At 34.5% G+C, this 72089-nt stretch overlaps 4 protein-coding genes and 1 long non-coding RNA gene across 6 annotated transcripts; all 5 read right to left on the reverse strand.

The window, feature by feature from the left end:
* Positions 1-6453: 6453 nt before the first annotated feature.
* On the reverse strand, positions 6454-28892 carry LOC111696086 (flocculation protein FLO11). 2 transcript variants are annotated; one of them, XM_023465618.1, is made up of 8 exons: positions 28871-28892; positions 19232-20316; positions 17770-18939; positions 15141-15287; positions 14552-14962; positions 12856-13002; positions 9164-9287; positions 6454-7059 (listed from the first exon to the last, which is right to left on the reverse strand). In XM_023465618.1, the coding sequence occupies exons 1-8, from the start codon at positions 28875-28877 to the stop codon at positions 6857-6859; spliced, it is 3294 nt and encodes a 1097-aa protein (XP_023321386.1). In that variant the 5' UTR covers positions 28878-28892; the 3' UTR covers positions 6454-6856. The 2 variants fall into 2 exon arrangements, with proteins under 2 accessions (XP_023321386.1, XP_023321387.1); XM_023465619.1 differs by lacking the exon at positions 28871-28892 and adding an exon at positions 26405-26454.
* A 3691-nt stretch (positions 28893-32583) lies between these two features.
* LOC111696085 (probable cinnamyl alcohol dehydrogenase) lies at positions 32584-35642 on the reverse strand. Its single transcript, XM_023465617.1, has 6 exons — positions 35537-35642; positions 35010-35106; positions 34658-34739; positions 34358-34427; positions 33814-33925; positions 32584-32691 (listed from the first exon to the last, which is right to left on the reverse strand). The coding sequence occupies exons 1-6, from the start codon at positions 35635-35637 to the stop codon at positions 32611-32613; spliced, it is 543 nt and encodes a 180-aa protein (XP_023321385.1). The 5' UTR covers positions 35638-35642; the 3' UTR covers positions 32584-32610.
* A 643-nt stretch (positions 35643-36285) lies between these two features.
* LOC111696055 (probable cinnamyl alcohol dehydrogenase 6) lies at positions 36286-37564 on the reverse strand. Its single transcript, XM_023465579.1, has 4 exons — positions 37545-37564; positions 37266-37441; positions 36874-36956; positions 36286-36383 (listed from the first exon to the last, which is right to left on the reverse strand). Exons 1-4 carry the CDS (start codon positions 37562-37564, stop codon positions 36306-36308), a joined length of 357 nt encoding a protein of 118 aa, XP_023321347.1. The 3' UTR covers positions 36286-36305.
* Positions 37565-47989: 10425 nt separating this feature from the next.
* On the reverse strand, positions 47990-52313 carry LOC111696084 (glyceraldehyde-3-phosphate dehydrogenase 2). The gene is made up of 3 exons (XM_023465616.1): positions 52153-52313; positions 48655-49084; positions 47990-48592 (listed from the first exon to the last, which is right to left on the reverse strand). Exons 1-3 carry the CDS (start codon positions 52228-52230, stop codon positions 48102-48104), a joined length of 999 nt encoding a protein of 332 aa, XP_023321384.1. The 5' UTR covers positions 52231-52313; the 3' UTR covers positions 47990-48101.
* Positions 52314-61039: 8726 nt separating this feature from the next.
* Positions 61040-69648, reverse strand: LOC111696088 (uncharacterized). Its single transcript, XR_002764000.1, has 3 exons — positions 69510-69648; positions 62339-68817; positions 61040-61174 (listed from the first exon to the last, which is right to left on the reverse strand). It is a non-coding gene; the product is annotated as an uncharacterized LOC111696088 (long non-coding RNA).
* Positions 69649-72089: the final 2441 nt, after the last annotated feature.

The raw sequence follows: 72089 nt of genomic DNA on the forward strand, positions 1-72089 counted from the left end.
TAAACATAGCAGACGAAACTCTTACAGATTACAGCTTTCTCAGTAGGTATCACTATACTAAATCGAAGAATTATTTGAAAAGACGATATCGAATTCGTCACTGAATTCCCATGTTTATTTGGACACCCTGTACTATAGTAATCATCTGTACTCTCAGTTTTTCATAATTATTAACAAAATTGTTTTGGATATTCTCCTCTTCCTTCAATAAACATAGTTAAACTAGTGTTTTACAACAAAAATAATGGAGTTTATTAAATAATGTTTAACCCAAAACTTTGGAGACATGGAAACAATAAAAATGTCGTATTCCTAACCTCCTGTACAGGAATACTGTAGATATTTAGTTTTTTGAATTAAATAATTAAATGTAGCTCTGTAAAACTTTTCCTGCATATTTCATGGCTTTTTTATAAAAGTATTATAAAAGTATACACTGAGATTTAGGTAAAGAAGTATAAAATACATTAAAAAACTGTCAAGACGACATTTTATAAGTTCTTTCGATGCCTCCGAAGTTCAGTAATTAAAACTGAGGCCGTTCAACATTACAGTGGTCGACCACATGATTAATGATGGTCGTATGAATTATCTATTTATCAGATAAGAATTTGGCGTGAGCGCGTCTGGCGGCCAAACTATCGTCCTCCAAAGTACGACCACTGTGCATACATTATTAGGGAGAGAACTAAAAGGAATGTTAATGAGCTGACCGCAGATCAAGTTTTTACAACACTAGCCTTAGAGGGCGCTTCGCGCCCATCTTCTAAATTAATTGTGAACATGTTCTCTTTGTGTACATCGTAAAACAAAACAAAAATAATTCGCGGATTTTCACAAAAAATTTTGTGGATTTTCAATATTTTCAAAAATTTAATGAAGATCGAATTTGATGGAGACAAATATTTGAAATTTCAATCATTCATAAACCTTCGGTCCCTAGATGTCCCACAAAAAATTTGGGCCCGATCGTTTCAGCCGTTTAGACGTTTATTGGATACAAACAGACAGACAGACAGACAGACAAACAGACAGACAAGCCAAATTTATATATAGATTCTTACTTAACAAAAATGCGCAAATTTTTAATAGTATAATTATTAACAAAATATTTTTGCAAAATCCAATATACTCAAGTTATAATTTGAATTGGGTAACTGGAGAGAGAACCATGGAAATGTTCTTTATAGCTTGGTTTGAACATTCTAAATTGAGCGGGTTCACTTTTCTAGGGGAAAATAGCTAATTCGTAATTTACGACCAAGCGCGGGTAAACGGAGGGAGTGTGTGCCCTGTGAAACGTTTCAAAACTATTCAACAACTGTCATGTTACGTGGGACACCCTGTATTTATTACTGGAAGATTTCATATAGTTTAAGACAATATAATTATATTACAAAAAAAAATAATAAATCCTCATTCGAGGGAAAAGAATCTGATTGGCTTATTTTCAAACATTACATCTCTACATACAGGGTGTCCCACGAAACATGACAGTTGGTAAATAGTTTAAATTTTCTTCTTCCATAATTTGTTAAGTAGTTTAATACCAAAGACAATAATAATAATATTATATAGGAGTCATTTTAGAGTAAAATTCTTTTCCAAGTAAAATATAAAAACCCTTTGATATCTAATATATACAGTGTATGGAAGACGAGATTAAAAACTATTTACCAACTGTTATGTTTCGTGGGACACCCTGTACCTGTCTGAACAGAATGAAACCCTCCTTGTAAAACCTATTACGATTATTTTCTTAAATGCAAAAAAACAATTTGTGGGATGTTTTATAATGTCGTCGTTTATGCTCAGATATTCCGGATAAATGGGTTGATTTAAAGAAATTTAGGAACTATTTCACTTTAAACTGTGCTAATTTTTCTTATTCATTATAAAAGCTTGAATATACGTCATCGATAAACAAGGATTTTTGTATCATAAATGACGACGACATTACTACGAATTGTACAGTGTTCGAGCCGATAGGATAATTGGTTCGTCAGACAGAGTTAATATCTCATATTGAATCTATGTTGTTTACTCGGCTTCTTCTCTTTCTTCCAACAAAGTTCCTGGATGTTCTTCATCAGGTTTAGAGATTTTAGCATTTTAACCTCGCCCATAAATCATAATATCTTTTGCCATAATTGTTTTATCAAAGTAGGTAATTTAATAAGTTACCAGCTGTTGGAAGCCCTGAAACTTGGTCAAAAAGTCTTAAAAAATATAAATCTGACTGGATTTAAAATAAGAGAAAGTTTTGGAATTCTATACATAAGCCTAAATATACTGAGCTTGAAGTTTTTGAATTAGCGAAATGAAAAAACAGTTCTTTATTAGAGAACACAGCAAAGTAAGAGAATCCTAAGCGCGGTTCTACCCATCTAGAAGAGAACAAAGATCTTAATTATGTTTAATCAAAAGTTCCGAGCTTTAAAAGGACTGTTGCAAATTTTGAAACTCTAAAACATCTCACTTTTTTTTGTATCAATTAATCTAAAAAAAATATGTGTCGAGAAAAAGAACTAACAAAGTTTTCAGGGAACTCACTAAACCAGCCAGGATATGACAATAGAAACTAACATAACTAACAAAGTTTTCAGGAAACTAACTAAACCAGCCAGGATATGACGATAGAAACTAACAAAACTAACAAAGTTTTCAGGGAACTAACTAAACCAAAGTAGATAGAAGACTAAATGTCACAAATAAATTCAAATACCAAAGACGACTTTCAAGTCGTCTTCCTATTGTCATGTTTCGTGGGAAACCCTGTATGATATAATGAATAATGACTATAAATATGTTCTTTAATATCTGTATTTTTTATCCATATGGAAGTGTAAGTACTTTCATGGTATAAACTCGTATTGATAATCGTTTGATCAACACTTTATTCCCCGAATCTATTTAGTTCGGATTAGCTTTATCGCTAAACCTAATTTACTGGGTGAAAATCTACAGTTTTCAGCTTATAGCTTTTAATCCATAGAATATAGATGTCATTTATGCAGGGATATGGGGCTAAGCCCATATAATGCCCCCCTCCCGTGGATATATAATAGAATGGATATATCATAGTTAAGGTTTGATGTAATTTTCTGTGTGGGGTGTCATGCAGTACGTTGTCTTTGATTTTCGTTAAGTTAGTTGTTGCCAAAAAAATATATTTAAAAAAATTGTAAGTCTTTAGAATTTACCCTCCTTCTTTGTATCATAAAGAAGTCGGAGATATTCAAGAATTAAACAACCTTGATTATACTTTTAAGTTTAGACTAATTTCTCAATATCTCAATCAATTCTTAAGGTACAAAAACGGCAGACCACATTTTGGAACACAATGCGCATTTGATGCAACCCAACTTTTGAGAGGCAATGTTATGTTTACAAGATTTTAGCAACAGTATCTCATTTCTGCTTAATAGGGCCCACGATCGACAGTAAGAATGATGAAAGGTCGTCTTTATCACACCAGAATAATTGTGACGACTGTAAGCGATTTTAAAAGCTTCAAATATTAATGAAATTGAAAACCGACAAATATTAGAAGTAGGAAAATTAATTGAATATTTGCTTTAGAGAATTTTTGTAAAAAAAGGATATTCTTAGATTCAGTGTTACATTAAGTGCAAATTTAAAACCTTTTACAAAATAATAAATGTTAATAAACAAAGTAGACTAGATCGGATCCAAAATCTGTGTTAATTTGATTTAAGAAAGCATGATATTATCACTCAATTCACAATATCTTTAATGATTTAAAGATATAAAATTTAAATTGGGGTTTTATACAAAAATTATGACTGGGAACAATAAAAAATAATGATTAATGATTTTTCATTTCAATAATTCAAATTCATTTTATAGATTTATTCTCATAAAAATGCATTTAGAAATGTTCATTTAATTGATTTAAAACATTTAGAATGCACAAACAAGTCGTTAAGGTAAATTTATATATTTTTTTTTGGGGGGGGGGGGTTTTCCTCCGTCTTCACATTACTTGATGTCTCAATTATCCAATTATCTTGAAACCCCCCCNCAAGGAACTAAAGGTTTAATAAGTATACAAGGAACCAAAGGTTTAGGAAGTGCAATACAAGGAACTAACGGTTTGGGAAGTATAAAACGAACTAAAGGACTAGGAAGTACACAAGAAACTAAAGGTTTAGGAAGTATACAAGTATACAAGAAAATAAAGGTTTAGAAAGTATACAAGGAACTAAAAGTCCAGGAAGTATACAAGGAACTATAGGTTTAGGAAGTAAACAAGAAACTAAAGGTTTAGGAAGTATATAAGGAACTAAAGGTTTATGAAGTATACAAGGAACTAAAGGTTTAAGAAGTATACAAGGAACCAAAGATTTAGGAAGTGTACAAGGAACTAATGGTTTAGGAAGTGTACAAGGAACTAATGGTTTAGGAAGTGTACAAGGAACTAAAGGTATACGAAGTATACAGGGACTAAAAGTTTTGGAAGAATACAAGAAGCAAAAGATATGAGAAGTATACACGGAACTAAAGGTTTAGAAGTTAGTACAAGGAAATTAAGGTTTAGGAAGTGCGGTACAAGGAACTATAAAAGGATTAGGAAGTGTACAAGGAACTAAAGGTTTAAGAAGTATACGAGGAACTAAAGGTTTAAGAAGTATACAAGGAACTGCAAATGATTGCAAGTATAAATGACATTAAATGAAGGTTAAACAAAGCAACTAAGCACAATGCACGACGCACGAATAATTGTCATAACTTTGGCTTGAGAAATAATAAGAAGCGGAGAGGGAAGGAGACGATTACGAGAATAATTCTCGGGGAAAATATTTAAAAAACTAGATTATAGAAGTGTGTGAGAAGAAGGTAAGATCTAGTATTACGAATGAGATGCTAAAGCTGTGGTAGATCTGATCCAGACCTGGAGGAGAAATCTGAAGGAAACCGTCCCAGGTGGTTGAATTGAGCCTCCAGCCAGCTTCATATACAGGTATTTACCAATTTCAAACTTATTAGGTTCAGGATATATACAAAACTGGGATTATAAATCTATCTCTAAACAAATATGAAAGGATGTGACTTCAGAGATGATTTTACGATATTTTCACCTTTATTTTTTATATTCATAGATTACTACAGCAGTTGAAAATGCTATTTATCTTAATATTCAATTTACCATATACAAATTTATTGAACCTACAGATCTTCTTTTTTAAAGATTATCAGGTCGGCATTAAAGTCTCATCCTTTGTGATAACCCTGTATTTATATTAAGCTATATGTTTGAGTGATTAACATGTTAATGTTAAAACACAAATAGGGAGCACTAGATCGTATCTAAAATTCCAAGAAGAGAAAATGAGGATAAATCAGTCAAAGAATCCGAGAAATGTTGAGAACTCCGGATGAGAAGTTAGATCCAGGAACTAGATGCTACGAGTTTATGCTAAATTGTTGTGCAAGTTCCAGGGATCATGAATTGGTTGAAGGCGAAAGTGAGTTCACATGAATTTTTACTAGAAGGGAGCCAGGATACGGGAGAGTAGACCCCAGGATACGGGATAGTAGACCCCAGGATACAGGAGAGTAGACCCCAGGATACAGGAGAGTAAACGACAGGATACAGGAGAGTAGACCCCAGGATACAAGAGAGTTGAACCAGGACACAGGAAAGTTAAACCAGGATAACAGGAGAGTTGAACCAGGATAAAAGTAAGGTAGAATTAGGATACAGGAAAGTAGAACCAAGATTTAATTATACAGGAGAATAAAACCAGGATACGGGAAAGAAACGTTCAGAAGAATTGGAGAAACCATAGCTAGCTAGCGTCTAAAAAATCAAATAGTAAAGCACATTTATTTAGAAAAATCAATATTTAATATTTCCACGAATCTAGATAGGAAAGAATGCCCTCTAGGCCAGTAACATAAAGATTACATCAATGACACTAAAGCATGATCCAGCAAATATAAGATATATATGATGTGTATGGCATGTAATTCTTGATTATTCAATAAAATTACAGTATCTCAATAAATGTTGTTCAATTTGTAAAATCATCACGAAACAATAAAATCGTAAATTCATCAGCAAGTACACACTGTTTTGGTTTGCAGTACAGACAATAGGAAATTAGTTTGCAGTAGGAGTACATAATGGTTTAATATGTCTGGCACAAAACAATTCATCAATATTATTAATTATCAAAATACAGAGTCCAGCTTTATTCTGATCCACATTGGTTTACATTAATATAACGAAGTTTGGGGGGGTAGGATACAGGAGAGGAAATAGCGCACTAGAAGAATAGGAGATAGGATGGGAAAATATAATTATGTTATTACGTAGCAATTAAAAGGAGTGAGAAGTAAAATGATCACGACCAACCTTCCAGAGTTCATCAAAAATTTTTAGAAACTGTTTTAGGGTTAAGAGGGATGTTTTTGGGGTTATTTTACTAAGATTATTGAATCAAAATAGTAAGAGGCTGTTTTTATAATTCAAAATATTCTAACAGAGGATCGCTTCAGATTACGTTAAACATTCCTTTTAATATCATGTTAAATAATTCAAAACTTTTCACGAAACGATAATATGAAAACATTTGTTGGTTAGTGTTCCATCTGGTGTTAATAATTCATAATGGTTTTTGTGAAAAATGATGAAATATAGTTCACAATAAACCACGAATTTGTAAAATCGATTCATATATATCACCAAGGCCTGATCATTAGTGTTCTCTAGGTATGCATCTAAATAGGAAATATCGGATAATTGTAAACCTGAAGTACAAGATCTTGGGAGAAAAAGAAAAAAAGGATGGTTTCAGGATCAAATACTTGAAAGGAGACTTTAAAAAAACTAAAAGAGAATATCAGATGATTCGGAGCTTCCCCAACTGACTCCGGTATCGGAGGGACGTAAATATGTATCGGAGGAGGGAGAAGACTGAGAAGTATCCAAAGTTGGTGAGGGTAGATGAGAAGGAATACTCCTGGATACTCCGAGCTGGAACGGAGTTTCTGTCATCTGGATCTTACTAGGGGTGTAACTACCTAAACCTCCTGAACAAAATAGGTTTTTATATATTTTACACAAAGAGTCTTAATAAACATGGGAACTTAAAGAAGGTATTGACTAGACTATCAACGTCATTTAAGATTAAGCTGCTTCTGCTTTTTCGAACAGACATAAAAAACGTACAACCGTCTGTAAATTCCCGTGTTTATTCGCTTATTATAATATCTATAATTAATATGTGAGCAAACTAGGTGCACGCTAGAACAGTAAAGTTAGGCAATATATGCATACTGTTAGAACTAAATTAATACAACTATATTCAGAAACCAGGATTCCCAGCGTATATCACAAACTGTTCATAGCGAACACCAAGTATTCCTAAACTAGCTTTACACACAAAATGTTTTTAATCATTAATTAAATACTGCGCACTAATTGCACAACTACTAATTAAGAAATGAATAAATATATGAGATCGTTAAGTATGCTACTGTGTATACTGTGTTTGATTATGATATTCATTCATAATATCTGCACTGTGTTGGATGCAGATAATGCATTGTTTAATTATTCTAAATAACCTAATAATTATATACAGTATACCAATAGAGATACTGAAATCCGGATATTTAGAGCAGGTTAAATAATATGTCGTTTCATTAAATCCCTGAGTTGGGAGTGAGGACGGGAGCACAATTCAGTGTAATGTATATGGAAACAGTTGAAAACCGAGTATTCTTGTATTACACAATTTTTTAGGAAATATTTATCGCAAACGCAAGAGAGATGTCAATGCAATAAAAGAGGAAAATGATTATCATTTCTTTTTATCCTGAACACAAAATAACTAAATTAAATTTCGGTTTAGAAAAAAATTATCTCCTAAGATCTAACTAGTATTCTTACACAGATTAGATTGTTGTTTATCTTTTTTATATTTTCAGGTGAACTTCTAGCTCTAGCTAGGAGTTAGCCATCATAGCTCTAGCTCCAGCTCTTGTTATCTCCAGCTCCAACTAGGAGTTACCCATCATATCTCTAGCTCCAGCTCATATTCTCTTGATATCTCCAGCTCTAGCTAGAAGTTTCCCATTATATCTCTAGCTCCAGCTTATGTTCTCTTGATATATCCAGCTCTAGCTTATACAATGTACAGCTTGGACCTACTACTGTAATCTTAATAACCAGTTCTAACTCTGCAATGACTATACAAAGGAAAATGATTTATAGAAGGGTCTGGGAACACCAAAATGAAGAAAGAATGATTTGTACTCAGCTCTAGTACTCGGTAATCTGAAGGGTGGACAATTCAACTCATCCTGGTTATATCGGAGCACACTGGTATCTTTATATTTCAAGGTTCGGAGTAATTCCTCTGCCTTGGTGTGTATCAGGATCTGGGTTAGGTTCTCTTCGGGATTATGAATATACGAATGTTTGGATACAGATCTATCATGAGTTTTGTCCCGACTAAGAACTTCATGATTTATGTTCTGTTTTGAATGCAGCTTACTCCCCCTTGGTTTCGGTAAGGGTGTCTGAGATATAGGAGCGGGTTTATCTTCAGGTTTCATACTAGATAACACTTGCATCTCTGACTTTGAAGGTCTAGAGATATTATACTTGAAATAATCTTGTTGGTTTACTTTTTTATGTTCAACTGAAGTGGTCTCTCCCCATTTATCAATGTTGTCCAAAGGTAACCCCTGTAAATCATCTGTAAATACATCTCCAGATATAGTAGAAGATCTCTCAGTATATCTTAACCCAGAACTGGGTTGGGACAAGAATCTATGCTTGTCTCTGGATACTGTTGCTACTTTACATGGTACTGGAGTAGATCTATAACTATACAAATCTAAAGGTTTAGTATGGGATAAATCTATAACAGGGATATATCTGATCAAATCCTCCAAAGATTCAAGGCCGGCTGTAAACACAGGTTTAGTTAGTAAAAATATATAATTAATTGGTTTCATGGATCAATAATTCTCACAGTTTCGTCGAACAGGAACAGAACTATATATTACATATGGGTTAGCAAGTATAAAAACCATATTAAAAGGTTAGAGCTTGTAATAATTAGTTAGTATAAATATATATATATATATATATATAATCGTATTTAAATATATTTGAAGTGTTTACCTGAAGTTCCAACCGGAGTATTAGATTTTAATGTTTTTAAAGGAAGCTCCAGGTCCTCCTCTTTACTGGACTCGAAGGACGGATACTCAAATACTTCCGTCTCATCTTTCCAGGTTATTGTCAGCTGAAACAAAACATTATTTAGATTACTCGCAATCTTAAAGTAAGATCACCCAACTGATTAGATGATAAAATTGAAAATAAATGCCCCAAATGTGAAACCACTCCCTCACGATACAAACCACCTTTTTAATTGCCATGCAAATCAAACCAGCCTTCCCACTACCAGCCTATGGACCCACCCTATAGAAGCCTCTAATTTCCTTGGACTGGAAGAACTCGAAGATCCTGACCCAGGATGAAGCTACAACAACAACAACGTACACAATCATTTATGTAATTAAGGACATATATTGATGTTATGTACGTTGCACACTGTATAGTGTATACAATGAGTCAAGTTGACCTAGCTTATCAGGATTTACTTTCCCAGGTTCACATTAATATAAGAAATATCCTTATCTCACAAACTAAAGGGAATACAGACCCCCCCCCTCCCCCTCCTTCATAGAGAATTCTTCATATCCATCTCCTCGGAAGGTACCATATCATTGACGATCCTATTCTCCTGGGATCGATCACGTGATAGAAAGAAATAATAATTTGAAATAAAGTTTGTTTAGTTTAGTTCTTCGTAGATAATTGAATACGCAGGTTGAAGATTTAAAAGAATTCTGAGCCAGAAACTTTTGTGCGGAGTATCCTTAATCTTTAACAATTAATATTTAATGTGGGCATTTTTAAATTTGAATATTAATGCTGGATTCTTTATTTTAGTTATCCCTGGAGGGTTTGACCAACACGAGATTTAGAAGAGGAATTGAATTTGCATAAGACAGAGATCATTGCTTGTGATCCTGCGATTCCAAACTTATGGTTAGCTCAATGTATTCTGACGAGTGAGGATTGCACAGGACCAGGCAAAAATTAATATTAAAATTAAGAGAACATCATGAATAATTTGGAGAATATAAAAAGTTGGATAAATAAAGTATACGCGAAATGAAATGNAAAAATCTTGCCCCCCCCCCCTTACTTAAATCCTGTATCCGCCCCTGTTTTTGTGAAGTGTAAAAGTATGAATAAACTGATCAATCTGGTTTAATGGAGTAAAATAATCAAGATTTAGAAAGAAGCAAAATGATAGGTTCTTAAAATACAAAACAAGGAAAATAAATCTAAATAAATAAAAAATACAGAAAATTTAGATCAATAAATATTAAATTTATGATAGATCAATAAATATAAAATACAAAATAGATAGATCAATAAATATAAAATACAGGATCGGTAGATCAATGAAGATAAAATACAGGATCAGTAGATCAATGAATATAAAATACATGATAGGTAGATCAATAAATATAAAATACATGATAGGTAGATCAATAAATATAAAATACAGGATCGGTATATCAATAAATATAAACTACAGGATCGGTAGATCAATGAATATAAAATACACGGTAGGTAGATCAAAAACATAAAATAAATATTAAATACAGGATAGGTAGATCAACAAATATAAAATACAGGATAGGTATAGATCAATTAATATATAATACAGGATATGGTAGACCAATAAATATAAAATACAGGATAGGTAGATCAATGAATATAAAATACAGGATAGGTAGATCAATAAATATAAAATACAGGATATGGTAGATAAATAAATATGAAATAAAGGATATGGTAGATCAATAAATATAAAATACAGGATAGGTAAAGCAATAAATAAAAAATACAGGATAGATAAAGCAATAAATATAAAAATACAGGATGATCAATAAATATAAAATACAGGATTGGTAGACAAATAAATATAAAATACAGGATATGGATGAAGGAATCGATGATAAAATTTAAATGTTTTTATAAACTTTTCGAATCATTTTTGATGTCTACACCACTTGTTGGAATCTATTCCAAAATAAGGAAAAATAAAAAATAAATTGTTAGACAAAGGGTGTACTGTAAATTATTGACTAATACAATTTGTATGTATTTTTATATATAATATAATTATATATTGGCCAGATGTTAAGAAACTACCACCACACTTTCTTCACACAGGATTTGCTGTAATACAACTCCATAGTAACATGAAAACCTTCAGAAATTAAATATTTTACTTAAATCTTGGTTCAAACCAAAACTCTCAGACATGACGTTTATGTTTAAAACTAAAAAGATTTAGAACGAAAATAACCTTCCACTTTTTTCCTGAAAGAATCCGTGAAAAGAAGGAAATGAACAGGATCAAGATGATGCGGCCGGTTTCAATGATTTCGTGTCTCGTTGGTTAGGTGACTAAAACTATGTTGCGTTTGACTTGTTTATAAAAAAAATTTTAAACCAAGATAATCAATAATAGCCGAATAAAGTTTCCATTTAGATTTAAAATTCATAATTTTAGAAGACTTTTTATTTTAATATATGTTGCATTTAATTAAAAGAAGGATAATAAATGTGAGGTTTCCAGTGAGAGTATTTGTCTTATCCGTTTTACAACAGAGTATTTGCCTGTAACCGGTTTTTACCGGAGTATTTCCTTTAACCGGTTAATACCAGAGCATTTGGTTTAACCAGTTTTTATCGAAGTATTTGCTTTATAACTGGTTTATACCAGAGTATTTGCATTAAACAGCGGAGTAATTTTCCATTAATCGATTTTTACCCGATTATTTTCTTTAAACCGGTTTATACCGGAGTATTTGCTTGAACTGATTTATACTAAAGTATTTGCTTTTTCTAGTTTATACCGGATTATTTGCCTTATCCTGCTTATACCGGAGTATTTATTTTTTCAAGTTTTTACTGGAGTATTTTCTTTAAACAGGTTTTTACTGGAGAATTATCTTTAAACAGGTTTTTACCAGAGTATTTGCTTGAACCGGTGTCACGATTAAGTTATAATAAGTTATAATAAGTTATAACCCGGACCAAATATAACGCCCGGGCCTTATTTAACGTTACACCGGTTTATACAAAAGTATTTGCTTTTTCTAGTTTACACCGGAATTTTTGCCTTATCCTGCTTATACCGGAGTATTTTCTTTAACACGGGTTATACTGGAGTATTTTCTTTATCCGGGTTCTACTAGAGTATTTGCCTTATACGGTTTAAAAACTTTAAACCGGAGTATTTGCATTATCCGGTTTATACCACAGTATTTGCTTTATCCGGTTTATACCAGAGTATTTGCCTTTTCCGGTTTAAACCGGAGTATTTGCTTTATCCGGTTTATACCAGAGTATTTGCCTTGTCCGGTTTAAACCGGAGTATTTGCATTATCCGGTTTAAACCGGAGTATTTGCATTATCCGGTTTATACCGGAGTATTTGCTTTATCCGGTTTTATGTCGAAATAAAAAAAATGATATAATTCTAAAAAACTAGAGTTATGACTCCCTAACTGGAAAATACGAAAATGACAAAGTTTTATTAAAAATCAATTTATTAACCGTGAATTAGCAATTGACCACCTAAGTTAAAGTCATCAAAAATAGATAAGCTACTAGCTACCCTTAACAACTAACTTCATGTCATCCAAACTATAGATAAGCTAGCCCTAATCAACCAACTTAATTTATCCTAAGCTGAAGATCAATTTGTTATGATTTACTAACCTTTTTAGATGAATTCTTCGTTCTGATAGAAGATTTGCCAGTTGTGATGAATGCTCCGATGAAAGTGTATGAACTGATGAGCTCTGAATCCTCTTCACTAACGATCCCGTCGCAGGACTCTCCGTTAGAATCAAGATAAACAACACCCTAGAGATACAATATATTGGTCAAGTCATCATATTTAACTATTCAATAAGATGATAAACAAACAAACACTGATATTGAGTTTAAAGGATAGGAGAATTATAATTATAAGTATTTCATTTCATGAAATTATAATGATACAAAAATAGCAATTGCAACCCAAACAATGAAATCCATAGATCAAATAGATCAATTTGTAGTCACTAAAATTTACAATAATTCGCTCAAATTCTTTTTTAAAATATGATTTATTAATATTGAAACTTAAAAACAAGTTTTTATAATGAATAAGTCCATGGTTTAACTTGTAAGGATTCTTTAATGTATAAATTAATCAAAGGGTGAGGCAGAATAATTAATACCAATATAGATCGAGACAGAAGTTAAAATTTCCACAGACTTTTTATCATGCTAGGAGCTAAAATGCAAACCAACGGAAAAGGTAATAAACATATTTTTTTTTAACTTAGGTGGTCAATTTCTAATTCACGGTTAATAAATTGATTTTTAATAAAACTTTGTCTATCGTATTTTCCAGTTAGAGAGTCATAATTTATTTACCCCCCCCCCCCATCTCATCTTCAATTATCATTTGTCCATTCATACACAATACCATATTATGATTTATAACATATTATTATTATGTCTCTTCAAGTTATTATGTGATATTATAGTAAATTTACAGAATGGGCGTTTGTGGGAGATTGGAAGGATTGGATTTAAATAAGGGAGGGAGGGAGTTGTTTATGGGGAAGAGGGGGGGGGGGTTGATTGCATGCATATAAGGGGGAAGGAGAGGGGAGGGGGGGAAACATGATAGAGGGAGTTTAGATGTAAGTTGGCTGTGAGAGTTTAACCCAGAATAAATTACAATATCAAATCATCACGAGATAAAATAAACATTAAAGCTAAAAGTTTAAGATATCAAATGCAGGATTAATATTGCATATTGTGAAAACAGATGTCATGGATAAACTATGGTTTCCAATCTCCTACTCCAGTCTGCCATTTGAATACAGGACAGGATAAGGTCAAACAAGGCTTCCTTAATCCTTACCACACTGTGACATAACCACAAGATATACCTTGCACCTCAAGTATCCCTGGTATCCTTGGTACCCCTTGTATTCCTAGCATCCCTGGTATACCTTGTATTCCTAGCACCCCTGGTATACCATGTATTCCTAGCACCCCTGGTATACCATGAATCCTTGGTATTTCTGTTTTTCCTGGTATCCCTGATAATCTTGGTATTCCTGATATCTGTTATCCCTGATTATCTGGTATCCCTTGTATCCCTGGCATGTCTTCTATCCCTAACATTTCTGGTATCCCAGGTGTCCTAATATCCCTAATAATCCTGGTCTACTATTTATATATTTGATATCCCTGTTACAACCATTATGTAATTGAACCAATTACAACTGTAGCATAATTTGAACATGAGATGGGAACCCAGACTGGTAATAAGGAAATACTTTAAATCACGGGATATTTTAAATGCCGGCGTAACAATACAATTTTATTTTTTAAATTTAGACTTGTAATTTACCTTTTTACTGGTTCTATTTGTCAGATCCAGACCGTCGTTTTCTATGTGTGAAACATCCTTCTTAGTGTTAGTAAAGTTGAAAACTAAAGTGTTTTGTTTCTCCTGCCTTGCTTTCCAGTTCTCTCTGTATCCTCCACCACCTCCAGCCTTGTCGGTCACATCAACCTTTCCTTCATCACTAATATTCAGTTCCTTCCTTGCTCCCGGAGGAGAAGGCTCAGCTTCAATGTTGGAATCAAAATATTTCTCCGTAATCTTAGGTTTCGGAGAAGCCAAATGTTCAAGCTTACTTCCATTCCTTGGAGGAATGACGGGAGGGGATTTCTCCCATCCATTGGTTATCACAGGTTTAGAACTCGAAGGTTTAATCAACTCCGGAGCAGATTGTTCCACTGTAGTTTTGATATGTTTCTGAAACAATAGATGATAGAACCTCAATTCAGTTTCAATTTCATGAATGAAATAGAATAGGGTTGTGTTAAACAATATATATACTGTACAGATAACAAAAATTCAAATTCATAATAAGCTTTAGAAATTTCAGGATTTTCATTTATCTGTTTGGAGAATAATAAAATATTCTTCTGACCTGAGTATTTGAAGACCAGGATTGCCCGTGGACTGAGTCTGTCTTCTTGTTGTTGTTCGTCTTGTCTGGACTAATTATGACAGATCTGGGTCTTATCTCCGGAATATCTAGTTCTGCATCTCTACTGATGGGTTTAATGACTCCAACCTAGTAGAGCGTATCACAATCTTGCATCAGTTAAGATTGTTAAAAGTTTATTGAAGCAAATAGTTATTTTAATAAAATTCAAATATAATTAAATTGGCAACTTCGAGGAGCTTTATTCTGGATGTTTTTAAAGTAACCACTACACTACACCTGTGCGTACTAAATTTAGCAAAACCTACCAGCTCAGAAGGAAGACAGATATGATAATGTTAACTTAAAATTGTCAAGGTTATGGTTTCCAATCAGACAAAGCGTTATTGAGATGACAGGCAACATTTAGCACCGTATATTCACTCCCACCTGGAGTAAAGGCAAGATTTACCGTATATTTACTCCCACCTAGAGTAGAGACAAAATTTGCAGTATAACTACTCCCCCCTGGAGTAAAGGCAAAATGTAAGGTATATTTATTCCCACCTGGAAAAAAGGTAAAATTCACCGTATATTTACTCCCACCTGGAATAAAGGCAAGATGTAAGGTATATTTATTCCCACCTGGAGAAAAGGCAAAATTCACCGTATATTTACTCCCCCCTGGAATAAAGGCAAGATGTAAGGTATATTTATCCCACCTAGAGTAAAGGTAAAATTCACCGTATATTTACTCCCACCTGGAATAAAGGCAAGATGTAAGGTATATTTATTCCCACCTGGAGAAAAGGCAAAATTCACCGTATATTTACTCCCCCCTGGAATAAAGGCAAGATGTAAGGTATATTTATCCCACCTAGAGTAAAGGTAAAATTCACCGTATATTTACTCCCACCTGGAATAAAGGCAAGATGTAAGGTATATTTATTCCCACCTGGAGTAAAGGCAAAATTCACCGTACACTTACTCCCACCTGGATGTAAAGGCAAGATTTACCGTACACTTACTCCGACCTGGAGTAGAACCCAAATATATAAGGTAATTCATTCCACCAGAATATATGAAAAAATCTACGCCGGATATTCATCCGGCCTGGAGTCGTCCAACAAAATATAGAAAAGAATAAAGATTGTTAATAAATATCCCCCCGGCCCCCACCACTTCGGGTTTCTAGGGTTGAAAATAAATTTTAAAACTGTAAAGTTGGATGCATTTAATTGACAAGATATTTTGGAGAGAAATTTGTAAACAAATAACAAAAAAAAATTGTTTAAACAGTGTTCAGCAGAAACCCTAAAAATGTCTGTGGTTACAGACTACACCTAAAAGATAAAGTATTTTGCAACCTATCCTTGGTATTTCTGTTTTTCCTGGTATCCCTGATAATCTTGGTATTCCTGATATCTGTTATCCCTGATTATCTGGTATCCCTTGTATCCCTGGCATGTCTTCTATCCCTAACATTTCTGGCTTCCCGACTTGAAAACAAAAAGTTTGCCACAACCCCCTTTAACAATAAACAAATTAACGTATCCCCCCCCCCCCCCATCAGTGAGGTAGGGTAGGAGAGAACAAAGGTAAAGGATGACTAATCTATGGAAAGGTACTGGATACTGTATATTATATATATTATCACTCTGGCAGTATATACAGTGCAAAGTGCACACACCAATATATCAGATTCTAAATCTTAAATCAAGATCCAGGAAACATGATCTTAGATATGAAAATAAATCCGCGAAACCTATCTATTGACGGGTCACGTTGGTGAATCAGAAAGAAGAAGTTCTAAGCCTTCACATCAAACCTTTATTACTCAACCGGAGCAGGCGTCACGATACTCAATTAAAATCCATACCATTAAAACCTGCCTTAATAAAATATTTGGTGGCAGTGAGAGTGGGGGGGGGGCGTCCTGATGTATCATTTCAAGTTTTAAAAAACAAGGGAAGCTAGCGTGTATTGGAAAAACACTAAATGTAAAAAGACAAGGGATAAAGATAGGTTTTTAAAGACAAGGGATAAAACTAGTTGAAAAAAGACAAGGGATAAAACTAGATGGATAAAGACAAGGATTAGAACTAGATGGATAGCGACAAGGATTAGAAATAGATGGATAAATACAAGGGATATAACTAGATGTAGACAAGGGATAAAACTAGACGTATACAGACAAGAAATAGAACTAGATGTTTAAAGACAAGGGATAGAACTAGTTGAAAAAAGATGAAACTAGATGATAAAACTAGATCGATAAAGACAAGGATTAGAACTAGATGCTTAAAGACAATGGATAGAACTAGTTGAAGAAAGACAAGGGATAAAACTAGATGTAAAAAGACAAGGGATAAAACTAGATGTAAAAAGACAAGGGATATAACTAGATGTAAAAAGACAAGGGATAAAACTAGATGTATAAAGACAAGAAATAGAACTAGATAGATACAGACAAGGGATATAACTAGATGTAGACAAGGGATAAAACAAGATGTATAAGATGGATAAAGACATTTATAATTATTAACCACATCAAGTAGATATTAACAAAAGAATGAGGATTGAACAAATAAAATAAATGAAATAGAGTAAGTTTAAAGTGATGTGCTCTAGCCTGTTTGTTTGATGGTGATGTACTAGAAACTGGAGAACCTGGCAGATGAGATTTTGATCCTGGAGAAAACTCAGGAAAATTGAAACTCATTACGTTTCCATCCTTGCGGATGTTTTGAATAGAATCCGCCGATATTTTCTTAGTCCCTTCCTCAGACTCAGGGTGCTCAGTATTACTGGAAGTATCTTCAGAATGAATTTTCTTGGTTACAGGTTGTAGATTTAGTCTTACGTTCTCAACCTCATTGGGAAGAGGTTCATTTAATATGGGACTCTCTTTTCTTACTTTGGTGAGAACATTGTTTAATCCTGAACTCCGGGTAGCGTCGGATAATGCCGTCCTGAAAGGATTGTTTATGTTTACTATCGGAGACAAATGACTGGGTTTAGCTGGTATGGCCGGCCTGGAGACAGAAGGACTAGAATTCTTCTGTAATCTTAGCAAAGATTCTCTGGAACCAGTTCTAACCGGACTGCCAGAGCTGGTTCCTCCGCTGGTGAACCTGGAACCAGAAGGACGCGAGACGGGTTTAGACGAGGTTTTCCGACCCAGCCCCGTCCTTCCCGACATGGCATTTGAAGATTGGACTGACTTTGGAAGATCTTCCTCTGAGTTCTTCTTTTTTATTTTCTCCGATGTCAGAGATTTGATGACAGGTTTGGTATATAAGCTGGAAGTAGATTTAGCTTTGGTTAACCCATTGGTTGCTATCACTTTACTCTCGGTCAATCCAGACTTCTCAGATTCAAACAATTTCCTGGTCTGTTTCACGGTATCCGGAGCAGGGAGTTCTCTGTCCTTAACTCCGAAGAGAACTCCTGCGGAAGGAGGTTTAGGAACGGGTTTGGTTACACTTGATGAATATTTAGACCTTGAAAAGGATGGTTTGGGTTGAATGGTTTGAATGGTTGGGCCACCTGGTCCTGGTTTCTCTTCAATTATAACAATATCATTAACTAAAGCTGGAGCAGTATTGAGTACAAGGTTCACATTACTCTGCTCCGTCTTCTCTCTAGGGGGTAGAGGTGGGGGGGATTCACTCGGAGGAAGAATATCATTTTTGAAAAATGCATCTGATAACACACTGTCTCTAGGTTTAGGAGAATCGTTAAGAATTGATAGAACCTCAACAGATTGAGCTCGTTTCATCGACTCCCTCTTAGACTTTGCCTAAATATCGAGTTTGATATTAAAAATAATGTCAGGGTGTTACAAACAAAATCTTAGTATATATTAAAATATAGTCAAGACACGTAAACTAAACTAAGTAAAGCTGTGAAAAAGAGAACAAGTGTTTTAATTTTCTTTTTAAATTGGAAATTTCATGGAAAAAAACAGCTGTTTATGAACTTATATTTATGCTGAAATCAGTTTAAACGCAGTTGCAAAGGGATACACTTACTGTTTAAACAACATCTTGGGTTACTTAAATTAAAGAGGATTGAATAATATCAAACTGAACCTGAGATACAACTCCGGATGTTGAGGAGTTAATCCTTCCATAACTGCTCCGGCTGGATTGATATTTTTGAACCGGAGATCTTACTCCAGCTTCTCTGTTCTCGTCTTGTTTACTCCGCTCAATCTCAAGGAAATCCTCCAGTGATGCCGTTCTTCTCAGGGTACCAATAGTTCCCCGCGGAGTTCCTCTCAAAGCTACGGACATATAACGAGATTTGAGACGGGATACGAACCCAGGACCATAATGTATCTCCTCTGAGCTATCTGATTCTCCTCCTGAACCCATCATACCGTCGCTATCTCCTCCCCCTCCTCCTCCTATAAGATTATCTCGTCCTACATTCCTTTTCCCTGCCAGTCTGCTCCTCTGAACCCTGGAACCTACCCCACCCAACCCTCGTGGATCAATCTCACTCCTCGCATTGCTGAGGAACAGTCGCTTGTCCTCCCCCATAGGTTGAGATCCCAGAGAGTCGTCAGAGTAACGGTTCGTCACATAGCGACAATTCTTATCTGCTGTATCATCCTCGTCGCTATCAGAGAATATGACAATATCAGCCTGCACCACTTCTATTATATCCTGGTTTATTAGAGGATATTCAGGAATATGTCTATTCTTGTCGAATGAGTCACTAAAGGTTTCTGGTGAATTTTGGAGTCGGGAAGTCCCGCACTCCTCTGACTGGAGTGTACTGAGCACGGGACTGGGAGTGAGATGTAAAAGGTCGTGCCGGTTTGGATACTCTCTATGAGAGCGCACTGCCTGCCTTGTTGTAACACCACCCTCGTCTCGCTTTAACATTCCATTCCTGGTCTTCGGATGAATGTTAATGCCAGGTTTTATCGGTAGATGGTGGGGAGGAAACCTAGTCTGTGCGCCAGTATCGCCATCTGCCACCTGATTGAAGAATTTAATAATATCAGCTGTTTTGTTCATTGCTATCTCGTCTCTACTAAGAAGACGACTTTCAAGAACATCCGTAGTTCTCTTCGCCAGTATCTCTGAATCTTTTCGTTTCACGATCAGATCTTTTTTCCAGACTGGAAGATCCTCATTCCGCTCCTCCTCCATTGATCTTACGGAAACTAAAAAAAAAAACATTGTATAATTAACAAAAATGTAATAGATAAAAATTGGGGTTACAAGTACTAGAATGAAAATTGCTTGTATATAACGAACTTGATTATTAGCGTCTTAGAAAGTTTATGACATTTATAAAAGCTATCTATGGGCGCTTCATACATTGTAAACCAAAAACAAATAAAAGTTTGCGGATTTTCAAAAAAAATTCGCGGATCATCAAAATTTTATGGAAATCGAATTTCATTGGAGGCTTTTTGGGAAATTTTGATAATCCATAAACCTTCCCTGGGGTCACGTGATGGCCCACACAAAATTTGCTCCCGATCGGTTCAGCCGTTTTGACGTTTATTGGATCCAAATTCAAACAAACAAACAGACAAGCAAAGTATATTTATGAAAAAGAAAAAGTTTACTAATGATAAAGAAATAAACTGTCTATATTTTGTTCAAGTCCTGTACTTTTTGAGTAATCCTACATCAATTATTGAACCGGGTGATATTATGTCTGACTTTACTCAACTATTTCGAATTAAAAAATAAAAACAATTTCTTTTCTACATGTTTTTCGATGTGTTTGTAAAATCCAAGAATTATATTTCATAAATATAAATACACCAAAGTACAATTACAATGCTGGGCGGAACTATATATAGTGGAGATAACCCTCCCTTCATTTCCTCTCAACTAGAGACAGAACCTTAATGTCAAATTTATGCCATTTTACTGTGGTACTCCTTTTCTTTTGCAACTTCATAACTCCTCTAATTTTGATTTTACAAGTAGGAGAAAAGCTAACTTTTTGCATACATATTTGTTCTCAATAGCTCTTGAAAAAGATGAATTCTTATTGAATCTATGTAAGAGTTTAATCATGCAACATACTATTCCCTGTATCACATTGCACTCTATTATAAATAGTTTGACAAACTGAAACTGGATCTATTTAGGCTGAATGTGACATGTTGAACAATATATATGCATGTATTGTATAATAGCTGAAGAATGCATTGTCTCTACCTCCTTATACCCTGATGTATTCTAGATATATATATACAGAACCCTTCCCCTATCCTATACACACTTGCAGTATTCACGCATTCTTATAAATCGCATTTAATAATATTTATTTCAGTCAATCATTTCCTTCGGTTTAACCTTTACTTAACTTCTTCATTTTTAACTTAATCCTTCACAAAGTCTTGGCTTTCAATATTCTTTAAAAATTCTTGAGGTTTGGTCGACAAACTCTTCAAGATAATCATTTCTTGACTCTAAAAATTGTACTATCTCTACTTTTCACTTTCTGCTTTACAACACTTTTTCTACAACTTTTCCCTTTCTGCTCTGTACTTTCTCTTCTTTTCCCTTTCTGCTCTATACTTTCTCTACTTTTCCTTTTCTGCTCTATACTTTCTCTATTTTTCCTTTTCTGCTCTATACTTTCTCTATTTTTCCCTTCTGTTCTACCCTTTCCTTACAGTGATAACCAGAGAAATCTGGAATAGGAAGATGACTTTTAGAATTAAGTTATAACTTTAAAAAGTCCAATGAGCATGAGACACATCAGTTTGCAGTGTAAACAGACTCATTTCACTAAATTAATTATTTAATAAATGTCACGTAAATCTATTTGCGTTGTAACAACATGAAGTACACTTGAGTATTGCAATATGTCGTCTTTTATTCCGTTGTTTTCTGGTTATCACTGTTTATATACCCTTTCCCTTTTTTCTCACTTTCTCTAATCTCTAACCTACATTTTCTTCAGTTTTCACTTTCTTTACTTTTCACTTCCTGCAAAACTTTTTCTCCTCTACCTTTTCTTTTTTAATCTTTCTCTATACTCTTTACTTTCTGCTCTAAACTTTCTCTATTTTTCCATTCTGCTCTACACTTTCTCTACTCTTCCTTTTCTGCTTTACACTTTTTCTTCTTATCTTTTGCTCTACACTTACTCTTTTCTTCCTTTTCTGTTTTAAATCTATACATTTCACTTTCTGATTTACATTTTTTCTGCTCTTAACTTTCCCTATTTTTCTTTTTCTGCTCTTAAATTTTTATTCTCTTTTCTTTTTCCTCTACACTTTCTCCACTTTTCACTTTATGCCTTATACTTTCTTTACTGTTCTACTCTTTCTCTACTTTTCCCTTTCTGCTCTATACTTTCTCTACATTTCCCTTTCTGCTCTACACTTTCTCTACTTTTCCCTTTCTGCTCTNATGCTCTATACTTCCTCTACTCTTTCTCTTTATGCTCTATACTTCCTCTACTCTTTCTCTTTATGCTCTATACTTCCTCTACTCTTTCTCTTTATGCTCTATACTTCCTCTACTCTTTCTCTTTATGCTCTATACTTCCTCTACTCTTTCTCTTTATGCTCTATACTTCCTCTACTCTTTCTCTTTATGCTCTATACTTCCTCTACTCTTTCTCTTTATGCTCTATACTTCCTCTACTCTTTCTCTTTATGCTCTATACTTCCTCTACTCTTTCTCTTTATGCTCTATACTTCCTCTACTCTTCCCTTTTATGCTCCATGTACTTCCTCTACTCTGAATTTCTTTCTTTACGTTTCCTTTTTTGTACTGCTCTAACTATAACTGATTACATTCTTCTAAACCCTTTAAACTTTCAGTCACTTTCTTTAAAGTTTCATTACACTACCTTAATACATTCCGTACTAATGCAATTTAGATTTTAAAATATTATTATTAAGTTTTCTTGAATATTTACTTCTCCTTAACAGCACTATTGAAGACGATAAACTGAAAGAAAGAACAAAATGTATAAAATCAAATTTTCTCTAATTTTCATTGAAATTTAATCCTTTTATTCTCTCGGTTCATGAAACAGTTAATTATTAGATGCATAGAGGACACAGGGTGTGTTTAGTGTAAACCATTACATGCAGTTTTTACATTCAAGACTTAAATATTAACGGTTAATGTATCCACATAAATACAGGTTTAATCAACTTCACTCCTTAAAGAGAATGTTCTTGTAATTTCAAGTTATCCTCCAGACTCCGTTATATAAGAGGACTATGCCCAATTAAAAAATTATCCTTTAAACCTTTACCTGATCCATAAAGTGGAAAATATCCTTTAAACCTTTACCTGATCAATAAAGTGGAAAATATCCTTTAAACCTTTACCTGATCAATAAAGTGGAAAATATCCTTTAAACCTTTACCTGATCAATAAAGTGGAAATTACCCTTTAAACCTTTACCTGATCAAGTGGTCTGACAATTTTTCCATTGTTTTGTAAAAGAAACCTCAATTAAAAATAATCAATTTGTAAAAAGAAAAAAGCTGGAAAACTCGATCATTTTTTCTCAGACAAAGATTTGAAGGTCACCGTTGTTGAATGGACAAGCATTTACTTTAAATGGAGTTAGGGTAACATGATATTAGTTATACAGTCCTTTTAATTGCTGACGACGACCTTTAACTTTAGAATCTTGGAATCACAAATTTAAAACATTTAAAGGTGTTTTGGAGCATTTTGGATACTACTCAATCATCATATGTTATAGTTATATAGCTGTTCCCAAAGCAAAGTCGATTGTTTTGAATCTTTGTGACAGAAACAATCTGAAGAACTGAGGAGGGTCAACCCAAACTGAAATATATTTTCAATAAACTATGAACTCTCTGAGATTTGGTCCATCATCAACACACAATTTAAAAAGTCTATCTTGTTAATTAAATAATAAATGTAGAATAATAGTACATCATCTTCTCTTGTGGAATGATGGAGAAATGAGGGAGAAATTAGGAAGAAATAAAGAAGAGAAGAAATGAAGTAAAAATGAGGGAGAAATGAGGGAGAAATAATGGAGAAATGAGGGAAAAATTGTGGAGAAATGAGGAAGAAATGATGGAAAAATGAGGGGAAAATGGTGAAGAAATGATGGAAAAATTATGGAGAAATGAGGAATAAATGATGGAAAAATGAGGAAGAAAACTGATGTAAAATTTACGACTATGTGCACATGGCCTGCAAAGCATGTCAGTGACTATTTTTAGCTCAGTTTAAAGAAAGAACTTTAAAAATTACTTATTCCACGATAAGACGGATTAGACATGAGAGGAAATCATTCTTGCATCTGGGTGAAGGATATATTCTACGCACTTTGATTCAATTCTTCAACATGACAATCATTAACAATCATGCAACTAATCAAGTTCAACCAACAAGCTATTTTAGATATTTGTGAACTGTAACACTATAGTTTCAGTAGAAGTAAATATTTCCATTAACTGATAGCGCCGATCGCAGGATTCATATCTCTAATTGGATAATGAGATAGATAGAAAGATATTACCGCCATACTATATCTATATGGTTCAGAATAGACAACAAACATATGACTGAACCCTGATTGGATCAGGCGCTCATGGACTCGGCATACAGGAGTGGTATGCCCATTCTCACATTAAAAATCTACCATGGAAGTCAAAAACTCCTGCTGAAGTTAGAAACATGCAATACCTTTGAAACTATCCTATCTAATGCTAGAAAAAAATATAAAAATTTCAGATAGTAAAAACTGAAATCGGAACTTTTGTTTAAAGTATCCTTAATCATTAAAGCTTGATCTTGATATTCAATGTGAGCCTTTTTAAATTTGATGCAAAATACTTGATCCCTAAATTATAGTTATCCCTACAGGGTATGAATACCAAGGGATATTAAAGATGAATTAAATAAATTCTGAAATCTGCATTAGAATAAGATCAATGCTTGTTTTAGAGATTAACAACACAAACTTCTGACTTTTGGACAAGTTTAAGATAATTGTTTACAGTATAACTTAATGCGCGCAATGCGCATACTTTAACCGTAGGTATCCTACATCCTTTTTTCCATTAAAGGGACTGTAAGCGTAATTTCAAGTGACAATGCCCGATTCACAACGATACACTTAAAATCCTTCGTCTGATCAATAATGTGGAAGAAAAAACGCTTAATCATGGTAATTCCTATATATTTTCCTGCAATGGAAAGGCGAAAGCACTTTTATAGAGAATCCACAATTGAAAATAATCAGTTTTCAAAGTTATAAACATTGATACAAAATTTATACTTGATCAGAAAACACTCTGAAGGGTACCGTTGTGAATTGGGCATTGCGATCTTAGCAGGAGTGTCACTTGAATACCCTTACAGTCCCTTTATAAACAAGCTAGTATATATATGTATTGGAGACCTTTTCACGTTTACATCTTTAGCCGCATGTTTATGACTCCCCCTGCAATTCTATCTATTCACAAGCTTTGTATCCGAAGCTAAGGAGGGATTAACCGCAACTGTGTGTATATATAATCTACTCATGGAGCTGAACCAACAGTCAACACTCCCATCTAGTGGTTTGTTTGTTGATGGAATACTTGAGTTTGCTGGGCAGGGTTGTCATGACCACACAGATATATTTAAGAGACTGTCCAGTGTTTTCAAGGGAACCTTTATCTTAAGAGTTTACCATACCTTTTTAAACTTTATCTGAGTAATAATGAGGAAAAATATCCTGGAAAGAGATAAATTCAGTCAGATTCCTCTTTATCTCTGCCGAAAAAATCCACAAATCACTTTTAAAGAGAATTTGTCATAAAAACCGTTCAATTTTCATTGTTTCAGATTTTCTTTTGAACAAAGGTTTTTTAAATGAAATTTCAATGATAGTCTTTTTAAAATGCAAAACTGCAACAAGGTACACTCCACTAAAACCAACTATGTCTTCGTTCATTGTACTTGTAACTTTGAAAATGCTGCCTTTGGTCGACTATTAGCCTGTTTTATTTAATAATAGCAATGATTAGAAGTTAGAATCCGTTCGTGAAACAGCTTTCATTATAACTACACTACTGTAAACTCCCGTTCATTTGAAGAATCGGGCTGACTTTTTAGCAGATCAGAACGAGACAGTACAAACAAATAAATCATCTCTTGCTCACGAGATCATTGGGACACAAGTTCACACAGGTCAAAAAATGAGTAACAGTTGGTATAACCTAGTTTTTAAATGTAAATTTTATGAAATACTAGAATAATATAGGTTATGGATAATCATCTTAAGTTAATAACCTTGTAGACCGTGGTATGAAATAAATATTCTCACTTCTTGAACAAGTCACCTTGTATCTGTGAACAGTTTAAGATAAGGACTGGTAAACCTTATCTTTAAATTATTCTTTTAAGTTTTTCCACCCAGATTAACCTGCGGTAAATCATATCTTAACAAGGATATTGATAAGCCCTGGGATATAAAACAGAATTATTAATAATTAGTTTCTCTCTCTCTAATCATTGAAGAATTTCAATATTTTTTGTCAACTGTCGTAGTACAAGAGTAATACACAAGGGTTTAAAAAGGGGGGGGGGAGGGACAAATTGGCATCTCTGTGGAATTCAGGATGAAAAAGAGATTTGTCTTTCACAAAACCAAATGTAATATTTTTGGGGAGGGGGTGGGAGTTTTGCGTAAAAGTACATAAAAAGATAAAATAACTTTTAAGAAACCATTTTTATTTCCCACCCTTGAATTTAAGCAATTCAATCCAAGTTGCAAAGATATGTATTATGGTATATGTATTTAGTATTAACATAATGAACATATGGTGAACGATTTCCAATACCCGCCCATGAAGTGCATTGATTTCAAATATTTCAATTATATCCAAGTATTTTCTCTGATTGCTTACCCTAAGCTAAATTAAGTATGTTCCTTAATATATAAATAATTTGGTGTGAGGAAGACAATACTCTATTGTAATAAGGTTTCAACGAACAGCTCACATAGCTTCTAAACCTTTAACACCATGGAAGGATTACTGGTGGAAAGGATTCCAGGTGGAGTGGGAGAAGGATTACAGGTGGAATAGGAGAAGGATTACAGGTGGAATAGGAGAAGGATTACTGGGGGAGTAGGAGAAGGATTACTTGTGGGATAGGAGAAGGATTACTCGTGGAGTAGGAGAAGGATTACTAGTGGAGTAGGAGAAGGATTACTAGTGGAGTAGGGGGAAGGATTACTGGAGTAGTAGGAGAAGGATTACGGGTTTAGTAGGAGAAAGATTACTGGAGGAGTAGGAGAAGGATTGCAGTTATATTAGGAAAAGGATCACAGGTGGAGTAGGAGAAGCATCACAAATGGAGTAGGAGAAGGATCCCAGGTGGAGTAGGAGAAGCATCACAAATGGAGTAGGAGAAGGATCCCAGGTGGAGTAGGAGAAGGATCACAGGTGGAGTATGAGAAGGATCACTGGTGGAGTAGGAGAACGATTACAGGTGATGTTGAGGAAAAATTACTGGTGGAGTAGGAGATGGATTACTGGTAGAGTAGGAGAAGGATTTATAGATGAAGTAGGAGAAGGATTACTGGAGAAGTAGGAGAAGGATTAAGGGTGGAGTAGGAGAAGGATTAAGGGTGGAGTAGGAGAAGGATTACTGGAGGAGTAGGAGAAGGATTGCAGTTATTTTAGGAAAAGGATCACAGGTGAAGTAGGAGAAGGATCACAGGTGGAGTAGGAGAAGGATTACTGGTGGAGTAGAAGAAGGATTTATAGATGAAGTAGGAGAAGGATTACTGGAGGAGAAAGAGAAGGATCGCAAGTGGAGTAGGAGAAGGATTACTGGTGTAGTAGGAGAAGGATTTATAGATAAAGTAGGAGAAGGATTACTGGAGGAGTAGGAGAAGGTTTAAGGGTGGAGTAGGAGAAGGATTACTGGAGGAGTAGGAGAAGGATTAAGGGTGGAAAAGGAGAAGGATTACTGGAGGAGTAGGAGAAGTATCACAGGTGGAGTAGGAGAAGGATCAAAGGTGGAGTAGGAGAAGGATTATTTGAGGAGTAGGAGAAGGATTGCAGTTATTTTAGGAAAAGGATCACAGGTGGAGTAGAAGAAGGATCACAGGTGGAGTATGAGAAGGATCACAGGTGGAGTAGGAGAAGGATCACAGGTGGAGTAGGAGAAGGATCACAGGTGGAGTAGGAAGGATCACAGGTGGAGTAGGAGAAGGATCACAGGTGGAGTAGGAGAAGGATCACAAGTGCAATTAGAGAAGAATTACTTAATGAGTAGAAAAAGAAATACAGGTTTAGTAAGAGTAAGGTGTCAGATTACAGGTGCAGTAGGAGAAGGATTACAGCCTGTGCAGTAGAAGAAAGATTGAAAGAGTTAGAGTAGGAGAAGAAAAATTCTGGATTTCAGAGCGCTTTTGCGCCCAACTTCAATTTCTTTGTAAACATTTCCTCTTTGTATACATTTTATAAAAAAGTTTCGCGGATTTTCAAAATTTAATGAAGATCCAATTATGTTGGAGGCAAATTTTTGAAATTTTGATCGTTCATAAACCTTAAACCCTGGGGTCATGTGAGGTCCCACAACAAAGTTTGGCCCGACCAGACATACAAGCAAAGTATATATAAAGATAAAGCTAGGTAAAAAAGTAAGTTTTCAGTTTCCATATTTTGTATTTTTTCACAATTTAGGATTTAGGAATCGATCTAACTCTAATAACTTTTACCATGATGATAAGTGTAGTTCAAGTACCTGTCATAGTTGAACTGGTCTAGAATACAACAAATACTTTATCTGGCTTCTTCTCTACAGATCCTCTTCATAACTAAACTCTATTGATTTAATTCAACTTAAATCCTAAGGTAAAGTTGAAAAACCACTGTTAATTTGGATTAATTTAACGGTTCAACTGATCAGGGGACAATTAACATACATGGATTGAATTGTCAGGAGTAAAAGTGTATTCTAAGAACACCGGAGAGCTCCCGGATTAAGTTTGAAACTAATTCTCAGTCGGAGTTCCAAGTATAAACTGAAAGTGTCCGAACATGTGACTGGTAAACCTTATCTTTAAATTATTCTTTTAACACACCTCCCCTCCCCCACCACCCTCCGTATACTTTGTCCCATACCTCTCTACCTCCCTACTGAAATATAGGCTAAAATCATAGTTCCTTAAACCATATGGTGCAGGAACATATATAAGAAACGAAGAAAAAGTGTTATCCTGAACAAGGATAGTAGAACCGGAGCAGAAAACTACTCTCACTAGACCCGGAGCAGAATACTTACACCAGGGACGAACACTTGAACTAGAGAAGAATATTTGAATAAGAGAAGTTTTTTTGACAGAGAAGAATACTTAGACTAGAGAAGGATACTTAAACCAGAGAAAAATACTTAGACTAGAGAGATACTTAAACCAGAGAAGAATACTTAGACTAGAGAGATACTTAAACCAGAGAAGGATACTTAGACTAGAGAAGAATACTTCGACCCAGAGAAAAATAAATAAAACAGAGAAGATTACTTGAACCCGAGAAGGATTCTTGAACCCGAGAAGGATACTTGAACCAGAGAAGGAAACTTGAACCAGAGAAGGATACTTGAACCAGAGAAGAAAACTTGAGCCTAGAAAAGGATACTTAAACCAGAAAGAAACTTGAACCAGAGAAGGATACATAAACCAGAGAAGAAAACTTCGACCCAGAGAAAAATAAATAAAACAGAGAAGATTACTTGAACCCGAGAAGGATTCTTGAACCAGAGAAGGATACTTGAACCAGAGAAGGATACTTGAACCAGAGAAGAATACTTGAACCAGAGAAGAATACTTTAACCCAGAGAAGGATACTGAAACCAGAGAATGATACTGAAACCAGAGAAGGATACTTAAACCAGAGAAGAACATTTAGACTAGAGAGAGATACTTAAACTATAGAAGAATACTCAGACTAGAGGGATACTTAAACCAGAGAAGAATACTCAGACTAGAGAAGAATACTTTAACCAGAGAAGAATACTTGAAACAGAGAAGGATACTTGAACCAGAGAAGGATACTTGAACTAGAGAAGAATACTTGAACCAGAGAAGGATACTTGAACCAGAGAAGGATACTTGAATCAGAGAAGGATACTTTAACCCGAGAAGGATACTTTAACCCAGAGAAGGATACTTAATCCCAGAGAAGTATACTAGAACCAGAGAAGAATACTTGAACCAAAGAAGAATACTTAACCCAGAGAAGGATACTTAAACCAGAGAAGAATACTTAAACCCAGAGAAGAATACTTGAACCAGAGGAGATAAACTTAAACCAGAGAAGAATACTTAAACCCAGAGAAGGATACTTAAACCAGAGAAGAGTACTAGAACCCAGAGAAGGATACTTAAACCAATGAAGAATACTAGAACCCAGAGAAGGATACTTTAACCCGAGAAGAATACTTAAAACAGCGAAGAATACTTAGACTAGAGAAAGATAAAGAGAAGGATACTTAAACCCAGAGAAGGGTACATAAACCAGGGAAGCTTGAACCAGATAAGGTTACTTGAGCCAGAGAAGAACACTTTAACCCGAGAAGAATACTTAGACTAGAGAAAGATAAAGAGAAGGATATTTAAACCCAGAGAAGTATACTAGAACCAGAAAAATAATAGTTAAACCAGAGAAGAATACTTGAACCAGAGAAGGATACTTGAACATGAGAGGAATACTTGAACAAGAGAGGAATATTTAAACCCGAGAAGGATACTTGAACCAAAGAAGGATACTTGAACTAGAGAAGGATACTTGAACCAGAGAAGGATACTTGAACCAGAGAAGGATACTTGAACCAGAGAAGGATACTGAAACCAGAGAAGGCTACTGAAACCAGAGAAGGATACTGTAACCAGAGAAGGATACTGTAACCAGAGAAGGATACTGTAACCAGAGAAGGATACTGTAACCAAAGAAGGATACTAAAACCAGAGAAGGATACTGAACCCAGAGAAGGATACTGAAACCAGAGAAGGATACGGAAACCAGAGAAGGATACTGAAACCAGAGAAGGATACTGAAACCAGAGAAAAATACTTGAAAAGAGCACGATACTTAAATTAGAGTATGATACTAACTTCTCTAACACCTCTAACCTGTTCAATAATTGTAGAAAGGTAAATGTATTTAAGATAAAATGTGAACTGGTAAAATTCATTTATAAAAACTATGGACTTAAAGGATACAAATTTATATTAGTTACAGGTATAGATGGGTGCAGATCCAGGCTAACTAGATTAGACAAATTATGAAGAAATGCTAGTAAATAAACACTAACATACATTTGGTATTTCTCTACTTATGTGAAAGCAGATAATTGGCCATCTAAAATAATTTTGGGATTGTATGGGTAACTTTAGTGAGGAACCCTTTAAATGAGAAAACTCGTCTTTTTAAAGTATTCTGATGTTCTAGTTCAAATCAAAGGTGATGGTAAAACATTAACATTTGACAAAATCCGTCCCGACGCAGGATCTAGAGACTGTTGGTAACATCCAGAACGTATCTGGTGATCTGATCATTCTTCTTCTGTAGGGACTCGTAGACCATGTCTAGTTCTCCAGCCTTGATCAACTTTATCTCAGGAACAATCTTGTGCGCCGCACAGAAATCAATGCATTCCTTAAATAAGTGAATGTTAATTGACCAGATATCAATCAATTTTTCATCGTTAAAATTGACAGGAAACCTTTTCGAGTGAACTGACCAAATCGTAACAATTTATCCACATTTTATCCTCTAAACATTGCATGGGCTTACTGTGTATTTAGCCAAGTGGTATGTGCTAGTGGTCAATATTAGTTTGGTGGGCCGGAATAAAGATCAAAACATATCCAACCAATAAGTATTAAAATATAACCAAATCCAACCAAAAATCTCGGCAAATAAAAAAAACGTAGGCTCAGTTTCATTTGCCATAATACACTTGCTATAATTATACAAAGATAATAAAAATCTTAATATTTTTTTTATAAAAAATAAAACTTTAGTTAACAAAATGGTAGAAATCAGAAAAGTTGAGTTCCACTGTTTCTTTTTAGTGACCTTCGATACAACGGAAGGTTAACTCCATGGTTTGGAACAGAAATTTAACTTCACCTAGACGTGCCTAAAGTGAAATATTGAAAATGTTAGATGTTTTTTGTAATTCTAATTAATTCTAATCATGGCAAGTGTAGCTTATGGTAAGTTTTACCGATGGCAAACATATAATGACAAGTGTAATAATGGTACAAGTGTCATGACAAATGTTACTGAGCCGATTGTCCAACTGCTCCATGGTCTTGCCTTCCATAGACTAGGGTTTTTTAATCTGTACAGCCAACCCTTGGAATCACAACCAATCCAACCAATCTATTTAATCTTTATTTTCAATCCCAGATATATCAAGATGTGATTAGTTACCTGGGTTTCTTAATATATATATATATATATATACATAAAGGATATTTACTTCATCATGAGGGGCATCTGTTGAACAAGGTGGTCGGACAGAACTAAACCAAGCTGAACCAGAGTTCCGTCTCGTTTCTTAATAAAAATTATTTTAAAGTTATTGAATTCATAACTTTAAGTGACTCTCCATTTTCTTAGGAAAAATATGAAGTTTGCAAGTGATATCCATTATTCTCTCTTTGAAAATTAATTATTTAAGATTGTAGTTCATCCATATAGTTACTTGTGTATTTCTGCTTCAGCTAAACAATGGAGGAAAAGCAAAAAAACTAAGATATCTTCTTCATTTTTGATCAGATTAAAATTTTTAACTTTAAAGGTTTCAAGCGCCGGGGGGGGGGAGTGCATTGAGACTAGAACCGAAAGTGGAGGGTTGCCGAGTGCAGCGGCTAGGACTACCAGGGGGGTTGGAGGTGTGCCGGGTGCTACAGTAGAAGAAGCTAATTTTCAAGAATATTCAAAGATTATTTCATAAAGCCTTGATAGTACAAATCTAAGTAAGACAAATGAAAAAAATATATAATAAAGCTCTTTGCATATATATATATATATATATATATTTATCTTAGCTGGAGTATCCAGGTTCATATTATTCGTTGTAATCAATTTTGATTTTACATAAAGTGCCGGTGTCATGAATGTAGCTGATTCCTGCATGGGGCGGACTCCCCCTAAAGTTTTAACCATTACAACACATGTTAGACATAAAAGCAATGTTATGACATTTTCCGATATTTATTAACGTATTTTGATTGGAATAACACGTTGAAAATTATCTAAGTCAAGAGTAAATATGAACTGTTTGATTATTTTAAAGGAAGACGACATTCAAGAGGAAATAACTTTTTGCCTAAATAAAATACATTTAGAACTAAATGGGTAATTAAAATATGTCAACTAATAATTTTCAATGTTTTAACATTGCTTTTTATGTCTAACATTGTGTTAAAAATTCCGCCCCATGCAGTCGGGTCTGCTCCATGCACTACACCGGCCCTCCGGGCCTTGCCTGTGGAATTTCAAAATTATTACATTTTTAACCTGTGCCGTCCCCAGGGCCCAGGATACCCATCAAGTAAAGGTAAAAGGCGGGAGTCTCCAGGGCCCAGGATACCCATCAAGTAAAGGTAAAAGGCGGGAGTCACATGACTATGGATAATACTTTAAACCAAGGCAACTCCAGTACTAATATATTACCAGGAGAGGAATGTAAACATTAAGCTGATGCTGAGCAGAAACTGTGTTCAGAATCAGATCCAGAGAATTCTCACCAGTCTTCATACTCTCAGGATCAGAGGATACAATAAACCTAGATTAGAAATGTATTTAGTGTTCACGTGAACATTTTATTATTCTGTTATATTATACTAGCTGAAGGGCCCGGCGTTGATCAAGGAAATGAAAATGTTGAAAAAAAAATTTCGGCTATACGCAACATATATAGTATATACGAATGTCTTGTTTTATTATATAGATGATGGGAACCCAGCTTAGCCTGGATGTAAAACTTTAGCTATAAAAGCCAACCTACTTAATTCAAACTGTTTAAACCAAGCTAAGATCATTCCCATGGTTCTACCAAGTTCCCTAATCAAAATTGGAGTCAAATCGATCGAGGGGTTCCTGAGTCATGATCAGATGTATACAAACAAACAGAGATTTTTACTTTATATATATATATATAGACTAACCATAACTAAAACAAATATTGGAAATCAAAGAAAAAAACCATATTTTTCACCTGTCAGCTCCGATCTTCCTTGCAGCTTCCTCTTTGTTAGGACTGGTAGAAATAGCAGTAACCTCGTTACCTAAAGTTTAAACTAAGTCAAATCAACAATATGGATAAAAAGCAAAACAGCGATAAGACTTTTCACCCCTACCATCTCCATAAAATTGAAGAAGAAAATTATAATATATTTTTTGTGGTCGAATCTAAATCTTCAATTTCTTGGAAAATATTAGTACTATAAGAAGTATATATTTTCCTTCAAAATCCATGAAATGCAACCTTCTCGAAGGTTGATAACATACTTCTTACCCATAGCTTTAGCGAGCCTGACTCCCATCTGCCCCAGACCTCCAATACCAATGATTCCAACCTTGAGCCCACCAGACTTAGCCTGAAATATATTAATTTAGTTAAGTCTGCAACAATAGTCTTCATTTTGTCAATTCATTCAGTCAATTCATTCAGTCAAATCATTCAGTCAATTCATTCAGTCAAATCATTCAGTCAAATCATTCAGTCAAATCATTCAGTCAATTCATTCAGTCAAATCATTCAGTCAAATCATTCAGTCAATTCATTCAGTCAATTCATTCAGTCAATTCATTCAGTCAATTCATTCAGTCAATTCATTCAGTCAATTCATTCAGTAGTTGAAGTATACCTTCCAATGCGCCAGTGGAGAATACATAGTAATAGCAGCACAGAAGATAGGCCCAGCACACTCCAAAGGATATCCCTCTGGGATACGAACCAAATACCTGGAGAACGCAGGTTAAACCGTCTAGTCGGAATAAAGCGTATTTTTTTACGGAATAGGATTAAATCTAGAGTCGAAGAATCTTTTAGAAACTATCTATTACTACATTAACCCGGAGATTAATTTGTCAGAGGAGATAATTAAATTGAGGGGAATATTAATAACTTACTTATTTCAACTATTTATTTTTCTCAAAATTTATAGATAGATAAATGTAAAATAAAATTAGAAACCCTTTTTTTAATGTGTCAAAATCCGTCTTGATCACCGGAAGGATAATTATTAATTACTTATCCTCCCTGTAAATAAAAAATCACAATCTAAGTTGTATAATTAATCGAACAGGAGATTAAATAAGTATAAAAATTAACTGTTATTTTTAATTTTATTTCCCTTATAAATCTAAAATTGCGCTGAAGTTAAATCTATACCTTTGATGGACGGTTTGTGAGGCACTGTACCCCCCATAGGTGTAACCCGAGTCAGTGTTGATATGCCCATGTTTTATATCGGTATCATACGTCATGGTCATTCCTTAACATAATAATTTTTTCTAAAGAAAGGATTAATTACAATGAAATAACCCCAATTTTATTGAATGAATTACCTTTACCATTTGTTAACGACTTAAAACATTTAGGAAATGTTCTTCAAAGTGATAATTCAATGACCATAGATTGCAATAAAAAACGAGCTATTTTCATTTCAAAAATTCATTCTCTTAACCAAGAATTTTATTTTAACAGTCCTGATGTCATTTTGAAACTGTATAATATTTACTGTTGTAGTTTTTATGGATCTAGTATTTGGGACTTGAGTTCCCAATGTGTTTCAAAATTGTATACAGCATGGAATACTGCTATTAGAATTCTTTTTAATGTACCTAGAGATACGCATAGGTACTTGATTGAAAGTATTTCACAATGTTTACATGTAAAAACTATGTTAGCTANCATACAGCTGTCTACAATACACCCTACTCCAACTTGGTCTCCAACCTGAACATTAACATACAACCGTCTACAATACACCCTACTCCAACTTGGTCTCCAACCTGAACATAAACATACAGCTGTCTACAATACACCCTACTCCAACTTGGTCTCCAACCTGAACATTAACATACAGCCGTCTACAATACACCATACTCAAACTTAGTCTCCAACCTGAACATTAACATACAGCTGTCTACAATACAACCTACTTCAACTTGGTCTCCAACCTGAACATTAACATACAGCTGTCTACAATACACCCTACTCCAACTTGGTCTCCAACCTGAACATTAACATACAGCTGTCTACAATACAACCTACTCCAACCTGAACATTAACATCCAAATTTCAAAATGAAAGATTTAAAGATAAAATCAGGCAAGGGATAACAAATGTAACCTTTCAGACCTTTCTTTCTTTCGCTGAATTTAATTAATTTTCAATTCCCAAAAAAGATCCAAATCTTAAGTAAAGGTCTCAGTTCCATTTTTTTTCTTTTTTTTTAAACTTAAAGCTTTTAGACGCTTCGTGCCTTTTTCTGGCTCAGGCTTTTCTTATTCAAGCCCTAATTTCATTGTACTTCATTTTTTTAAAGCATCCATAAACAATCTGAGGGGTCATGTGAGCTGACACACACAAAAACTGGGCCCGATCAGTTCTGCCGTTATGACGTTAATTGGATAAAACAAGCAAATATTTTAGATGTATACGAAGAAAATATAGTTTTGGTTTTGGTAACAGTTATCGAGCTAAAAGTATTAGTAGACTTGTACCTTGAATCCAGTAACTTTGCTACCTACTGCAGTAACAACCCCTGCCAGCTCGTGACCAGGGACAACAGGGTAGTGGGTGTGTCCTACAATATGATTCATCAGGAATATATATACAGATTTTATAAGTAATCTTAGTTTCATTTTCTATGGTTTAGAATATGCAAAAATATTAAATAATCCGCGAAGACTTAACTATTGAGCTAAATGTATTTAAAGTCAAAAAACGAATTTAATTACAAAGATGCCGCTTCTAGAAAAAGCTTGAAAAGAACTGAAAAAGGACTTCAAAAATGAACTTTGACGAAATTGTTAAAATGTAGCATAGGCATGAGTTCTTAACTTAAATTCAGTAGACTTGGTAACCACAGAACAAAACTTGTGATTAAACTGACCCATATCGTTGTTGGCAATATGAACATCGGTGTGACAAATCCCACAATATTTGAGATCAAAGGTCACATCGTCATCTCCAGGTAGATTCCGCTTAATCGTCATTTTCTCAAACTTCTCTCCATTGCTCTTCCGCCCCCAAGCAACAGTCTCGTAAAGTTCAGCTGCCATTTTTATCCTGCAAATATTCAAAATTTAAAAAAATAATTGTTTTAGCTTCTTGCTAGTGCAGTAGTACATCTTGTAAACCGTCACTATTTAGCTCTACTTAACAATCTAACCTCCAGTATTGAACTGTCATCTTTGAACTTTCCAAAAATCCACACATAAAATCCCTTAGACTTCGCTACCCCCCCCCCTCCACCTCTCCCCCGTTCCCCCGTTGCTCCTTCCCCTTCCCACCTTTTTACTAGCCAATGAACAAGCCAGTCTGAAAATTGTTCTTGTCACTGTTTATACTGTGTAATTTCGACCCTCTCACTCAGATCCCTATTTTAGAGATGTATATAAGGATGTAATTGTTATACTTCGAATTTTTAACACATTATAGAAAGAAATCAATTGTAAAAACTTCTTTGTTTGGGGTGTGACAGGGAAGATGACGGTAGAAGATCACGGACATATAGTTCATCATATTTACACATAGGTAATAACAATAATAGTCTAATATGCGTGCATTATTATAGATTGGACCGAATACATCGAACAACCTTGGTCCAAACTCCAGGCTCCTAACTCCTCCACAATATAAAGAGAACTACTAACTGATTCTGAATTCTGAAGCAGTGACTTGGTTTTTAGTCCAAGCTTAGCCTCAGTGGCCTTGGCTTATGAAACCGTAAGCTTACATATAGAATATAAGAGGCAGGTACACAACACTTCTGTCTTCTAGGCTTCTCTTTTCACTCTTGCGTTAGTAGTGTGGAACAGTGGAGTAGAGAAGTAGAGTCAGAGAGTACGTATTTTAGAAAATGTTCTCCCAACTTAAGTTAGGGGTTCAAAGTGTACGCGAGCATTTACCGGGTGGTTAATACTTAATAATATTGTGTTAACAAAATTACCATTTTTCATCCAATGCTTAACTTTAAAAAGCGGAAGTCAACCAGGGGCGTACGAGGGCATTTGTTTCGGGGGGCACAAGTTGGGGTCCCCCCCTTGGCAACATTGTGCCCCCCCCCTAAAAAAACTCTTTTACTAATTTTTTATTTTTTCAATGAGGGGAGGGGGCATATGCCCTCTCAGCTCTCTCTTATCTTCGAAATCAAATAAACCATTTATGTGTGGATCATGAATGATTTGCTGTTGCAAAGTAACTTAACAGTAGTTTCCTAAAATAAAATTAATAAATATTTATCGTCGGAGATGAACCCTTTTTAAATTCTAACATCAAGAACAAGATATTTAATCCACAGACGGAAGACCGAGCAGACCAGGCTATAGAGTACACCTACACCATAACCTCAGATTTACAGCTTCTGTAACTACTAACTGTTGCATCTAGTGCACAATACAGCGCAAATGAGTAATGACTCAAGTAATTACATTATTGAGAAAGGTGTCGTCTTCAATTTAATCATTATAAGGAAAAGGTCAAATAATTTATTTCGTTTCTTAATCTTTTAGTTTGGGACTGGGTGAGTACAATGCAATGGAATGTAGAATGTATATTGCCTAGCCTGAGATGGGAAATGCAAGCAGATTTAACATTAAAATGCCCCCCCATGGGTGCCCCCCACTGCAGCCTCTCAGGGGGGGGGGGGCGCGGACCCCCTCGTACGCCACTGAAGCCAACGTTTTAAACATCAAATATCTTTGTCGTTTTCCAGGGCGATGTAGATAAAGATCATAAAACCTGTTCATCCACCATTTAAGTATCCCTTACTATTATATTTGCTTAAACGTCCGTCCTATTTGATTGATTCAACGTTTATTTCTATATCAAAAGGTGAGCACCTCAAATGTATATCCGTCCTATACATCGTGCTACCTATGTATATATAATGTATACAGGGGGCGTATGAGGGGGGGGGGCTCTTTTAATATTACATCTGCTTGCATTTCCCTTCCTCAGGCAATCTGCATTCTACATTGCATTGCACTCACCCAAACTAAATAAGAAAAGAAATAAAATATATATTCTGATTCACAACAACACCCTTAAACCTTTGTCTGATCCAAGTTTTGCATTTAATATCCATGTTTCCCATTTTGAAAACTGATTATTTTTATTTGTGGTTTCTCTACAAAAGTGACTCGTGCATTTCTTGCTTCAGAAACGATGGAGAAATACAGATTTCAAAGGTATATCGGAAATTAGGCATTTACTCCATTCAAGTATAATCACATCGTATAAAAAAGTATTTTAAAATCTCACTTTTGCCCTTAACTAAAAAAGTTTCAAAAAGCTTTAATCAATACTACCTTCGGTGTAAATATATATTTGATATCATATCATAATTTATAAAACAATATGTATCGATCCTATGAAAATATAGACGTTTTTTAGAAACGTTTCCATCTATATTTTTCAGCCCTTGAAGTCCTTGAAGCTTACACCACAGTATTTGGATTATCTAAAGAAAATTACTAACTAATTTATTAACACTTGTAATGTGGAAGTGTGTAATTGTATATGATCGAATAGTTCACATAATTAAAAAATAAAAAAGGTATCAAAATATTTTTTTCAAAAAGGTGTTTTTAAGGGGGGGGGCACAATGTTGCCAAGGGGGGCACAACAAAATTTTTTTGTGCGCTGAGGCAAAACGTGCCTCCTCCCCCCAACACAAATGCTCTCGTACGTCCCTGAGATAGAACTAATAATACAGGGTGGCCCAAAATAACAGGGATTATATATTCAGCCTCATTAATCGTTAAAGAAGACTTAGAAAGGTGCGCTAGTAAGTTTTAAATTTAATTTAGAAGGGGTCCAGTCCGGGGGGGGGGTCAAAAACATTTTTTGATATATTGAGATATTGGCTTAGTCTGCCCCTGCGAATCTATCCAATCTACGAGTAAATTGATACATGGTGTTGGTGTCACACGAAACATGTTGTCTTAACTCTTAACAGTTTTCTTAGATTTTTATATAATTTGCTACATCGCTGCTATTCTTTTAATAATTACTAGATACCCTTATGTCTGCCTTTTTGTACTTTTGAAGAACTACTGTCGAGTAAACAAGACAAGCTACTGAAGAATACTAATTGGTGGATTGTTCCCATAGAGAATAGAATATATAGAGAGGAATTTACTAGAAAAAAGTGTAAAACGGCCATTTTGTTGTACTGTTTCCATACTGCAGGCGCACTTCACATATTTATGCTATATAACCTGTTGGGCCCTGGAATATCATTTTATAGAAAATCTAAAATTATTGTTAAAAGAAACTCAAATTATGAAATAGGCTGGTTTCATAATTGACCAATGATCATTTCACATAGACTCTATGCCTTCCACTTTACAAATGATGATTTTCCGTTATAACTATAAATCAAATAGTGTTTTTATTCACCTAATTCATTAAAAAGTTTATTTAACAGGGAACATACTGTATTAATGTACTCTACTGCATATAATTTGTGAACATTTACATGATTTGTACGCTTTGAACTCCCTTTCAGGCTGAAAGGGACTGAAAAAATTCATACCGAGAGATTCTTTTAATTCCTCTCTATATATTCTATTCTCTATGATTGTTCCAGAATTAGGCTGGCGTACACACAGTACTGTAGTATGTAGATCAGGGGCTCCACACTTTCAATATTACCCGAGACATGAAGAACGTCGTTCAGATTGCGACAATTTTGGTTTTATTTAAAAAAATTGAAATCTGAACAAAATTCCTCATATCTCGGCTCGGGTAATATTGAATACACAGTCCATCTATTTGAAAATGCCAGGATTAGGAGAATTTTATGGTTATTGTTTCAAGAATCATACATGTTGAAATATAGTTGAGTTTGACGACTGAATGTCACAGGGCGTAAATTCTAGGAGGGGGGCGAAATTTGTTCCCCCCCTAGGAGCTCCTAGGGGGGGGGCAAAATATGAACTGTAAATTCAAAACATTTGGCTTCTTGAATATCAGGCATAAGCATGAGATACATTAAAGGTACACATACAGTCCAATTACCTTGCATGTACATACTGTATCTCTCCTTCAAACAAAACTAGCAGAATAAAAAACATTGTTTCTAAAAAATCAAATTTTATATGCTGTTATGTTAGTAATAATTAGAATTTAAACTAAAGATAGTAAAAGACATTTTTGAAAATGAAAAACCTGACTTAAACTTAATTCTATGAGATAAAAAAGGAAAAAGGTCCAGAAAATAATTATGACTTGCAAAGGTTTCTGTTTTGAAAAAAAAGTAGGAGTACAATTGTACTATCTGTCATAATGCTCTTCGTTCATTTATATGTTTGCATGACTGGCCAAACTGCTGAATTAAATGGGCTGAATTTTAGTAAGGAAACTCATGGATGGATACCCTTGGGGATGACATAAGCTAAATAAATTTTAATTAGATTTTTTAAATTCCACGGGCAACTCCTGGCACTTCAGCTAGTTTGTAATAAAAAGAAAGATTACAAAACAGCGGTGCAATGAATAAAGTAAATTAAATCCAAATAAAAAAATTTTAAAAAAATTGGTCTTTTACTACCTTTAAACTCAAGCTAAGCCAAACATTAGGATAAATGCATCCATTGTGCATTCTAAATAGATTTTTCATTCGGACTTCTGGTCCAAGCTAATACAATCTTCTTAGTGCACTGAATGAACAGCAAACTATTTTTTTATGTTCTTCACTCTCGAGTTTAAGATTTGAAAAGTGTGAAAGCTCTGAGTTCTAGAGTGCCCCCCCCCCCTGTATACGCCCTTGTACAAATGAATTAATGATCTACTGTCGTGCTTCATGGGACACCCTGTGTCAAAATGTTTTAAAGTTTAAACTGTATTTTTACTGACATTACATAAAAACAAGATTTTATCAATCTCTTAAAGAAAACCAATATTGGCATATTATGAAAACCATGTTATAAACTATAAACATAATTGTTGAACATATAAACCTGTATCTCACTGGGTAATGTACACGCAACATCCCCCCTACTGAACTTCTGACCTACAAACTTTCCGACCTGCTGCAATATTGGACCTACGCCAACTGTTTATTTTTGTATTATTGGAGTGTTAGGTTAGGTTAAGACAACTTCTGGGCTGAGCGCTGCTGCTAGGACAGGCTAGGGGGCCAAGCGCCGCAGCTAGGACAGGCAAGAGGGCCAAGCGCTGCGGCCACAAGTCCATGTAGCAGCTATAAAACCACGTGCCAGTAGGTTGGATGTGTAGAATAGCGGATTTGGCGTAGGTCAGAAGTGGAGTATAGTGGATTTGCATAGGTCGAAAAATACACCACCATTGCATCACTGTATCCAAGCGTAATGACGTCGTCCTACCAGTTATAAAACAGAGAGTGTACTCCGTTACAGACAGAGTCAACATACACCAACCATTTTAAAAAACACTAAACGTTTTAACTTGTAAAATACTTAAAATATACAATCCGTGAATAATTCTGCAATCCATAGCAATGTCCACTTAAAAAACCAGGGTTTTTATTTCAGAAGTAACAACTAAATGTTTTTAACTGACCTGATCACCTACCTCTGAGAACAAATCACTCCTTGATCACCCTATACACACCCTACTAGTAAGTTACTAGTTCCTATAATAACATAAGACAATGTTTTATCATCATTATTTATTATTACTAAAACTGTATTTTGTAGGTTTGAAATAAATTCTTATTTGCAAGTATGTGTTTCTGGTTACAAGGAGTTCATCAAACAATATCAAGCCAGTGATTTGGTTCAACAAAAATATTTAATCCCAAGCTGTCGCTCGAAATATAATGATCGTATTCGTCATGTAGCAGATAATCATGGGATATTAAGATCAGTAAAGACTCCCAAGAAAAAGAGTAAAATTATCCAAAACAAATAGTCCTGTAGAACCATGGGATGTCAGATGCTTTATTATTTTCTAGAAAACACAAAAACAAACTCGAGTCTAAAAAATTAAGTCGCCTACACCTGAAAACCTGGCCAAATTTAAGGAATACAAACGCCATTATAGATCAGTTATCAGGAGAGCAAGATTGGTTTATTTTGAAAATAAATTTGATGAATATTCTAACAATATGAAACAAACTTGGAATACAATAAAAGAGGTTATAAACTCAAAAAAACCTTAAGAGTCGATTCCAAGTTTATTCTTATACAATGGAAAAGTCTTTAATGGATTAGATGAAATTACTGAAGGTTTCAATACTTATTTTGTAAATATTGGCAATGAGTTAGCATCCGCTATTCCAAACTCCGATACATCTTTTAGTAGTTTTCTTGGAGATCCTTTTAATGAAAATTTTATTTTTGCAAATATTACCAATCAAAAAGTTTATGAAATTCTGAACCAACTTAAAAGTAAAAATAGTTCAGGAATAGATAATATCTCAACTAAACTACTGAAAGAAAATATGCCTTTTATTATTGATCTAGTGGTTCATGTATTCAACCTTTCTTTACGCTCAGGATACATACCAGACTCTTATAAATGTGCCAAAGTTATTCCTATTTTCCAATCAGGTTCCAAATCCGAATTTACAAATTACAGGCCTATAAGTCTTCTTTCTTCCTTTTCCAAACTTTTAGAAAAAATTATTGCACAACAGATATTCAGATATCTGAACAAGTTTAAGTTATTGCACAACAGATATTCAGATATCCGAACAAGTTTAAGTTACTCTACGATCATCCGTATGGATTTAGACCTGGGCATGATACCGAACAACCAATTTTACAAATTCTAGATAAAATATATTCTAGTCTAAATAAAACAGATAATCCTGAATATTTTACAGGCATATTTCTTGACCTGAAAAAGCACTTGATACGGTAGATCATGATATTTTACTAAATAAACTTGAACATTATGGATTTAGAGGGACAGCTAATACATGGTTCAGAAATTATCTAACAAATAGGAAACAATTTATCAGTATTTAGGGAACACAATCTACACAAAAATATATTAAAGTCGGGGTACCTCAAGGGTCGGTGTTAGGACCTCTTCTGTTTCTTTTATTTATAAATGATTTACCGAATGCAACTGATTTTTTACATCCCTGTTTGCGGATAATACAGGACTATTTATCTCAGACATAAGTCAATTTGATCTTATAGATTGATCCAATATTGAACTTAGTAAGGTAGCACTTTGGTTCAAAAATAGTAAATTAACATTAAACATAAAAGAACAAAGTACATAATGTTTAGGAAGAAAAGCATGAAGATATCTGCCACTTTACCAGATGTTAGGATTGGTGGAGTAGGAATTAATAGAATTGGAGAAGATTGTGAAGAAAAGTTTTTTAAATTTGTAGGATTACATTTAAATGAATATCTCACATGGGATTATCACCTTAGTAAACTAAATAAAAAGTTATCTAGTTCATACTTTGCTCTAAACAGCGTAACAAATATACTACCTTTAAAAATAAGAAAAAATATTTACAATACACTTTTTAAAAGTCACATGGAATTCGGAATAACATGTTGGGATGCTTCTAAGAATAAAAAAATCAAGAATATTCAAAATATTCAAAAAAAATGGCTATAAGAGCAGTTTCAAATTCAAGCTTCAATGCACATACAATTCCACTTTTTGGAAAACTAAATATTTTGAAACTGCATGATATTCTTCAATTGAAAGGTTCAATTTTTATGTACAAATACTTCAATGAACGACTTCCTGAATCGTTTAATAATATGTTTTGTGCTTTGTCTCATCAAAACCGAACAAAATGCTTAAGATTAGAAAGACTTATAGGAAAAGTATTAGAACAATTTCCTAAAGTTTTCCTACAGGGTGTCCCAAAAAACATGGGAATTCAGTGACGAATTCGATATCGTCTTTTGAAATAATTCTTCGATTTAGTATAGTGATACCTACTGAGAAAGCTGTAATCTGTAAGAGTTTCGTCTGCTAGGTTTACATTTTGTTTGTTTATGTTTTGACTGCAACCGGTTGTACTTAGTAAAACAAGAAAATTACAGTATACAAACAGAGTAAACTTGTCCGTATTCACTGTTCATCTTGCGGAGACATTATAGACATATCTTTGTAGTCTTTTACCCTTTTCATAAAATAAACTCTAGCAGACATAATAATATTATGGCTTTTGAAATTAGGTATTACAATGCTAATTCATAACAAAGACGATATCGAATTCGTCACTGAATTCCCATGTTTTTTTGGGACACCCTGTACCACAAATATGGAATCCTTTGTCGCTAGAAATAAAAAACTCGTGTTCTTTAAACTCGTTAAAAAATAAATTGCACGTAAATAAAACAAATATGTATCTGCAATTTGAATGTTCAAAATCAAACTGTTATTCATGTATTTCTGAATAAATAAATGTGCCATCCTTAGTTCTGAGCTAGCTGTTGATTCTGATTGAGCTAAATAACCCCCCCCCCCTCTCTCTTCCTAATACTTTCCCCCTACTTATTGGACGAAACACCTCCAATTGTATGATTTAAAAATTATATCATGCAATTACATCCAATGCTGGCTTGGCAAATCCCGTCATTAAAGTGTTAGTTTAAAGAATATATCTATGTAAAATTATGTACTAATGATAAATATATATCTATCTATCTATCTATCTAAATCCTTTCTCAAGAAGTGATCTGTCGTTCAAATAACATTCATTATTTAAGGTACAAAATAGTTATCAAAACTTCAATTGGAGATTACACAGAACTAGATTCATTAATTGTATTGCAGCTGTTTGATCCAGTTGATTATTATACCCGAAGAATTATTGAAATATATGCATTATGGGAGAAGATAATCGACGTTGAAGCGTGATTTCAATAATTATTCTTTAAGGATAAGATCGAATTCTAGACCTGACTTCAAACTTATTCAGGATTACAACATCAATGAAGAATTGCAGTCTTCAGTGTTTACAGAGCTGAAAACTTTACAATGATGGATATCACTGTTTTACTAAACCTGAGATTATTTTAATGCGCATTCGATATCCAAGAAAGAAGTATAAAATTCAACCAATCAGTGTATCATGTTAAGATGTATTCTTCAACTTTTGAAAAAACCGTTTTTTTCTGGTGTTAATTGTGTCATATCAATTGACCTAAACATTGATTAAATAAATGTAAGTTTTGGTCCTTTGGATTAATGTTTGCTAAGACTAACGTTTAAAATGATAATAGTCCTAAAATGTGATAAATATATTTTTTAATAAGTTCATATTAACATGACTAAAGAACCTGTAAAATCTTTCCCTGCAGGATGTTTAGAAGGATGAAAATTTTTTTTTGCATTTTTTTAAAAAACGTCCATAAACCTAAAAAAGTTTAATTTTGATAAAACTTTTTGTTCTGGGTGATTGAATATATTAATAGAAAACTTTCTTAAACCGACATGTTTGGTTTCTGTATCCCCTCCCTCCAGAATACCCCAGTAAAGCCCAGTACTTTGAAGTACATTGTAGTACCCTGTACCCTGAAGCACTCTGTACACCCTGTTACCATCACTTACCATAAAAAGATTTGGGAATTACAAATTGGTGTTTTTGCCATTCCTCCCTCCAATGAGTCATCAGCTGTTTAGTTTTTAACCATCAACAGAATCTCTTTTATACTGTTTTACACAAATGAAAAAAAATGCAAAACTAGAATAAAGTGCAGCCCAGAAAAGCTTCTATGTAAGTTCTAAATATTTTTGTTCAAAATAAAAATTTGGTTTGGCAACTTTTTTTGCATCCAAAAAAGAGGATTAAGAATAAAATCAAGTGTGTACATAGGATACTCAGATTAAGCGATCAGGATTAAGCGATCAGGATTAAGGATATCTCATTCTAAAGTTTTCAGCTTGTCTAATAAACCTTATCTTTAAGTCAATATCCACAATGAAAACTATAGTTACTTATAGTTTATCGAGTTTATCCATTCGGAGGAGAAATATTAAACTTGAACCAGACTTTTATATGTCTTTATATATTTTGCAACAGGTTTATATTTCAGAAATTAATAAACAGGAGAAGTTTTCAGGTGCAATCATCAAAAATGTAAAAAAATTACTGTAACTGTAAAATGACGTGTGTTGATATTTGATCGACTGCCAATATTTATGAAATTGAACTAAACTGTTCTACCCTCACTCTTCTTGAATACCACAAACTTGAAATGAAATTTGGTCTTTTGTTTTAAATAAACTCTTTTTTTAACGATAATGATTTTATCAGAAAGAGTATTTACTGAAGTATTTGTAGAGATTTTGAGCGAACTATTCATTTAAAAACTATGCAGTCAGAATATAATGCGTCCAATATCTTATTCAGTTATCTCAAAGCTGTAAAGCCAAAATACGCACAAAATCCTTATTTATACTTGATTTTCTGCATACAAATTGTTATTAGACGTTTACGAGTTTTTAAAAATGATTTAATGATGGTGTACTATTTGTGAAAACTGCACTCGATATTAGGATTCATAAAATTTGATTTATTCCTATAGTTACAGGTGATTGGGGGCCTGGGGGAACCCCCCCCCCCTAAAAATAACATATAACCCCAATTTGATTTTGGGGCTATTTACATCTACAGCTCCCTCGCAGCACTTGATTCTCTTAAAATTAATGAATCTAACATTTATTGAATAAATTAATCACAAGTTAATTATTCATAATTCGGCCTTAAAGAAATCATTGAGTTAAATAAAGGTTCTATATTTGTTGTGGAGTGTAATTAATCCTTGGACTGCATGTAGGAGATGAGATCAATCACCCTGTTGGAATATCCCATTTCATTGTCATACCAGGTGACCAGTTTTACAAAGTTATTGTTTAACTGGATTCCAGCTTTGGCGTCGAAGATGGAAGACCTGGCGTCTCCGATAAAGTCGGTAGAAACCAGATCCTCATCTGTGTATCCCAGGATACCCTTCATAGCTCCTTCAGAAGCTGCCTTGATAGTTGCACAGATCTCCTCGTAGGAAGCTCCCTTCTCCAACCTCACGGTCAGATCTACCACGGATACATCAGCAGTAGGGACGCGGAAAGCCATACCAGTTAGCTTACCGTTCAGCTCGGGAATAACTTTTCCGACAGCTTTAGCTGCTCCGGTAGAAGCTGGAATAATGTTCTGTGCAGCTCCTCGGCCTCCTCTCCAATCCTTCCCACTGGGTCCATCAACTGTCTTCTGAGTAGCAGTAGTAGCGTGGACAGTAGTCATCAAACCTTAATAATGTTTCATGATAATTATAAAGCTGAATTTTGAGTAGAATAATGTTAAAACTCACCTTCAAGGATTCCGTATTTATCATTGATAACCTTAGCCAGAGGAGCCAGACAGTTGGTGGTGCAGGATGCATTGGAAACAATCTGCAGGCTAGGATCATACTTCTCATGGTTTACTCCCATAACAAACATGGGAGCATCAGCAGAGGGAGCAGATATAACAACCTTCTTTGCTCCTCCCTTGGTGTGGGAAAGAGCTTTATCAATGGTGGTGAATACTCCAGTAGACTCAACTACATACTCAGCTCCAGCACTAGCCCAGTTAATGTTGACAGGGTCGCGCTCATTAAAGACGGTGATCTTGTTTCCGTTTACGTAAAGGAAGGTTCCGTCCTCCTTCACCTCTCCTTTAAACTGTCCGTGGGTGGAATCATACTTGAACATGTAAACCATGTAGTCCAAGGGGATGAAGGGGTCGTTGATCGCAACAACCTGGAAAATTAAATCAGTTTAAGGTCTATCTAAATTCTGAAAGAGGAAAGGGGGTTCAATAAATATGTGACACGAAGGAAAAACAGTTGTGGCACATGGCCGCCTGCATTTCCTCGCGATCGTATGGTAAATTGAAGAGGTTGACAGAGACACAAATTAAGTACTTTTCAAAGAGAAATCATAGAAACTTATAACAAGCATTCATATTTTCCTGAAGACTTCAATAAAACAACAATAGTCTGCATGTTTACATATAATGCATTATGCAAGAAACCATGAATGTAAGAATAATGACAAAATGTTTATTCTTGGTAGGTAACCCAGCCTTGTACAGTGATAACCAGGAAACTGTAGAATAGGAAAACGACAGTTAAGCATACTGAAGTGTATTTAATGTTGTTATAAAGCAAATAGCTTTAATAGTAAGTTATTAAATTACTTAATATGTGAAATGAATCTGTTTACACTGCACAATTGCTGTGCCTCTGTTCTTTCGATTATTTAAAGTCTTAACTTGTGTTTAAAGGTTTACTTCCTATAATTCCAGAGTTTTCTGGTTATCACTGTATATGAAATGTATAACGAGGATTTAGAATGGGACTCACTTGCCAAAAACTCTAATTTTCTAATCCCTATATTTTTGCAATATGATGTCGAAGACCTATAATATTTCAAACTATAAATTCTGATAAATCAAATAATCAAAGTTTGAAACATCAAAGGTCTATACCATCTGCAGTTTCAAAAATATAAAGATAAGAATATCAGAGTTTGAGACAGGTGTTCACTGCTCAATTTCTTTGTTCAAATTCACTTATCAACACAAAACGTTGCTAGTTATTTCAAAATGACGAGAAATAATATTTTTTGAGTGTTCAGAGTTATCCAATGTCTCCGGTTAAAGTGGCAACTTGCCAAAGAAAAAGTAAAAAACTCGTGATTCAAATTTACCCGTATATAACTGTACTGCAGCGAAGGGAGGGGTCTGATAAAATTTTGCTCGAGATGAAATAGGAAGAAGATTGAAAAAGGTCATGAAGGAGAATAAATGAAAATTACAAAAGATGAAAGAAAGGAGAAAGTGAGTATAAGTACAAACCTTGACATGGTAAGCGATATTATTCGGATTAGAAACATGATTCAGGAAAATAGAAGAGAATGAGGACGAAAGGAGAGGATGATGATTAAAGGAGAAAATAAGGGTGAACGCGTAGAATGAGCGGAGAAAATAAAGTTGAGAAGAGATAATGGAATAGGAGGAAATGGTAAGATTGAGAGGGGAGAATGAAGTAAAGAAGAGAAAATGTTAATGAGAGGAGAAAATGAGGATAAGAAGATAATGAGGATTAGAGAATGAGAAGATAAATGAGGATAAGAGAATGAGAAGATAAATGAGGATGAGAGAAATAGGAATGTGAGGAGAAAATGAGGATGAGAAGAGAGAAGAAAAATAAATATATGAGGCTTAGATGAAAAAAGAACTATGATGAGAGAAGAAAATGATAAGAGAGAAGATAATGAGGATGAAAGGAGAGAATGAGAAGAGATAATGAGAATGAGATAATGAGAATGAGATAATGAGAATGAGATGAAATAAAGAGAATAAAAAGAGATAATGAGAGTGAGAAGAGATAATGAGAATGCGAATAGATAGTGAGAATGAGAAAAGATAATGAGAATGCGAATAGATAGTGAGAGTGAGAAGAGATAATGAGAATGCGAATAGATAGTGAGAATGAGAAAAGATAATGAGAATGCGAATAGATAGTGAGAATGAGAAGAGATAATGAGAATGAGAAGAGATAATGAGGATGAGAAGGATAATGAGGATGAGAAGAGATAATGAGGATGAGAAGAGATAATGAGAATGAGAAAAATAATGAGGATGAGAAGAGATAATTAGAATGCAGAGATAATGAGAATAAGAAGATAAAATGAGGATGAGGAGAGATAATGAGAATGTGAAGAGAAAATAAGGATGAGAAGAGATAGTGAGAATGAGAAAAATAATAAAGATGAGAAGAGATAATTAGAATGCAGAGATAATGAGAATAAGAAGAGATAGTGAGAATGAGAAGAGATAATGAGAATGAGAAGAGAAAATAAGGATGAGAAGAGATAGTGAGAATGAGCAGAGATAATGAGGATGAGAAGAGATAATGAGAATGAGAAGAGATAATGAGAATGTGAAAAGAAAATAAGGATGAGAAGAGATAGTGAGAATGAGCAGAGATAATGAGAATGAGAAGAGACGATGAGGATGAGAATGAGAAGAGATGATGAGGATGAGAGGACATAATGAGAATGAGAGGAGATAATGAGAATGAGAAAAGAAAATGAGGATGAGAAGAGATAATGAGGATGAAAAGAGATAATGAGAATGAGAAGAGAAGAGAAAATTAGGATGAAAGGAGAGATTGTGAGTGCTAGAATAAAAGGTAACCGCCAAAAAAGTTTCCGAAAAAAAGTCCTAATATTTCTTACTAAAAAGTCCGGTGGCAAAAAAGTCATTTTACTAAAAAGTCTCCGGAAATAAAGTCCTATCACTTCGAGACTTGATTTCTGGCACCATGAATTTATTCAAAAATGTCCCCAGAAATAAGTCCTATTATACAACCATGCAAAAAAAGAGGCAATTAATATTAAAAACACACGGATGGCTATATTCAAAATACTGATCCATAAAGTCTTTTATACATGAAAACTTCTTACACTTTACATCATTTTCACAAAATTTAGGACTTATTTCCTGTAATCTTTTTTCCTGAGACTTAATTTGCAGCCCCCATACTACCATAAAAAAGTCCCAGGAATCAAAAACACAGGACTTTATTCCTAGTGACATTTTTTCCAAGGACTTCGAGAAAAGTCGGACTTTTTTCCAAAGTTTTTATTTCCAGAAACGGTTTCCCCGGACTTTCTTACTGTACATTCGAATAAAAATGAGAAAAAAGAAGGCATCGATATAGTAAACGACCGTGTCTGTTTAGAAATAAGACATTTATGTAAACTGAATTAACGAAAAAGAAAGAACGAATAGAAAAAAAGAAATTAAAAATTGAACTTACTGTAGCCCCCTTTTCTACTGCCGCCCTAAGGACCAAACGTCCGATTCTTCCAAATCCGTTAATTCCAATCTTAGACATAATGATGAGCTGGGTGGTTGAGTGTGACTGAACTGAATGTGGAAAGATCTACTCCGACCTCTACTTGTCCTAGACAACCTAGCAGAGCTTTCTTTATCCTCTACTAGTCTCACCACACACGTAAATGATGTAATAATATTAAAAATGAAATAAGGGATAAAATTAAAAATTAAAAACTACGATTTCTTCCTTATTTGGGCAAAAAACGTTTTGAAAATGAAGTTTAAATAGATTTAAGTGCAGTACTTCAGTGAACCTGTTGCTAACCGATGCTAAAGGTTGCATATCAACGGAACTAGGTTTTATCAGAAAATTAATCATCGACATTTTTACCGTTAGTAAAATTATAAGAAGTAAAAAAATAAGCTGACATTTTTTCAAGATTTTCCAATTTTGAAGTTAAGATATGCACAACAGGTTTGGTTAATGGTTAGGGAATTAAGTTGGAGTCCACAATTGGGTAGACGACATGTGCAATCCTTGAGTCTAGTTGATGTTGTTACAAAGCAAATCGGTTAAATAGTAACTTATAAAATCACTTTTAAATTGGTCTGTATACAGTTAAGTATACTGTAATTGCCGTGTTTCATGTTCATTGAACTATTTCATAATTTAAGTCTTAAAGTCGTCCTCCTATTCCAGAGTTTTCTGGTTTTCACTCTATTTATATACTTTGCTCGTCTGTTTGTTTGTCCTTTTGTATCCAATAAATGTCCAAACAGCTGAACCGACCGAACCCAACATTTTTAAGGCAACTCACATGGCCCAAGGGAAGTCTAAAACTAGTTGAAAATTTATGCGGAAAAAAAACTCGAAAATTATTTTTTTAATTCACCAGTTTAAAGCTTAGCTTTTATAAACTCTTATTTATATGGTTCATTTCATCCCATCCTGATCAAATACGGAGGGGGAAGAATTGACATTTAAACTTAAGTTTTGGTCTTAAATAGTCCTTTTTGTTGAGACACCACAATTGTGCAGTGATAACAGACCATTTTACTTGATAATATTTGTATACATATTTGCTTTGTAACAACATGAAATACACTTTAAATTTTGCTTCAATGTCGTCTCCATATTAGGGTTTCCACGAAACAGTCAATTCTCTTGCGCAACAGTTGCGTGGTTTTGCACGAAATTCCGCATCATTTTCGTATCAACACGAAACCAGGTTTACATTGCGCATTCATTTGAAATAAATAAATTTTTTTGCACGAAATTTTGCATGAATACGAAATTCAAGTCAGAATTTTTTCTTGATATTCGCATGAATACAGGTCATTTTTGTAATATTATAATAAGTGGCAGTATTGATAGTGAAAATATATAAAAATACAGTTAGTAAAACCAAAGCTTCGAGACACCTCCTGCAGTATGATACACCACATATTCCGGGTTCGGTAAACATAAGCTTTGATGCCTCCTAGTACCGATGATACAGCGCCTAGACTAGGTTCGGTAAACCTAAGCTCCGACGCCTTCTAGTACCGATGATTGCAGCGCTATAGACTAGGTTCGGTAAACCTAAGGTCTGACGACTTCTAGTACCGATCTGATACAGCACCTATTCTGAGTCGGCAAACCTAAGCTATGACGCCTCCTAGTACCCATGATATAGCGCCTATTCTAGGTTCGGTAAAACCTAAGCACCGACTCCTCCAAGTACCGATGATACAGCACATATCCCAAGCTGTTCAGTAGAGAGTCACGGGAGTCACGGAAAGGGAACGTGATATTTCACATACACCAGAATAGAAGGCAGAATCAACAGAAATAACAATGAAGAACCGCAACCGGGCCGGATTATTATACCCCACCCCGGAAATGTAATTTGTCGCTAAACATATAATATCAAATCCTGCAACTGCGATTTTTGCAGCATATTGTGAGGTTTGATGATCCATGTTACAATTGAAAAGGTATTTAATAAAAACTTCAGCACCAAGAAAGTCCTTGAAAATCATATAATTACTTACATTTAACTTGCTGTAGACATGAACAAGGGCGTATACTGAAATAAATCTAGGGGGGAGGGAAATTTGAACTGAAAATTCAAAACATTTCTTCTTGGTTAACAGGCATAAAGTATAAGATACTTTAAATGTACACATAAAGTCCAATTACCTTGCATGTACATACTTTATCTTCCCTTCAAACAAAACTAGCAGAAAAAAGCATTGTTTCTAAAAAAATCGACATTTTATTATACTGTTATGTTCGTAATAATTAGTATTTAACTATAAGAGATAAAAGACATTTTTGAAATTGAAAAACTCAACTTAAACTTTAATTCTATGACCTGAAAAAAAGGACAATGGTACCGAAAATAATTAAGACTCATAAAAGTTTCTGTTTTGAAAAAAAGTAGGAGTTTAGTTGAAATCTATATAATAAAGCTCTTCGTTCATTGTTTGGTGGCCAAACGGCTGAATCAAATGGGCTGATTTTTTTTGAGGAAACTCATGGATAGATACCCTTGGGAATGACATAAGCTAAATAAATTACAAGTTTTTTGTTTTAATTCGATTTTTCAAATTCCAAGGGCAACTCCTGGCACTTCAGCTAATTTGTAATAAAAAGAAAAATTACAAAAAAATGGTCTTTTACTACCTCCAAACTCAAGCCTTCGTGGCTTGGCATTTAAAAATAACTGTTTTACTTCGCTAGCCCTTCTAGCGCCCATAGTTTTTAAAAACTATCGTTTCGTTTTCTATTTTTCGTCATCGTTTTCATAACGATCAACGATCGTTTTTCAAAACAATGAAAACGTTAACATCCCTATTTTTCAAAAGTTAAAGAGTACATCTTAACATGATACATGATACAAAAAAGAGGATTAAGAATAAAATCAAACGTGTGTGTGTACATTGGATACTCAGATTAAGCGATCAGGATTAAGGATATCTCATTCTAAAGTTTAATCAGCTCAAGTTCAATCGATATAGCATTGCATCTGTAATTGTTATCAAACGTAACTTTTATACAGTAGGGATATCCAAAAAAGAGGATTAAGAATAAAATCTTAAGTGTGTACATTAGGTACTCAGATTAAGCGATCAGGATTAAGGATATCTCATTCTAAAGTTTTCAGCACTGTATAGTTCTGTACTCTTCACGCTGACATGGAAGGGTAGGGTTCAAGTATACTCTATGATATACATGTGGAAGGGAAGGGTTCAGGTATATTCTATATATCCAGGTGGAAGGGTAGGGTTCAGATATACTCTAGATATCCAGGTGGAAGGGTTCAAGTATAGTCCAGATATCCAGCTGGAAGGGAAGGGTTCAGGTATACTCTAGATATCCATGTGGAAGGGTAGGGTTCAGATAAACTCTTTAGATCCAGGTGGAAGGGTTGGGTTCAGATATACTTCATATAAATCCAGGTGGAGGTGTAGGGTTCAAGTAAACTCTATATATTTAGGTGGAAGGGTAGGGTTCAGGTATACTCTAGATATCCAGGTGGAAGCCGGTAGGGTTAAGGTATACTCTAGATATCCAGGTGGAAGGGTTTAGGTATAATCAAGTATAATAATAGAAGGGTCAGGTTCATAAATACATATATATATCCAGGTGGAAGGTCAGGGTTCGAGTATACTCTATATATCCAGGTGGAAGGGTAGGGTTCAGGTATACTCTAGATATCCAGGTGGAAGGGTAGGTTTCTGATATACTCTAGATATTCAGGTGGAAGGGTAAGGTTCAGGTTTACTCATTAAATCCAGGTGGAAGCCGGTAGGGTTAAGGTATACTCTAGATATCCAGGTGGAAGGGTTCAGGTACAGAGCGTCCCAAATCATATTAGATTATCTCCACGCTTTTAATATTTTGATAAGCTTATCCTTTTCCCATGCGTGAGATTGATGATTCTAAACCATCGTATACAGCAAAAAGTATCATGGAGACAAACTGAAATTATACATAAAATGGAATGTTTTTACTCATCCTCAAGCTTGCAGGGGAGTTTTTTTTCGAATTTTAGTTTTGGGAAAACTGAAGATTTTAATGCATAAGATTTTCTTGATCTTTACAGGCATTTACATCCTTTGCTTTCCCTGTATGTATATAAGTATTGGCTTATATTTACATCCTTTGCTTTCCCTGTATGTATAAGTATTGGCTTATATTTACATCCTTTGCTATCCCTGTATGTATATAAGTATTGGCTTATATTCGTGATTCAAAAATTGTCAGTAAAACATATATTTAATTCAAATCTCTACATCTTATACTTCCGTTTTTATAATGCAAATACGTCCCACGAAACATGACAGTTGGTGAATAGTTTAAAATGTCTTCTTCCATAATTTACAAGTTATTTGATACTAAAGAGACTAATAACATTTTTTATATGACAGTTGTATTATATAGTAATATTGATTTTACAGTAAAATATATATAATAATATATACGACTTAAACATTTTTTTAAAGAAATAAACTTAATATCTGATACAGTATATGGAAGAAGACATTCACCAACTGTCATGTTTCGTAGGACATCCTGTAGCTTCTCAAACACTTAAGCGAAAGAAAACATAATGCAAAACAGGCAAATAATTTATCTAAATAAACTCTAATGTGTGACAGGATAAATTTCTAGTTTTTTAATTCTTATTCATTAATTTTGAATTTAACTCTCTTTGAGTTCAGGTCAAAAATATTGTTTGCCTGCGCCGCGACTAAAATTCCAATCGCAATTTCGTTGCGCGGAATTGCACGCAACTGTGCGGAATTTTGAGCAATTGTTCTCGAATTGCGTGAAATTGATAGGATTGCGCGCAAGCAAAATCCACTTGCATTGGATCAACCCTATAGCCACGATCCTCAATTACCGTACTTAGCATTTCAAATATTTGTGCCCCCTCCCCATATCACCCTCCTATACAAATTCCTAGTTACGGGCCTGAAGAAGACACAGCACACGATTTTTTCGTCAGACTACACCTTTTCTACATCCGGCCTTTTATAAATTCCGGAGACGTCATATTGTAGTAATGTTACTTCTATTACATTGTCTTTACGCAACATCCCCCCCTACTGAACTTCCGACCTACTGCAATATCGGACCTACGCCAGCTGTTTATTTTTGTATTATTTGTGAGTTAGGTTATATAGGTTAAGACAATTTCTGGGCCGAGCGCTGTGCCTAGGTCATTGGAGCCTTCTGACCGGCTCGCTAGTAGTCGGCAGTTACATTATGGGTCAACTCTAATGTCAGAATGCTCCAATGTCTATTTTGACCTCGGAAATGAAATCCTTGTCCCAATTTTTCTATAGTTTGATGTATCTCATGCTAGTTTTATTCTAACCTAGCAAAACTTAGCAATAAGTATTTCAAGATATTTTCTTTTATTGCACGCGCGCGCGAACATTTCAGGCTTTGGAGGTGAATATTTTGAGCGTACATATGTTTCAAGAGCTTGCCAGGATAAATGTTCTTGTGCAACTAATGAGGTTAAGATTGATTTACTGTCGTATTTTTTCACAAAAAGCGCGCGTGCAGCGCACTTTTGCTCAGATCCGTTTAAAACCAAAAACTGCATGTAAAATACATAATTTAAGCTCGCATGCAAAAATCAGCCTCCTACAACATGTAAAATTTGTGCTAAGATGACACATAATGAAACAGCCGGCTACTAGCGCGCCAGTCAAAATGCTCTAATATTTATTTTGACCCCAGAAATGAATTCCTCGTGCCCAATTACCTATAAATCGACATATTACATGTAAAATCTGTGATAAGATGACCCATGATGTAACTGCCGGCTACTAGCGCCGGTCAGCAGGCTCCATTGTCTATTTTGACCATGGAAATGAGTATCTTGTCCCAATTTTGCTATAGTTTGATGTATCTTATGCTACTTTCATTCTGACTTAGGTCAAACTTAGCAAATAAGTAATCAAAGATATTTTCTTTCCATTTAATTTTTATGCGGATCCTTCCTGGATCCGCACTGAAAAAAATGGATCCGGGTCACTTTAAGATTTACTGAATTTTATAACATAGAATATTTTTCGCTTATTTTTATTCTAAAACTTGACGAACCATTTAGAAATGAGGAAATTTTTACTCTTTTTTGGGTTTTAGGAGTAAAAAAGTTGTTTTTGCAGTTTTTGGTTGATATTTTACCCCTTGAATCCGGATCCGTGGATCCGCATATTTTTGCGGATCCGGATCCAGGAAGCCAAACTCTTGCGGATTCAACGGATCCGGATCCTAAGCACTGTTTTCTTTAAGCGCATATTTTTTTCAAGAGTATCAGGATAAATGTTCAAGTGCAATTAATGAAGTTAAAATTGATTTACTGTAAAAAAATCGTATTTTTTCACAAAAAGGGCGCGAGCGCACTTTAGCTCAGATTCGTTTAAAACCAAAAAATGCATGTTATATACATAATTTTAAGCTCGCATGCAAAAAATCAGCCTCCTAGGACAATGCTAAGGTTATGTTTATACCCCCCCCCCTGATTTCAAAGTAGAATGAAGACGATAAACTATATAATCGCTAGAAATGAAGTAATTATTATTATATACTTTTAATTAAAAATAACTTACGATGATACAAAAAAAATAAAAGGCGGTAAAACTTGCAAATTCAAAATATCATTCTAATTCAAAGTTTTAATTACTTACGTGTGTTTGTGTAGATACAGGGTGTCCCATAACATGACAATTGCGACGACTTGAAAGTCGTCTTTGATATTTGAATTTATTTGTGACATTTAGTCTTCTATTACTTTAACATGCATTATTCTTGAAACAATTATCACATAATTCTCCTAGCCCTGGCATTTCCAAAAAGTGGTCTGCGTTTTTTGTGCTTTCAATATTACCGGAGATATAAAGATTTCAATTTTGTTAAATAAAAGCAAAATTGTCGAAATCTGAACGAAATTCTTCATATCTCTGGCAATATGGAAAGCACAAAAAAGGCAGACCCCATTTGGGAAATGGCAGGACTAGGGGAATTTTGTGATTATTATCTCTAGAAATTTACTTTTAAAATTAGGTTGACAAATAAACGCAGCAAATTATATCAAAAATCAAGACGACAACCAAGTCGTCTTGCATACTGTCATGTTTCGTGGGACACCCTGTATAATAATTACAGCGTAGGCCGTACTTTAAAAGGGGACACAGTAAAAATGATATTTTGGAGTAAAACTGCCCTTTAATGACGGGAATTAAAAAAGTGGTGGACTACATTAAAAAAATGTTATTGCATTTTCATGAAAAATATCATTGAAATACTAAAAACATTGTGTGTTGTTGCGTAGGTCCATTTTAAAGTTTTAGCTTAAAAAAGGAATACAAAATAAACATATACTAGGGCCGTGAATAAGATCAAAATTGCATTTATTAGTAATACTCGTTTGATCCTGTGCCATATGTTGGAAAAAATTCAAAAATCATGCGATTTCCCCCAGATTAACACAATTTTTTTGCTCCTTAAACATAAAATTGAGATTTTTCGAAAAAAAGGTTTTATAGTGGATGTACAAGCCAAATAGGTTTTTGAATGTTCAATTCCTGGACGTGAGACAAAGCTAGGGAGCCTTTCAGTATGGAACTCGTACGATTATGATTAGCTAGGAACGAGGGGCTCATGGACGCACTACACCCCCTGCCCATAGCTCACGACAGACAAAAGTATAGTGGCATTGCAGGGAAAACGGTTGCGGCTTTTAAAGAAATTATACAATTTAAATTAATTCTTGCCGAATCTACAATCAGTTTAATTAAAAATTAAATTGTTTATTATGTGTTATTGTTGAACAACAAAAAAAGTACATATAAGAAGAAATGGGCACACTAGTTTCTTTTTCATATCGTTCCTGACAACCCATTTCATTAACTTCTACAATTATTAAAAAAAAATTTCGTTCGTTTTCAAACTTATCGTTCATTTTTCATATATTTCTCATAGAACGATTGTTTAGTATTGTTCGTTCGGTTAAAAAGATATTTTCATTCAGTAGAGGTTTTACTCAATATTAAATATGGTTCGTTCAGTAAAAAAAGGCATTAATTCGTTGGAAAATCAGTCTGAATAACATTAACAAACATGTTTTTATCCATCCCGTTTCGTTCCTCCATCTCCTCCATCGCTGCGTTTTCTTTCCACGAAACTGTAAATAAATCAAATAACCAAACTCATCTCTGAACACAAAAATACACTGGATTTACAACTGGGAAAACAAAGATGTCCAAAATATAGTTGACAATGGATCAAAATTACAGCTCAAACACGAAATTTTCTTTCACACTTAATGAAACTCGGTTCCAGAAGAATTTTATTCAATGCACTGAACTCGTGAAGGGATTTCGTATGCTATCTTTGAAGTATATTTTGAAAATACCTAGGCGAATGGTTACTCAACAGAATCTGCAAAGATTGAAGTAAGTAGTTGCACATTATTTTATCAAATTTTCACAACGCAAATATAAATATACAAATATTATACACACTTAACTTCAGTAAAATACAAAAAATCAGCCTAGCTCAAAACTTTGCAAAATTACTTTTGTCTTTAGACATTTTGAAAAATTTCCTAACACTAGTTAAAATCTGAACTAAGGTGACCCGAGGTTAATCGGACACCTCAAAAAACGATAATCTGTTGGAAACAGTAGAACTTCTGCATCATATAATGAATTTTTCTCTCTACTCAATAATTAAGAAAGGGGAATTGATATGTAGTAGCCAAACCTTGCTTACAATTACTCAAGTGGAGATGAAATTATTAAATGTATAATTTCCCTTTTTATATTCAATAATTGGCGATCAAAATAATTAAAACGAGAAGTAGGTTTAAATCTTTATTTGCATTAAGAAAAATTTGGTGGAAACCGGAGAACCCGGAGTAAAACCACCAGCCTGCAGTTCCAAGTTGGCATCTCGGCAATTCCAAGTCGGTATCTCAGTGCTTCAGCAACCCAGGCTAAACATTTCTATGTTAAATAATGTTCTCGAACAGTATCAATATAGTGGACAGAACACAGGGAAAAAAGTTTTGATCTTAACAATTATGATTTCAGATCATTACAGAGAATGAATTACATAATTACATAATAACTAAGACTCTTACTCCCCCTACCCCCGAGCCTGAAATTTAAAAGAGTATCGTTGAACGAAACTTCCGAGTTTCCTTTTTGGGGTCTTATTCTTTGTGTAGATTTTGATCTAAGAGATTTGACAAAAATGGTAAGATATAAAGGATTAAATAAAATAATATTTCAAAACAAAAATATCGATATCTACAAAACTGGGTTAACCCATTTGTGAAACCCGGGTTCCAAAACTGGTTTTCATAACGATACCCTGTCTTAAGTTTTGGGCTCCGAGCTTGTAATTTAAAAGAGTATCGTAGAACGAAACTCCCGAGTTTCCTTTTTGGGGTCTTAACATTTGCGTAGATTTCTTTTAAGAGATTCGAAAAAAATTGAGAATATAAACAAACTGAATTGAATAATATTTCAAAACAAAAATATCTACTTTCACAAAATTGCCTAATCCCATTCATGAAACCCGGGTTTTAAAACTGGTTTTAACAACGATACCCTGCCTTAAGTTTTGGGTTCCGTTGGCGCGATAATAAACCTTGAACTTCAATAGGAAGGTTTAAAACTTTTCATTAACCCATACTCGGCAAATAAAATCCTTAAAAAAACATTCCACACCACTGAGAAGGGTATGCCCCCCTCCCCTTGGGTGCGATTGTAAACTTTGAACTTATAAACTTTGAACTTCAATAGGAAGGTTTAAAACTTCTTTTATTAACCCATTATCAGCAATTATAATAATCCTTAAAAAACATTCCACACCACTGGAAAGAGAAAGGGGGTAAGAAAAAATTAATTAAGCAGCTATGAAAAAAGTCAGTTGACAGGAACAATGCTAAAAAAGAAAAATGAGAATAAGCGTTTGCTTTCCATCATTAATAAAATGAAGTAGCTATAATATTAGAAAGCTTCAAATGTTTATTTGAGATCTATCATGTACATTTGAGACAACTTATTATGAATTTCTGGCTTAATGGGCACAATTCGAGCGAAATTATGTAAATGTGGAAAGTTTAATGTGTTTTAAAGTTTGGTATAATTACCTTTTTGATTGTTGCCTTCATCTCAAGTAGTAATCTAGGATCAGCAGGTAAGAACTCGGGACCAACAGGTATGAACTCGGGTGAGTCCTGAGTATGCACCAATCTTCTGCTTCCAGTCTCTCTTCAAGGAACTTAAAAAAAAACAGAAAAACGGAAAGACGGCTGGCTCAGGGAAATAGGAAGGCCTTTCCCTTTCATTTCTCTAACCATGCCCGTCATGATAAAAAATGAAACAGATCTGGGCCCAACAAAGGAGCTCGCCAGACCTGTTAAGTCTTCTGCAACCAGGTCTTCTTTGTTAAAGGTCCTTCTTCTGCTTCCAGTCTTCTTTCTTCGGTCGACATCATGACATGACCAGGGGGATGAAAAAAATATTAAGTACGCTAAACCGCACAGACACAATTTAACCAGCTTGTCAGCTTACAGGTTAACACGAGTTGATCAGACGGATCAAAGTAGGGAGACTCACACTTATCAAAGGATCCAAGCATCTTAAAAACTGGACAGGAAAACTCGAAATTAGGTCACATCTTCAGAGGAAGTAGTATAATTTAAATTCTACGCATTATTCTCGTTTAACGTCTCTTACTAGAGACATCTATCAGTGAGGCCTTTAAGTGGTTTTACTGCGGCTAGATATTGAAATTGAAGTGAAGAGCTATCTCTCAATCTTTGATGAAATAGTTTCCGGTCTCAAGGGGATCATTTCTGCCCGCCCAAAGGTTGGATTGTTCCTCTTTGCCCCATTAGTACAAGACACCCAGGTTCAGAGAAGCTGCAAATGCGCACTCCACGTCTGGTAAGGCTATAGAAAAAAATATAGATAGCATTTAAGAAATTTTTAAAGAATAATTTTTTAAAGACGTTTTATTTTTGACAGGAAAATATGAATTCTTACTTAATCCAGGTGCTAGAATAAAATACTTATGATCGTGAACAGGGATTTGTCAACTTTCTCTCTCTGAAGTACTTTCTCAAAGCGCAACTGATCCTCAATCTCGGACTCGCCGGATTATCCCAACCTTAACTAAAAGATACCACCCCGCAGTACTACCATATTATTTTAAGAACCATTTGAGTACTTAATTTTAAAATAAAAGTAAACTTACTAGGTCCCGGCCCTTACGGAGCTCACAGGACGAAGATTGCTTCATTACTACCAAGTACCACGTAACCACATTCACTCTAACAGGTCAATTTCCTACATCAAAATTAAAGAAAACTGCTAAGTGTCGAATTTTAAAGTTTGAGTAAACTAAAATCGTTAAGTACCAGGCTAGGACAAAACTAATAGCTTACTATACACCCGGCCCAAGTGGAGCTCACAGGACGAGGTTGTGACCCGACAGTATACTTCATCCTTGATGATCAGTTCAGGTTTCGGATTAACTTAACAAAACAAACAAATCCACAAACATGTGAATTTTAGGTTGCAAAATTATTGGATTAAGAAAATAGATGTCTGACGGATAATTTGAAAAAATTAAGGAATACAAAAGAACCATAAAAAGAAGATCCACTTACTATGGTCCCGGCCCATATGGAGCTCACGGGACGAAGATATGTCCTGCAGTACTCAGTTCTCGTACAGGTTACAGATTTACTAGAAGCAAACACTCCAAATTTAACTTAATTATTCACAACTTGATGGTTGGCTAATATAAATAGGAGGTTCAAAATGCACTGGGAATTTAACTTACTATGGTCCCGGCCCATACGGAGCTCACAGGACGAGGGTGAATTCAGGAATCTGTAGTCCTAGAACCGCGCACACGAGTACGACAGGTTTCAGTTTTCAACACTAAATCAAGAATTAATTCCCGAAGGAAATATGTACACTACTTTTCACAATAACTAAGACAATTTAGGATTTAGCTTACTTGAATCCCGGCCCTTACGGAGCTCTCGAGATTAGGAAATCCTTGGCAGTATCTGTTCTGTTGGTTCGTCCTGCCGTCGCTTTAACTAAATAATTAAACACAAACTTCGATAGTTTGACAGAAAAGGGTTAATTTTAAGAATTAATAAAAATTAACCCGAATTTTCCTAATTGACAGTACATGATCCAGATTGGAAAAAGATTAAAATGAGAACTTTTAATAATAAATGGTCTGTTTAAATAACCAAATGCATCAAAAGTTTTCAATTTATAAAATTAAAGGCAACTCGGCCCATATGGAGCTCACAAGTTCCAATGATAATCGGGTCATCCTAAGGTAGTTTTAATTCCTGTCGAATACACAGCTAATATGAATATTTTAATTAGTGTATATTTCTTATAGTTCTAGAAAAAAAATTTAAATAGAGAATCAATTGTAACTACGTGCTAAAGTTTGAAGAATAAAAAATTAATCCATATCCTTTAGTTTCCAGAGAGACATCTTCTATCACTTCATGATGGAGATGTGTATGTATTTAAGTGAGTTTTTTATTTATATTTAGGTAACATGTTCCAAAATTAAGACAATTTAATGTTGAAAGTATTAGTTTCAATACACAACTTTTCAGAGTAACTGTATGCCAATTAAATGTTTTTTAATATTAACTTCAATACATATCCTGACTGTTACGAATGGTGAGAACTTACAGAGTAACTGTATAAAGTGGCCTACCTAACAGGTTAACCTAGAATATATCCTTTAAAAAAGGATAACTCACTTGTTACCTTTACCAAAGAGAAGGAACGTAAGATAGGAATGAGGAACGCTAACCGGGGTAAGAAACTCAGTCTATTGTGGGCCCATGTGGAGCTCACCACAATTCTGAAAAAGATATTACCAAAATATCCTATTTTCAAGAAATAAATAACACCTGAATTCTTCTACAGTTTGAGGTTTTAATAATCTTAAACCAGGGCTCTCAGCTAGTCAAACAGAAAAGAAAACCTTGCATTTTACAGCCTTCCACACAAAAAGAAAGCCATTCATTGTGCTGAGCATTTAGCGTGGGCCCATATGGAGCTCACCACACTTCTGAAACAGAATTATTCATCCATACTCTGACCCCCCCCCCCATTTAAGTAAAAATTCTTAAATAAATATAGCTCGACCAACCTCTCTAGTCTTGACGGTGTCGCTACTTCAACTCAATCCGAAATCATCTAAGTGTGGGCCCTTATGGAGCTCACCACACTTCTGAAAAACAGTTAGTCCCCCTCCGGAATTAAAACAATAAAAAAAACTTTGAAACAGAAAAAACCTAAAGATTGGGATCTTTTTTCTTTACCAGTCTGGTCTCAGAGGATTCAGAGATTTAAGTATGGGCCCATGTGGAGCTCGCCACACGGCTAAAACAGAATTATCCAACCAATGCGAAACAATTTAATAAAATTTCAATTATGAAATAGCGTTAGGTTGGACAAAAAATGTTAAATGTTCTATAGAAAAGTAAATAAAAATTGGGATTTATTAAAATACCTTAGATTTGAGCTGCCGATTCGGGAAAAAATGTGACTAGTGTGGGCCCGTAAGGAGCTCACCACACGTCTGAAAAAACAGTTAAGACCCATACAAATCATGCATGTAAAACCATGGAAGAATCGTGAAAGTTTCTTGAATGCTTTTTATGAATTTTACCTCAGTAGTTCATGAATAGAGCTAGTTACGCACAGAATTAGTTTTCTAAAATACTTAAAATCTAGAAATATGGTCACTTAATATCATTTGACACTTGCTAGTCTACTTTGGTTCTTTTTAGATCATTTTTTTCTAATTCACAAGCATTCAAAATACAGGTATAAACTAGATTTATATCTTGGTTGATAGGAGGTCACCACTAAGCAAACTAAAATGGTTGTCAACTTCATTTGATTTATATCTTGAGGCTTTCCTAGTTGATTATCTTGCTTTTCTACCAAAATCAGAATTCTTACTAACCTCTCTTTTTATCAAAATTGTAGTAAGGCTCTAAAGAGCAGCTTTTTATCTTGATTGCTGGGATTTAGGGTGATATATATATATTTATATATCGGTTTCAACTATGCTCTTTAAGGTAAAATATTCAACTGTGTGTCCTATCAACCTAAAAACTAATTTTTAGTAATTTAACTTAGTTACCATTTAGATGTAAAATAAGATTTGTAACTTGAGCCTTCCAGGTGGTCAGCAGCCTATTGATTTTTAGCTTGGTTTTCTACACGAACAAAAGTAGTCTCAACTGACCTTAATATGAATTTAAAACAGGACGCTTATAGGAAGTCTTCATTACCTTGCTTGAAAAATACGGCTTTGAACTGACAACGTGGAAGATCAATGATTTAGCCAGACTTCAGGTTCTATCACCATGCTCTAAAACTCGAGTTGAAACACTTTTCGTCTTTTGTGTTGATAATGATATGTAGAGTTCCATCTGGCTTAGCACTACATAAATTGATGTAAATTAAACTTTTCTGGTCTCATTAGCAAGTTTATTTTTCTATCTTCAGATTTCCGCCCACTACATATTTGTTTCAATGTACTTCAATCTATGTGCAATAACAACAAGCAACTTAAATCTTCATTCAATAGCAAGGGCTGAATAAAACCAGATTGGGCACAAATAGATTTATATCTTGATTAATAAAATATTTTAACAACATTGACAGGGAAATATGGAACATTTTACCAAAAAAGTTCTGTAGAGCCACGGTGATTTTTATCTTGGTGTCTTAATAGTTAGTGCCGTGGCCACTACAGAAGCAGTATAGTTAAAACCATATAAAACAAAAACATGTAGTCGTGAAAGACTACCGTTACAAAACTAATTTATTTAACATAAAACTTTACTTGCATGGATATTGAAATGTGCTTGATTTATATCTTGATTGCTAGAGATAATTTCACAAAAAGTGTGAAATTACCACCCCGCATATGTACCATGCATTAACCATGACAAATTACAGACATATAAAACTATTTACAAAGTTGAAATTTAAGCATTAAAATTTAGGGAGGTAAAACAAGTGCTGCTTATTATTTTTATTTAAGATTATTGAAATGTTAAGACTAAGACATAAAATGTTAAATGCTGTCGAGAGGAAGATTTATATCTTGATCATGGGAAGGAAGCATTAAGTGTACTTTTGATGCATGTTTTGTGATTAGTTTTAGTTGTACAACCAAACCCTCATGTCTTGTATGGATCATGTTACATACGGAAACTTCAAAAAAAAACTGAATACTTCCACATTAAACTATTTCACGAGAACCAAGGCCTTAACAGACGGAAAGCATCTTAAAGGCGTGTACCCCCAACCCTTAATATTAATCATGCACAAGAGGGGAAGGACTTCAAAAGGATACTCCATTTAATGATTAAACTGCTTTAGTGTGAACTAATAGTTACATTTCAGGTTGTGTAGAAGAGAATACATGTCAAAAATAATATGATTTATATCTTGAGGTGCATGAAGTCTTGGCGAAAATACAAGTTAGTTAGAAAAGACGAAATAGTATGATCAAGCATACAGCTAATTGGCCGCATTATTGATTTATATCTTGATTTTGTTTCTGCAGCCGCACGGCACACAATAGACTAGCAAAATTTCTATTTCTAATAGCTGGCTATGCCTCATGCAATTAAAAACTTAGCCGCCTTTTATAAACAATAGCAAGGGTGGGGGGAAGTAATTTACTTGTGAAAATGTACATTCCTTGCCCTAGCTGAAGTGCTTCAAAATTTAATTTTCTACAAGGTTAACCTTTTCCGAATTGCAAGGAAGGCACAAAAATAGGGCATTATGTGCTAAGTTAAAACAAACAAATAACATGAGTGCATTTAGCCGAACTCTTTCAAAGTATTAAAAAGTCCCCTAACCAAACAAATTTCACAAAAAAATGTTAACGTGCCGTGAATGAGTATGAATCCCCAAAACATGGCGAAACTAAGATTTCACAACATTAAAATACCATACAGAGCTTTATATCTTGAGATCTAATCGTATATATTCCAACCTATATGTAAATAAAATCCGCAAGATACAAGATTTAGAATGATAGGTAAAGATACCTGACCAGAACAAAGTACAGGATGAAGTAGTTTAGGGATCAGAGGGTGAGAAGACTGGTTTTACTTAAGATTTCTATCTTGATCAGTTGCCTATAGTATGGTTATAAGAGCCATAAAGAGGCTTTAAAATCTTAACTCATCGGTAGTAAAGTTGATTTATATCTTGAACGAGCAGATGTAGAAAGCAATTAGCTTGTAGCTTGCGGCCTTAAAAAATAAATAGAGGAAAGAATAGGAAACTGTATACATGAGTATATATTTAGAGGTTGCACAAGGAAAAATTTTGAGATTAGCAAGAAATCCAACAATAATGAAAGCTAGTAACAACCAATTACACTTTCTACAGTGAACATGGACCAGATTTAGGTTTCATAGGCTAAAAGAGACCTAAAGAGGATTCATGTTACCTTCTGGTCTTTGAGCCTGAAACGGCGTGGTTACCCTGAGACAAGAGTCTGTCCTTGCAGGTATCCCCGCTCTCACGACAAATGAAGCTGAAATTATAGATATTTAATAAACAAAAATAAATGTAATATATGTATTTACTCAATATGAAATATTATTAAGATAATTCACAGCCATATTGAAAAATTTTAAATTAAGCTTTACAACGCTTCCGTGCATTACTAAGATCGTCCTCCGGTTTCCGTTTCACATTTGAAGATAATGAAGCTAAAAATTTATCTACGCTCATGGAATCCTCGTCCTCGTTGCTGATACAGTCTGAAGACATCGGCATAGGTCTAAAAATCACATTACAGTAGCATTTGCCATAGGTTTGCCTCTGATAACGCTTACAAAGAATACATGTCAAACAATCGCACGAGTTGTCAACCTCTAACTTGAGCTGCTTTGAAACTTTGAGCATTTTCCATTTCTCCAAACGCTCCTGTTGTAAATCTCGTAAAGCTTTCTGGGCAGCCTGTCTCGCACTCTCCAAAAGAACCTCTTTCCTTAAATCCCGTTCTTTCCTACCCCGAACAGCGTTCTTTTTCTGATTTACTTTCGATATCCAAGTGAGAAGTTCGTCTGTTTGTCCTTGAGGTATTTTTGAATTAGCTAAAAACCTGTCCCAAGGAATTGGCTTAATCAAAGTAGGTAACTCACAATCCGCAATAGTCATCTCGTACAAATTATCTGCAGGCCGAATAGAAAACACAGTATTGAATTAAGATATGATCAGTACCTGTGTCAGATTCACCGATTAGATCAGGGATCTGCTAGAGCCCCTTAATAAAGCTATTAGTCTGAAAAACGTTTTGAGCACGATTCACTGACACGGCCTCACTTGTCGAAGGTTTCTGACTCAATGACAAAGACTATACCTCCGCCAATGTATTTATAGTAGCGTGCGGATTCTCCTCCGCTGCACGTGAGTAAGAAAATAGTTCTTAATATAAACTCAAAAATTAAGGATTATATAACCCTAAAGACAGAAAATTCTTAATTTTAATTTGAATGATAATCTAAATTTTAATCTAAAAGATTTAAAACACCGATTTTATCATTAAAATAGATTTCGTAACAATTCGTTAGAAAGTTCGGGGCTACGGGGGAGGCAAGCTTGCATTAAACAGAAGTTTGGCGGGAGGCAAGCTTCTATCTACCTCCCTTGACTATTCCATTCCAAATCATAAAACGTTTTGGAAGATTTGTAGCGTCGTTTTCATAAAGGAAAAGAAAGACCGAACTATATACTATTTAATAAATTTAGATTCCACCGTATAAACCATCGATGTGTATTTTAATTCAAATTTTAGGGTTTGCAATATTTTGGTGTACACATTATTTTTAATTCATCGCATCGCATAATTGCAAGAATTGTACGCATTAATGAGCAGCGGTTGCGATATATAATATTTAACTGAAAAAGGAAACTTTGAATTGCAGACCTTCTTATACAAACAAATTAATCGAAATCGATTTACTCATATTTCTTGCTATAGCGTCGGAAAAATGTCGTCTTTCAGTTTTGTAAAATGTAAAGAAATTGGATATTTCTTACAAAACCGACCTTGGCTTCATAAGTCAGGATTTCATTGGAATTTGAGTAAAATATGGGCCGTAACTGTGGGGGCACACGCCCCCCCCCCAGCTCCGTTCGAATTATCAAATTTAAGATAAGGGGCGCGGCCGCGGGGGGGGGGGGAATGGAGTGGAAGGGTCATAGACTATGCACAGAGATCCATGATAGTTTTAGAATATAACAGAGAAGGTGTTTCGATCGTTTAACGCCCCCCTCTTGTTTTTCAGCGAGGGCCAGCTGCCCCCCCCCCTCCCCACGCCCGGCACTGGTGTACATTTGAATGTCGACAGTGGCGTACATATAGGGGTACAGTATTCCTCTTGCCCCCCTGGGAGTTCCAGGGGGGCCCTGCCCCCCCCTGGAAAATAAAAAATTTAAAGGAAACAAATTTAAAAAGTAACGGCCTGACATATTGACAAAGCTAGACTATACGGATTTGTCTAAATTAAATTCTTCTTCTTATCAATTAATTAAGGAACAAAAAATTGAACAAAAAATAAAGCAATATTATATTATATGTATAGAGCTACTTTTTCGTAGCACTCTCCAAGAATTTTGGAATAATTGTGATGGATTTACTTTTCAGCAAACAAACAAATGAAATTCCTTGATAAATGCTGGAAATATGTGGCCTAATTAGAATTAGAAATTTAGAATTTGGCCCAAATTTAGACTTTTCATCGTAAAATAAAACAAAAATGAAAAAATGAATTAGTGGTTTATGACTTTTCATTTAAAAGAAACAAAATTTAAAAAATTAGTGGTTTTTGACTTTTCATCTAAAAGAAACAAAATTTAAAAAAAATTTAAAAAACCAATTCTAAATTCACTGTTAACACAAAATTTTAAGATATTTTAAACTAAAACTTTTGCAAAAACGAGACCTCGACATATTAGATGCTTATAACATGATGTAAGCTGTAATAAAATATTCTATTTTCTATTGTTCTATTTTTTCTTACAGTCAATTAAGAAAGGAATTGAGTCTTTGGCACGAACTCAAATATTCAATCCTTTGGAACCATGATGTTGTAAACCTTTGATATTTCAAATTCAGAATATTTATTTTGTTCCAAAGATAGTGATTAGAAAATCAGAGTTTGTGGCAAGGACTCAATTCCTTTATTTCCATAAAGAGATATTAAGCGTAAATTCAAGTTCCCCTTTATGCAATGATGACAATAACATCGAATGAAGGAAAGAGAAGTTTTAGCCTTCTAAAGAGAATACTTCATTACACAAGATGTACTTTGACGGAGAGCAGACTTAACGATCTTGTACTTATGGCTCACTGCTGAGAAAATCATTGAAATATTTGTGCAAGCAAATCATAGAAAATTGAAGCTTTAAAGAGTTGGTGAATATGTAGATGGAGTAAATTCTATCTAAAATTTTCAGAAGAAATTTCGTTTATAGGTGAAAATATGATTTTTTAATGATGCTGTGATTATTGATTTAGTTTGCAGTGATGGAGTTAAGTGATAAATTTAAACATTACAAAGTTAAAAAGTTAGTTTTTCGAGCAAAGGAATAATTTTTAGACTCGTTAATGTTAGTAACACCCAAAAATGTAGTCTTTTTGATGTATTTTTATGGTGTTAATTGACTTTTTGAACAAAACAATTCCAAAAAAATCTTGCCCCCCCCCCCTGACTAAAATCCAATGTACGCGCTTCATGTCCGAGCTGGGCCAACCTTTGCAGTCCTACTAATTGGACTGCTTACTTACAATAACTAAAG

The sequence above is a fragment of the Eurytemora carolleeae genome, unplaced genomic scaffold (assembly GCF_000591075.1).
Source record: "Eurytemora carolleeae unplaced genomic scaffold, Eaff_2.0 scaffold113, whole genome shotgun sequence".
Lineage (NCBI taxonomy): Eukaryota > Metazoa > Arthropoda > Copepoda > Calanoida > Temoridae > Eurytemora > Eurytemora carolleeae.

What these genes read in the sequence shown, in the direction of transcription:
- LOC111696055 (XM_023465579.1), bottom strand. Translation starts at nt 37,564, where the DNA reads ATGACAGTTCAATACTGGAG. An exon ending in ATGACAGTTCAATACTGGAG is followed by an intron (nt 37,442 to 37,544) that starts GTTAGATTGTTA and finishes GAATATTTGCAG; the next exon opens with GATAAAAATGGCAGCTGAAC. An exon ending in TATTGCCAACAACGATATGG is followed by an intron (nt 36,957 to 37,265) that starts GTCAGTTTAATC and finishes ATCATATTGTAG; the next exon opens with GACACACCCACTACCCTGTT.
- LOC111696086 (XM_023465618.1), bottom strand. An exon ending in CATCACCATCAAACAAACAG is followed by an intron (nt 15,288 to 17,769) that starts GCTAGAGCACAT and finishes ACGCTCTACTAG; the next exon opens with GTTGGAGTCATTAAACCCAT. An exon ending in CCTGGTCTTCAAATACTCAG is followed by an intron (nt 14,963 to 15,140) that starts GTCAGAAGAATA and finishes CTATTGTTTCAG; the next exon opens with AAACATATCAAAACTACAGT.
- LOC111696085 (XM_023465617.1), bottom strand. Translation starts at nt 35,637, where the DNA reads ATGACCATGACGTATGATACCGATATAAAACATGGGCATATCAACACT. An exon ending in TCACAAACCGTCCATCAAAG is followed by an intron (nt 35,107 to 35,536) that starts GTATAGATTTAA and finishes TGCGTTCTCCAG; the next exon opens with GTATTTGGTTCGTATCCCAG. An exon ending in CAGGCTCGCTAAAGCTATGG is followed by an intron (nt 34,428 to 34,657) that starts GTAAGAAGTATG and finishes TTTAAACTTTAG; the next exon opens with GTAACGAGGTTACTGCTATT.
- LOC111696084 (XM_023465616.1), bottom strand. Translation starts at nt 52,230, where the DNA reads ATGTCTAAGATTGGAATTAACGGATTTGGAAGAATCGGACGTTTGGTC. An exon ending in CAGTAGAAAAGGGGGCTACA is followed by an intron (nt 49,085 to 52,152) that starts GTAAGTTCAATT and finishes TTAATTTTCCAG; the next exon opens with GTTGTTGCGATCAACGACCC. An exon ending in TAAATACGGAATCCTTGAAG is followed by an intron (nt 48,593 to 48,654) that starts GTGAGTTTTAAC and finishes AACATTATTAAG; the next exon opens with GTTTGATGACTACTGTCCAC.